The sequence below is a fragment of the Sturnira hondurensis genome, unplaced genomic scaffold (genome assembly GCF_014824575.4).
Source record: "Sturnira hondurensis isolate 20B ecotype Veracruz unplaced genomic scaffold, ASM1482457v3 Scaffold0016462, whole genome shotgun sequence".
In the NCBI taxonomy this organism is placed as follows: domain Eukaryota; kingdom Metazoa; phylum Chordata; class Mammalia; order Chiroptera; family Phyllostomidae; genus Sturnira; species Sturnira hondurensis.
Window position 1 is genome coordinate 1,244,861 of NW_028089093.1, and position 66,167 is coordinate 1,311,027.

At 41.2% G+C, this 66,167-nt stretch overlaps 1 long non-coding RNA gene across 1 annotated transcript; it reads left to right on the plus strand.

Moving 5' to 3' along the window:
- Nucleotides 1-15,014: 15,014 nt before the first annotated feature.
- Nucleotides 15,015-28,341, plus strand: LOC119000998 (uncharacterized). The gene is made up of 3 exons (XR_005069457.1): nucleotides 15,015-15,124; nucleotides 15,930-15,932; nucleotides 28,331-28,341. It is a non-coding gene; the product is annotated as an uncharacterized LOC119000998 (long non-coding RNA).
- Nucleotides 28,342-66,167: the final 37,826 nt, after the last annotated feature.

The window sequence follows — 66,167 nt, forward strand, 5'->3', positions numbered from 1 at the left end:
CTGTCTATGCCTGATCATGTTTTATATTTATTCTTAAATAAATAAATATAAATTTGTTTATAGGGGATTTGCCTTTTCCTGTTGATGTAAACTCTGTTTCACATGAGTAGTTTAGAGAATGTTTTTTCTACTTTATTTACTTAGTTTCTTTCTTACAGTCTTTTCAGATGTATAAAAATTGATAACTACTTTTTGAGAATAATTCTTAATTTAAATGTGTTCCTACAAAACAGGCCCAGCCTTGGAAAGATCATCTATATTGCAAGAATGAGACAGTCTTATCTATAACGAACTATTCCATTCTCAAAGCTTAGTGATCTCCCTTGCCTAACGATGTCTAGTTTAGGAAAAGGTCATGCAATCATGATATAAATTTAAGTCACTGCTTTACATTTCAAGAGGTACTTAGATTTTAAGCCTTTCCTCTAGTTAAGCACTGTGTTTTGTTAAAGAAATTTTAGGCTTTGAGAAATAGGGTAAAATCAGTCCTGCAACTATTTATTGAACATATAATATGAAAGTCACTAAATTAAGCAAGCATCAGTTGCCTATTTATAAGAACATCTATATGAACATACTGCACTGAAAATAATATTAAAAATATATTGATGAAATGCATGCCTTATTTTATTTATTTAATAATAAATAATAATTTAAAACAAAAATGTGACCCTATGTAGAGCTGAGACCTGGGGATGAAATGACTGACTCAGATTCTCTAGTGGTTGTTTAGTGTGATTGATATTAAAATATAGAATGACCCACTACAAATTCAATGCTTAGTGAAGGAACTGGTATTTTTAAAAAGCTTCTGAACATTCAGAAAAGACATAGAAGCCAAATACAGTTAAAAGGAATAAGCCAGAGAATTTTCCAAAATTTAACTGAAGCATGGGTGTGGTTGAGCATGAATGTAGCTGTAGATTTAATGGAATTCTTATTTTAAAAAAATTTTTCTATATTTCAGAGACTGTATATTTGTTTGTACTATTTTATTACTGCATAGGATTTTATTTCATGTGGCTAGGGTCTGTTTTTCTTTTTCCAATTTCTATGTTGAAAATTTTTCCATGTAATCAAAGTCACACATAAAAACACACACACATACATATGTATATATACTTTATTTTAGTTTGTCCCTTTAGTCAATATGGCTTGATTTATATGTGGATTCCATAACTAGTGTCTCCTGCATGCTAAACAAATTTGCTAAACACAGAAATACAGAGTTACAGATTTGCTTCCCTCCACTGAGGGCAGCATGGGATGTATGTATCATTTCACTGCTTGTCTCTTTCTCCAAATTCCTGGCTTTTATTTGAAGTCATTTGTGTTTGTCAGAGGACTCAACGACCTGATCAAGAAGTTGAAAACAAAAATATATAGAAACTTAAATGAGAATTTGGAGAGAAGGAAAAAATAAACAAGGCAAAATTGAATACTATAGAAAACCCACTTTGTCTTAGGAGAACAATAGAGGAGGAGGGGCCCTGGGGTGCTAAGGAATAATCAGAAGATGAAGGTGTCAAGCACAATATCCACCTATCCACCAGGTGTCCACTGAGTATGGCTACTGAAGAGTGTGACTTTGACATTTAAGCAGACACTGAGATGGCTTCTTGGAGGGGTCAATAGGCTTGGGTAGGAATCATGTCTGACATATGCTGTATTGGGCAAGACACTCTGTGTGATTGGAAGATATTCACTTATACAAATCCTACCTGAGAGTGGAACAAGGGAACGAATGGAAGGTGAGAGATGGAGAAACAAGGAGAAAGAGAGAAAGAGATATTCTTGTTTTGTTCTGCATCTGAGCTATTCCTTTAAGTTTGATGAAGTCCTAGTTCTTTGTTCTTTCAAGTGATCCAACCACACTTCATAAAATGCTGATTTGAGTCAGATGCAATGATATTCTACAATAGATAAAGGATCTTTACCCTAATAATTGGCATTGCAAACCAGAATGCTCAGAACCAATGTTTGGACACAGCACCACCAATGTATGATTTTGCATTCTCAGGCCTTAGTCACGAGAGTACAGGCTACAATAGGTACTAGATTGTTATATTCTGTTCATGGGAGTTGAATAGCGTCTCTAGAACATTTGAACCAATGCATATGCCTTTATTTTCACTAATATTATCAATTTTTGGTAATTTCACTAATGAAGACCCATTTACAAAGTTTTATACTAATTAGCTAGATTTGGTGTTCGTTAGAAATGATGACAGCTGAAGCACTTGTAGGAGTGACACCTGGAGAGTAGATTTTCTAATGTAATGTTGTCCAAACACCCTCCAAGGTTTAATTCTGAATCAGGACAACTAACTGTCCCTAGAGTGTGGCTTAAATTAGTGCGTGTGAGTGTAGGCATGACTTAGAGTGGCTGACACAGAACTCACAATTCCTTACTATGCTTCACCGGGGAACTTCTCATCTCATTAAATTGTCCCATCTGTTCATGTGCTTAAGCCAGAACTCTAGGTGTTAGCCTTGATTTTTTGATTTCTCACTTTTTATACCTTGTTCCATTAGCAAGTCATTTTGATCCTATTCTAATTTGTAGCCCAGAACCATCATCTTCTCCACTGTTACCACCTTAGTTTACACCAGTAGATTTACATCTATTACAAAGAACTGAAGTGATGTGGCAAGGAGTGCTGGTTTCTAGTGGTCACTGCTCTCCTCTTTTTGACTGTCTCAGCTAGCCTCCTAACAGGTGTTCTAAATTTTCCCCGCAGTCATCCCTTCTTCCCACTACACTTGACTCCATTCTTAGAAATACAGCAGAGGGATCTTTTAAAAATATGAATTAGATTACATCACTTCCCTTACTGAAACCATCCAAAAACTTCCAATTATACTTGGGATGAATTCCAGACTCCTTTCTCTGGAATGAAGTCTCCATGGTTGAGCTCCTGGTTAATTCTCATTTCAAACAACCTCCACTCTGCCCACTATGTGAAGTCATACTACCCAGCCTTTTGGTTCCTGAAAACGCCAAACTCCTGCTTCGGGGCTTCTGCACTGGCTGTCTGGCCTCGTGCTCTGTCCAGAAAGCTCTCTCCCTAATCTTAGCACTGCTGTTCTTATCACTCAGATCTCAACCTGTATGTTAACTTCTTACAGGAGCCTCCTGATCATACATTCAAATTTGGATCCACCCTGTCATGCTCTCCTACATCTGCCTGTTTGTCTGCACTACACATTTAGGTGCATGTGTGATCTTCTCCTGGACATGATGTGAGCCTCATTGACACCAAAAATCTTGTTTATGTTGCTCACCTTTGTATCTGTATTATGTGGTACCCAAATGTGTGTTAAATGAATGGAGATGTGGAAATTTCAGAACAGAGTCTGACATTTGAACAAAGGGGCCATCAAAATTATTCTGCTTGACTGGAATTTTTGGTATCAAACACTGTCTAAATAAATGAGTTATAATCGGGGGCTCAATGCTTCTTTAGAAATAGGAATTAATTGTATGCTATTTGTTGTTATAGGATATAATCAGGATCCATTTTAAAAACATTGTAGGTGTTATTTGTTAACACCTACATCTGCATCACTAAATGATTTACACCCTAATTGTACTGGGTAGTCCTAGAACTTGTCTATTTAACTTTCCTGCAGTGTCTGATCAATCAATTAACCACTCTCTGCACATAGAACTTTTGTCCAGGATTTTACAAGAATAGAAAGCTCTTGTGATGCTCATAGTAAAGAAACTCATCAGTGTTCCTGGTTATTTAAAAATGGAAAAAGTCACATTGTCTTAGACAAGAAGTCGCAGGTGCTAGACTCTTTCCCCATCTTCTTAGTTTCCTTGTCAGATACCAGTTGACTATGTATGTAAGGATTTATTTCTGTGTCCTTCTTTTATTTTAAATATTACTTATTTGAATCTTCTTAGACCAGCAAAGTTTTGTCAATTTTGTTTATCTTTTTAAAAGACCAATCTTAGTTAGTTTGTTTTTTTCCTATACTTTTTCTGGTCTCTATGTCATTTACTTCTGCTGTGATCTTTGTTATTTCCTTTCTTCTGCTAACTTTGGGCTTAGTTTGTTTTTCTTTTTCTAGTTCCTGGAGGAGTAAGCTTAAGTTGTTTATTTGAGATACTTTTTGTTTCTTAATGTAGACGTTTATTACTATAGACTTTCCATTTAGCAATGCTTTTGCTGTATCCCATAAATTTTTGATATGTTATGTTTCCATTTTTTGTTTGTTTCAAGATCTTTTTTGATTTCCCTTGTGATTTTTTTCTTTGACCAATTGGTTGTTTAGGATCATGCTGTTTAATTTCCATATATTTACAAAGTTTCTTGCTTTCCTACTGTTATTGACTTTTAATTTCATACTATTGTGGTTAGGAAAGACACTTGGTATCTTTTTTGAAACCAAAGGATTTAAATTTAATTTTCCTAAATTTGCTAAGGCTATAACAGCCTAACATACTATCTAACATGGAGAATGTCCCGTGTGCACTTGAGAAGGATGTGTACTCTGTGGTTCTTGGATGAAATGATCTATATTTTTCTATTAGGTACATTTGGTCTAAAGTACAGCTCAAGTTCAACGTTTTCTTATCTATAACCTGCCTGGATGATTGGATTACTTTCATTGTTGAAAGTAAGGTATTGAAGTCTCTAACTATAATTGAATTGCCTATTTTTCTCTTCAGATTTATTAGTATTTGCTTAATATAGTTAGGTGTTCCGATGTTGGGTGCATATATATTTATGATTGTTATATTCTCTTGATGAATTGGGCTCTTTCTCATTATATATGACTTTCTTTGCTTCTTGTTACAGTTTTTGATTTCAAGCATTTTGTCTTATGTAAATATAGCTACTACTTCTCTCTTTTGGTTTTTACATGAATATCTTATTTCCTTCAAAGTCCTTAACTTTTTTTAAAAAAAATATTTTATTTATTTATTTTTAGAGGGGAAGGGAGAGAGAAGGAGAGAGGAATATCAATGTATGGTTGCCTCTCGTGAGTCCCCTGCTGGGAACTGGCCTGCAACCCAGGCATGTGCCCTGACTGGGAATTGAACCGTGATCATGTGGTTTGCAGACCTGCGCTCAATCCACTGAGCTACACCAGCCAGGTAAAGCCCTTAACTTTTAACGTATGTGTATTGCTAAAGCTGAAGTGAATATCTTACAGGCATCATAGTTGGATTTTGTTTTTTATTAATCCATTCAGCCACTGTCTGCCTTTATATTAGAGAATTTACTGTATTCACATTTAAATAATGATTGATAGATAAGGACTTGCTAATGCCATCTTATTGTTTTCTGGCTGTTTTATAGTCCCCTGATCCTTTTCTTTTTCACTGTCTTCTTTTGTGGATTGGGATTTTCTTTCTTTTTTTAATGTTTATTGATTTTAGAGAGAGAGGAAGGGAGAGAGAGAGAAAAAGAAGGAACCATCAATTGGTTGTCTCCCATGCCACCACAACTGGGGGAATTGAACCCACAACCTAGGCATGTGCCCTGATTGGGAATTGAACCGCAGACTTTTAGTGTATGGGACGATGCTCCAACCAACTGAGCCACATCGGCCAGGGTGTGAATTGATGATTTTTCATAGTGGTACGTTTTGATTCAATTCTCTTTATCTTTTATGTGTCTACTGTGGGTTTTTGGTTTGTGATTACCATGAGGCTTACATAAAACATCTTACAAACATAACTGAGTTTTTAAAGCTGATATCAGCATTTTAAGCTGATAACTTTGCATACAAAAAGCTCTATCCAAATTTTTGCATACAAAAAACTCTACCCAGTTTTCCCCCAATCTGTCACAGAAGATATATTCTTTAACAGTATGAGTCTGGGAAAGTAGGGTAGGAAGATATATATGATGAAAGTTGGGGGTGCTGGAGTAGATAAACCTGTATTCCTTCCAGGAACAGGACACTGACCAAAGCAAAGTTTTCTCCAAGAGGAAGAGGTTTGGGTCCCATTCGTCCCACCCGGAACTCTGAGGGTGGGCAGCCTTGCCAATGTTCCTCTTGGCATATGGGCAGAAGAAATGATGACACTAGTAGCTGTGAAAGGGCATGAGAGCAGGCAGAAAAGCTGTTCGCAGCTGCAGCTCCTATCTTTCCTGAAGCCTCGTAGGGCACTACCCTTCCCTTTACTCTTGATCTCCCCTGAGCCCACAAGATGGAGACGGAAGATCTGTCTGGGGGTGAAAAATGATGATTCTGGGCATTAGAATAAGGCAGCTTCAGAGGGCACAACTGTATAGCCCTAGCAGCTTTCCCAGGATAGCAGCATCTCTCACACACACATAAAAAAAGAGGAGTGAAGGAGATAGAGCCAAAGGCACCTGAGAAACATGGGTGAGTCTCACCTAGAGTAGGAGGTCTGCAGAGGGTTGGGGCTACAGAGGCTAAAATGAGTCACTTCTGGCCCCAAAGACTCATCCTGGCAGTTGCCCACACTGCTAGGGATTTGAAATCAGCACCAGGAAGGGAGTGAAATAACTTGGACAGGGTGAAAATTCCTAAATGGACAGTGTTTTAAATTTGTTATTCAAATTTCCCTTTGGAGTGAGGAAATCTCAATTGGAAATGAGAGCTCTGAATTTAAAATCAAAATGGTTAGGCTGAGTTGGGGTAGGGTGACCTTGCCTTAGGATGTGAGATTTTGATAGCTAAAACCTAAAACATCTTGGGCAAACCTACATGATTGGTCACCCTAGTTGCAGACATAAGGAAAGTAGAATTTTTGCATCCTCAAGTTTGTGACTATGAAATTCACACCCAGTGACATTTAAAAAGGCCAATCCTGAATTCTCCAATCTGGAGGGTTCCCACATACACACTGGAGTGGACCCTGATGCCTCCACTGAATTTTTTTTTTAAAAGGTCTTATTGTCCCAGCAGCTGGGAGTGTGTTGGTGGACAGCCTCAGCTGTCCACTCCTACAGGGTTTGCCTCAGTAGTGCCCCAGCTCACCCATTCCTGTGGTGGTACTCATGCAGTGACTGACTGATCCACACAGGAGTATGCAATCTGGCCATCTCCTCCCAGCTCAGGACAACAGTGAAGGCCCTTCTAGCTCTGTAGCTTTCTGATGAATAGACTGAGGTTATCGTTGCATTGCAGCCCAAATTCTTGCTCAACCCAACCACGCTTTTTTCCTTTCCCTTCCCTTCCACAGGTGTTAATGCCAAGGACATTCACTAATAGACATCATGCATCTTAAGCTCTGTCTCAGACTGCTTCCTGAAGAATCCATCCTCAACCCAAACCAATGCCATTCTTCCAAATTGCTTTCAGTCTGTTCCTTGAGACCACCCCACAAGGACATGTAAGTCATAGGGAACCCACTGGCTGAGCCTGAGAAAACTGGTCTGCCTCAGGAGCTATCTTCTGCTAAGGAACTATCTTCTTTTATTTTGCAAGGCTTTTAAAAAATATTGAATTTATTGTGGTGACATTGGTTAATAAATATAGGTTTCAAGTGCACAATCTTATGATATATCATCTGTATACTCTGTTGGGTGTTCACCATCTAAAGTCAAATCTCCCGTCACCATTAATGTCCCCTAAACCCTATTCTACCTCCCTGGACCCCCTTTCCCTCTGGCAATCACCATACTGTGTCTGAGTTGTTGTCATTTTTATCTAATCCTACCACCTTTTTCTTTTTGTTAAGTTTTATTTTTAATTGTGATAAAGTACATGTAATATAAAATTTATTATCTTATCCATGTTGTAAGTGTATAATTCAGTAGTGTTATGTATGTTGACACTGTTATGTAACCAATGCCCAGAACTCTTTTCATCTGCAAGTTGAGAGTAGTATAAGCAGCCTCTGGGACAACTTCAAGAAGTCCAACTTTCACATCAGAGGGGTGCAGAAGGGAAAGAAAGAGCAAGAAATTGGAATCCATTTGAAAAAATAATGAAAGAAAGCTTCCCTAATTGACAAAGGAAATAGACAGGCAGGGCCAGGAAGCACAGAGAATCCCAACCAAGTTGGACCCAAAGAGGACCACACCAAGACACATCATAATTAAAATGCCAAGGGTTAAAGATAAAGAGAGAAACTTATAAGCAGCAAGAGAAAAGCAGAGAGTTACCTACAAAGGAGTTTCCCATAAGACTGTCAGCTGATTTCTCAAAAAGAACTTTGCAGGCAAGAAGGGGCTGGCAAGAAATACTCAAAGTGATGAAAAACAAGGACTTACAATCAAGATTACTCTATCCAGCAACGCTATAATTTAGAATGAAAGGGCAGATAAAGTGCTTCCCAGGCAAGGTAAAGCTAAAGGAGTTCATAATCACCAAGCCACTATTACATGAAATGTTAAAGGGACTTATTTAAGAAAGAAATCAAAATTATTAGCATTAAAATGATAACAAAACCCCCAACTATCAACAGCTGAAAACAAAAACTAAGCAAAGAGCCAGAGCAGGCACAAAATGATGAGTATGGGAATCATTTAGAGGGTTGTGAGCTGGGAGGGGGAAGGGGGAGAAAGGGGGAAATGGTTTAGGTACCGGGAAGCCTAATCTGTAGGAATAGTGCAGACAGGGGAGAAGCCAGGGAGCTTACATGCACCACCCATGGATGTGAACTAAGGGGGGTGATTGCTGGAGTGGGGGTGGGCTGAGCAGAGGGGGACAATGGGAAAAAATCGGGACAACTGTAAAGTCATAATTAATGGAATATACTTTAAAAAAGCCATTCCCTGTTCTCTGATCCTCCCACACCCTCACAACCACCATTCTACTTTCTGTCTCTATAATTTGACCACTCTAGGTACCTCTTAACGACTGGACTCATACAGTATTTGCAGTTTTGTGACTGGCTTATTTCATTTAGTATAATGTCTTGTAGCTTCATCCATGTTGTGGAATGTGCCAGAATTTTCTTTTTTAAGGTTGAATAATATTTCACTCTTTGTATATACCACATTTTGTTTATTCGTTCATCTGTTGATGGACACTTGGATTGTTTCCACCTTTTAGATATTGTGAATAATTTTGCTAGGAACACGAGTGTGCGATTATTTCTCTTTATTGAATTTATCGGGGATGATGTTGGTTAATAAAATCATATAGGTTTTAGAGGTACACTTCTATCATACATCATCTGTGTATTGTATTGTGTGTTCACTACCCCAAGCCAAGGCTCCTTCCATCACCACTTATGCCCCCTTTATTCTTTCCTACCTCCCCCTGCCCCTCTTTCCCTCTGTTAATAACCACACTGCTGTGTCTGAGTTTTGTCATTGTTGTTGTTAATTCCTTAAATTTTTTCACCCAGATCAGCAACCCCTGTACTCTCTGACAATTGTCAGACTGTTCTCTGTATCTATGAGTCTGTTTTCACTTTGTTAGGAAACCCAGTCCCGTTTTTGGCCATCCCTGCGTCAGCCTTGATCACACCTCTCTCTGGGTCCCTTTTAAAATAACAACATAACGAGAATAACTAGAGCACTAGACCCTCAAATAACTTTTGGTGGTTCTTTTAGAAAAACTCAGAGAAAAACAGGTGTGCACACTGTACAAGGAGGAGAGGGAGAGCCAGCTTTTCCTGGGCTTCCATATTTTACCTGAACTAGGGAGATTGGCAGCTTGCCAAGAGCCCCTGGACGATTCCTAATGTCTCTGCTGTTCAGTTGATGGTGAGCAGCCCTCCACCACCACCTGTGCTTTGCCCCATCTTTCTGGGTGTCGTCCATCTCTGAAGGATGGATGGGGGCCTTTCCTAGTGTAATGGTTGAGGGTGAGTCTGGAGATTAGAAGGAGAAAGTCTGCAGAATACATGGTGAATTAAGAAACCCAAAACCAGGTCCATGAAATAGAGACCTGGGGCCAGTGGAAGGAGGAGGCTAAACGGAGGGGGGCAATTTTGCCCCGTTTCCTTGCAGACTCTCTGCAGAGTGTCAGACTCTGCCCTGCTGTGAGCATCTGCCACAGCTGGCCCTTGCCCTTTACAAGTCCCCCCCCTCTCTCTCTTTATTTTTTCAAAATGGCCTTGCTCTGGATTAGTGAAGATATGCTGGACAGCTTTCTCTCTCTGCCTGGCACTATGCTTTCATAAGAATACTACCCTAGATTTTCATCAGGAGAGTGGAGAGGAAAAAGAAAAAGAAAACCATCATAATCAAAAGAGACAGAGTTAGGGGTGGAAGGAAGGACAGGGAGACACCTGGCTGAAAATGTTGGCATTTCAGTCAGACATTTGGCAGGAAGTGGGTGAGGCAATTCCAGAATGACAAAAGCCAACCTGAACCCTTTAATGGAGTCTTTGTCAAGGGTTGCAAATACTCCAGTGGGCTTTCACTGAGGTGAAAGTGGAATAATTGAAAGAGAAATGCAGGCTTTACTGACTTTTTTTTCCCAAAGGAGAAACAGGCTGCAGGTTTCATAGGAAATCCTCTTGGTGAGTGTTTGGCTCTTTTTTTTTCTTTTTTTACAATTTGAATTGTGATTTTTTTAAAAAAATTATTTTAATTATTGTTCAAGTACAGTTTTCTGTCTTTTACTCCCATCCCAGCCCACCAATCCATCCCTCCCCACCTCCCACCCATTTCCATCCCCCCCCTAGTTTTTGTCCATATGTCCTTTATAATTGTTCCTGTAAACCCTGCCCCTTTCCTCTGAAATTCCCTCCCCTTTCCCCTCTGGTTACTGTCAGTGCATTCTCTATTTCAGTGTCTTTGGTTATATTTTGCTTGCTTGTTTGTTTTGTTGTTTAGGTTACTGTTAAAGGTGAAATCATATGGTATTTGTCTTTCAGTGCCTGGCTTATTTCACTTAGCATAATGCTTTGCAGTTCCATACATGCAGTTGCAAAGGGTAGGAGCTCCTTCTTTCTTTCTGCTGCATAGAATTCCATTGTGTAAATGTACGATAGTTTTTGGATCCATTCATTTACTGATGGGCACCTAGGATGCTTCCAGCACTTGGCTATTGTAAATTGTGCTGCTAGGAACATTGGGATGCATAGGTTCTTTTGGATTGGTGTTTCAGGGTTCTTAGGATATAATCCTAGCAGTGGAATTGCTGGATCAAAAGGCAGATCCATTTTTAGTTTTCTGAGAAAATTCCATACTGCTTTCCTTGGTGGTTGTACCAGTTTGCAATCCCACCAACAGTGCACTAGGGTTCACTTTTCTCCACAACCTCTCCAACACTTGTTGTTTGTTTCTTTGTTTATGATAGCCATTCTGACCTGTGTAAAGTCGTATCACATTGTGGTTTTAATTTGCATCTCTCTGATAGCTAGTGATATTGAGCATCTTTTCATGTGTCTCTAGATCCTCTGTATGTCCTCCTGGGAGGAGTGTCTGTTCAAGTCCTTTGCCCATTTTTCAATTGGTTTGCTTGTCTTCTTAGAGTGTAGTCATGTAAGTTCTCTGTGTATTTTGGAGATTAAACCCTTGACTGGGGTATCATTGGCAAATATGTTTTTCCATGTAGTTGATTCTCTTTTTATTTTAATACTGTTTTCTTTAGCCATGCAGAAGCTTTTTATTTTGATGAGATCCCATTTGTTTATTCTTTCCTTTATCTCCCTTCCTCTAGGGGATATATCAGGAAAAATGTTGTTGTGTGAAATATCTGAGATTTTCCTGCCTATGTTCTCCTCTAGGACTTTAATGGTATTATGGCTAATATTTAAATATTTTATCCACCTTGAATTTATTTTTGTGTGTGGTGTAAATTGGTGCTTGAGTTTCATTTTTTTGCACGTAGCTGTCCAGTTCTCCCAACACCATTTGTTGAAGAGGCGATTTTTCTCCATTTTATGTTGAATATTATGTTGAATATTAATTGACCATAGAGACTTGGGTTTATTTCTGGGCTCTCTGTTCTGTTCCATTGGTCCATGTTCCTGTTTTTATGCCAGTACCAGGCTGTTTTGATTACAGTGGCCTTGTAATACAGTTTGGCATCAGGTATTGTGATTCTTCCTACTTTGCTCTTCTTTCTCAAAATTGCAGCAGCTATTCGGGTTTGTTTATGATTCCATATAAATTTTTGAAGTGTTTGTTCTGTGTCTGTGAAATATGCCATTGGTACTTTAATAGGTATTGCATTGAATTTGTAAATTGCTTTGGGTAGTATGGACATTTTGATGATGTTAATTCTTCCAATCCATGAACATGGTATGTGTTTCCATTTGTTTGTGTCTTCCTTGATTTCTTTCTTCAGTGCTGTGTAGTTTTCTGCATACAGGTCTTTTACATCTTTGGTTAGGTTTTTTCTTAGATATTTTATTTTTGTTTTTGCTATATTGAATGGGATTTTTTTCTTGATTTCTGCTTCTGCTGTTTCATTGTTCATATACTAAAATGCCTTTGATTTCTGGATATTGACTTTGTATCTGCTGTTTTGACAAACTCATTTATTAGGTCGAATAATTTTTTGATGGAGTCTATAGGATTTTCTATGCACACTATCATGTCATCTGCAAGCAGTTTTGTTTCCTCTTTTCTGATTTGGATGACTTTTATTTCTTCTCCCTGTCTTATTGCTGTGGCTAAAACTTCCAATACTATATTGAATAGAAGTGGGCAACCTTGTCTTGTTCCTGATCTTAGTGGAAAAGATTTTATTTTCTGCCCCTTGAGTATAATGTTGACTGTAGATCTCTCATAATTGGCCTTTATTATGGTGAGGAATGCTTCATCTATTTTGACTTTGCTGAGTGTTTTTATCATGAATGGGTGCTGTACCTTATCAAATGCTTTTTCCGAATCTATGGGTATGATCATGTGATTTTTGGCGTTGCTTTGTTTATGTAACGTATTACATTTACTGATTTGCGAATATTGAACTGTCCTTGCATTCCTGGGATGAATCCCACCTGGTCATGGTATATGATCTTTTTAATGTGCTGTTGGATGCGGTTTGCCAATATTTTGTTGAGGATTTTAGTGTCTATGTTCATCAGCAATATTGGCCTGAAGTTTTCTTTCTTTGTTGTGTCTTTATCTGGTTTGGGGATTAGGATGATGCTGGCTTCATTAAAAGGGTATGGGAGTCTTCCATCATTTTGGATTTTGTGGAATAGTCTGTAAAGGATAGAGGTTAGCTTTTCCTTAAATGCTTTGTAGAATTCTCCTGTGAAACCATCTGGTCCAGGCCTTTTGTGTAATGAGAGTTTCTGATTACTGCTTCAATTTCATCTGTTGTTATTGGTCTATTCAGGTTTTCTGTTTCTTCTTCATTGAGTTTTGGAAGATTATATTTTTCTAAAAATTTGTCCATTTCACCTAGATTTTCAAATTTCTTGGCATACAATTCTTCATGGTAATTTCTTACAATCCTTTGTATTTCTATGGTATCAGTTGTGATCTCTTCTCTTTCATTTCTGATTGTGTTTATTTGGGCCTTCTCTCTTTTTTTCTTGAAGAGCCTGCTTAAAGGCTTATCAATTTTGTTTATCTTTTCAAAGAACCATCTCCTGGATTCATTGATTCTCAGAATTGTGCTTTTATTTTCTATGTCATTTAATTCTGCTCTGATTTTGGTTATTTCCTTGCTTCTGCTAGCTCTGGGCTGTCTTTGTTGTTGATCCTTGAGTTCTTGTAGGCATAGGGTTAGGTTGTTTATTTGAAATGTTTCTATCTTTTTTAGGTAGGCTTGTATTGCTAAGAACTTCCCTCTCAGGACTGCCTTTGCTGTGTCCCATAAGTTTTGGGTGGTTGTGAGGTCATTTTCATTTGTTCCCAGAAACTTTCTGATTTCTTCCCTAATTTCGTTCTTGACCCATTCGTTGTTTAATAGCATGCTATTCAACCTCCATGATTTTGAGTGTTTTTCCCCCCTTGGGGCTGGTTTCTAGTTTCAGTCCCTTGTGATCTGAGAAAATGCTTGGTATGATTTCAATTTTCTTGAATTTGTTGAGGCTTGTTTTGTGTTCTATCATGTGATCTATCCTTGAAAATTTTCCATGTGCATTTGAGAAGAATGTTTAGTTGGCTTCTTTGGGATGAAGGGCTCTATATATATCAGTTAAGTCCATTTCATCTAGGGCATTGTTCAATGCCACAATATCTTTGTTGATATTTTGTTTGGAAGATCTGTCCATTTTTGAAAGTGGGGTGTTAAAATCTTCTACTATAACTGTGTTGCTGACATTATGTTTCCTGAAGTCCTCTAAGATTTTCTTTATGTATTTGGGTGTTCCTCCATTGGGTACATATATATTTACAATGTTTATGTCTTCTTGGTGGATTCTTCCCTTGAGTATCATGAAGTGACCTCTGGGCCTCTCTATATGGCCCTTTTTTGAAGTGTATTTTGTCTGATATGAGTATTGCTATCCCGGCTTTTTTTCCATGTTTATTCACTTGGAAAATTTGTTTCCAGCCCTTCACTTTCAGTCCGTGTAGGTCTTCTGTCCTGAGGTGGGTTTCTTGTAGGCAGTGTATGTTTGGATTATGCTTTCTTATCCATTCACTATTGCGTGTCTTTTGATTGGAGCATTTAATCCGTTTCTGTTTAAGGTTATTATTGATAGGTACTTATTCATTGTCATTTTTGTACCTGTGTTCCTTTCTGTTTCTCTCTTTTCCTTCCTTTCCTTAGAGCAGTCACTTTAGCATCTCTTGCAGAGCTGGTTTGGTGGAGGCATATTCTTTTAGACTTCTTTTGTCTTGGAAGCTCTTTATTTGACCTTCTATCTTGATTGAGAGCCTTGTTGGATAACGTAACCTTGGTTGCAGGCCTTTGGTTTTCATTACTTGGAATATTTCTTGCCTTTCTCTTCTGGCTTGGAGTGTTTCCATTGAGAAGTCAGCAGCTAACCTTGTTGGGGCTCCCTTGTATGTTACTACCTGTTTCTCCCTTGCTGGCTTTAAGAGTCTCTCTTTGTCTTGGAATTTTTCCATTTTAATTATGATGTGTCTTGAAGTGGGCCTCTTTGGGTTCCTCTTGATTTGAGACTCTCTGTGTTTCCTGGATTTGTGTGACTTTTTCTCTCATCAAATTAGGAAATTTTTCCCTCATTACTTTTTCAAATAGGTTTTCTGATCAGCACGGGAGTTTTGACCTGCTTTGTTTCCGACCTGGGCCGGTTCACCCCTCCTTAGGCAACCTGGTGGCCCCCCGCTCCTGGGAGGCCACCATATTGATGCCGAACTTAGTGCAGACACACGATCAGCATAGCGCAGTACAGCCCAGAACTCCTGGGCTCAAGTGATCCTCCAGCCTTAGCCTCCCAAGTAGCTGGGACTACAGGCGCGCGCCACCATGCCCGGCTCAAATAGGTTTTCTATCTCTTGCTCTTCTTCTTCTCCTTCTGGTATCCCTATTATTCAGATATTATTACATTTCATATTGTCTTGCATTTCTATTAACCCCTGTTCATTCTTTATGAGCCTCTTTTCCTTTTCTTGCTCTTTCTGGGTGTTTTTTTTTCTACTTTGTCCTCCAGTTCACTGATCCGATCTGCTTTATTGATCCTGCTTTTGATTCCCTGTACTGTGTTCTTCAGTTCGGAAACTGTATCTTCATTTCCTCTTGGCCCTTGTTGATAGTTTCTATTTCCTTTTTCATGTTGATTTAGTTTGCAGTGAGTTCATTGTAGTTTCCCTGTAGTTTCTGGTAATTCACTGTGAGCTCACTGAGCTTCCTAATAACCACTGCTTTGAACTCAATATCTGATAGTTGAGTTGCCTCTATTTCATTCTTTCTGAGGCTTCTTCCTTTCCCTTCATTTGAGAATTGCTTCTTTGTCTTCCCATTGTTTGTGAGACTCTTCTTGTTAGCTTCAGCTTCTCAAATTGATCTGTTCTGGCTCCCTGGGTTTATGGTGTGAACTTCTGTGGTAGAATACCGGTGAGATTCAGTGGTGCAGTCTCCTTGGGGTATCCTGGTGTTCACAGCTTCTACCTATTCTTTTTTGTGATCAGTTGGAGGGGTAAGGCAAAATGGTTTAAGACAGCAAGAGAGTATTCTATGATATTTACAGTAGCAGCCAGTAGAGAAGAGGTAGGAGGTCCTTTCATTATGTATAGTGTTAACTGTGATATTCCACCCAACCAGCTACTTTTTAGAAAGGATGGAAAGAAGATAAGACTCTTGTTGGGGAGGGAAGGATTGTGAGTTGCATCTAGAAAGCAGTGAGGTTGTGGGAGGTCAGATTCTGAGGTAAGGTGAGAATAAAGGATAGTAAATAGGTGTAGTGTGTGAGAGAATAGAGTTAACCACTCTATTAGTAAGAAATTTCTAATAGTAAGAAATTTCAGGAAACCATGAAGTGGTTTAAGATCTGGGAGGGCTGTTGTGCAGTATTTACAATTGTATGGAATAGGTATTATTTGCAATAATATTAGAGCAACAATCATATGACAGAATCTATGAGATCTAGATAATAAGAATAGGGAGTATAGGCCCTTGAGTAGTGTGCTAATGGAATGCAAGTGAAGTGAAGGACAGTAAATTAGCAATACACTATGTAAAAGAGAAGAGGGGAAACCTGTCAAATGATACAATATAACCAGCCAAGCAAAGAAGACTATACAGAAAGAAGAGGAATACAAGAATAGCATTAAAATAAAAGATGTGTCCTGCCTGGTGTGGCTCAGTGGATTGAGCGCGGGCCTGCAAACCACACGATCGCAGTTCGATTCCCAGTCAGGGCACATGCCTGGGTTGCAGACCAGTTCCCAGCAGGGGACTCACGAGAGGCAACCATACATTGATATTTCTCTCCTTCTCTCCTGCCCTTCCCCTCTAAAGATAAATAAATAAAATATTTAAAAAAAATAAAAGATGTAAGAATAATGAAAAAATGATATTACAAATGTGCAATAACTTGCAGGTTCTCTGCAATATCAAAGTGAAATTTGTCTCACTGTGTCAGCTGTTGGGATGCCCCCTCATTGGGTCCAACTCTGGTCTTTTCACAGTTCCAGATATTTTTGTTTCACTTGTGGATGTTTAAAAAGAATAAAGAAAAAGGAAAAAAAAGCAGAAGGAAGGAAGAAGAGATAAAATGGGAAAGAAAGGAAGAAGGAATAAAACTAGAAAGAAGGATAGAGAAGTAAAAGGAATTGAGAAATATAAAAATAATAAGAATTAAAAAACAAAAAATTACTTAAAATAATCAAACAAACAAAAAAACCTCTTGTTGGTTTCAAACTGGCCAAACCAGTTTTTCTGGTCTTGCTGGCTACAGCAGGCTGAGGGAGGTATTGGTATCAATTTTCTTCCTTCCTGTTCTTACTCAGTCAGCCTCAAGCATCCTCTTCCCAGGGCTACAATGGTGCATCGCCACAGGGCCTTCAGTATGTGATCCGGGTCTTCCTAAGTGCACACTCACCTCAGGTTTATGGTTGTGCGCTCTGGGTGTTCCATAAAGCACACTGTCCCCAGGTTGCTGACACTGGTGTGCAGCCAGGCTGCCTCTGGTCGCTCGGGTTAGGGTGCACACTCTTCCCAGGGCTATGCGTGGGTGCTCACAGCCCCCGTATGTTTGCCACTTAGTCCTTATTCCTCTCTCTGTGGCTTTAAGCAACCAGGTCTCACCCGGTGCTGCTCAAACCTTGTTTGGCTGGGGAGGGAGTGGTTGACCCAGCTCTCTCCCAAAAGCCTTGTGGCAGACCCAGGGGGTGCCAGGACTGAGGCTGCAGCCTCCCTGGTCCCCGAGCTGATTCCTGGGTCCTTATTGTCCTGAAGCAGTCTCCTTACCGTCTAGTTTTTCAATGTCCGCTACAATTTTTTATCTATTTTCATATATGCTGTGGTGCTGTTAGCTGTTTGCTCTGTTCCTCCATAGATCGGCCAGGTTTTTCTCCAGTGTGTAGGGGGAGGTGGAATTTTCTTCCTCCTAGCTTGTTGCCGTCTTCCATCTGTGTTCGGCTCTTGTGAATGGGACTAGCTTTGTAATTTGCAAAGGTCACTGCAAAATAAAAGTGTGATTCCCTTGTTCAAATTATCAAAAATTCCAAGGTGACAGGAGAGCATGACACCAAATGTGGGCCCTTTCTGAGCCTGGGGCCCTTGTGAGGACTGCACAGGGCACCTTCGAAGAACCTGTCCCTGTATAGGAGTCTCTGAATGTTTGCGTTGTTCTCATTTTCTGACTTAATGCTTCTTTGCATCAGGAATATGATTATTGTGTTTGTGTACATGCGTGTATTGCAATACTGTTTATAGGCACTGAAGTTGGTTTTCCAAAATGGCTTTTTAAAACCTCAAACATTTCCAAAATGCAATTGATGATGTCAGTACCACTCTTAGATCTAAGTCTGAGCAAAAGAGACTGCTGTCCCGGGCCTTACTCTTTAGAGAGATCGGCTCTGACTCTTTTCTAGCTCAACTCAAATCTGAAGGGCCAAGAAGACATGCCCTCCGAGACAAATGCCTGAGTAGCTAAGGCTCCAGAATTCCCTTCCCAGATGGCTCTGACCTGCTACCAGGGATGGGCAGGCATCTTCCCTGGGTACCTGCTCCCAAGGGTGGACCTCACTACCAGTTAAGATTTGGCCTAAGATTTACTCCATGGTCTAAGATTTGGTCAAAGGACAGCTGTTTGGGGAGTGGGGGAGGGATGCTATTGACAGAGCTTGGTCACTGGCTAGTTTGGTCAGGCTCCCCCCACCCCGGTGTTTGTATGAGGCCCCTTGCTGTGCCAGAGGGAGCTGGAGGAAGAGCTTGGGGGGGGGGGTGCTTTTCCCAAACTGTCAATACCAAGCAGGAATTCCAAGGAGTCTGGGGATTCTGAATGATACCCTGACTTTTCAGGCCATTATTGAAGTGAGTATATTTGTCATGGTTGAATCAACCATTTTATTAAAACATTTCTAGTTTGACTTCCAACTTATAAAACTTTAGACTTACAGTGTGTGGTTTCCATTTCCATTCTTGCCATGGAACATGGAACAGACCTGGGTTCTGCAACATTAGGAACAGACTTGGGTGGTGGGGAGCAGAGAAGGTGTGCATTTCCGTAGTCGAGTTGAACACTGGCTTCCACAGAAATCATTTTACAGTTCAATTACTGTAACTTTGTGTGTCTGTGTGTATACTATTTATACATTTTGACAAAGCTTCTATTTTGATTAATGGGATACAGGAGTTTTGGGGATACAATTATTAATTATATGTGTACATTTCTGCTCCAAAAGTTTCTCAATTTAATAAAAATATTATCTTTTACAGACTGTACTTTACTAAAATTTGTATTTACCTACCAAAAATCAAATAATTTTATCTCAAATGTTGAAATTTTTACCCGAGCTATGATAGTAACAATAATGTCAGATATTTCTCTTTGGCAGAATGATTATCTGAAAGAAGTATTATTTATTTATTTATTTATATATATATTTTAAAATATAGTTTATTGATTATACCATTACAGTTGTTCTATTCCCCCCTTCATTCCCCTCCACCCGCACACTCCCTCCCCCACCCTTCTCCCCCCTTAGTTTATAACCACGTGTCTCAACTTCTTGAAAGAAGTATTTTAATTCATGAGCTGAATAAAGAAAAATAAACTTTATTGGAAGTGATTTTCTCTTTGCCGTACCTAGGACGCAGGCACCAAATTGGCCTCCTTCAGCTGTTTGTGCAGTTATTCTGCCCAAAGAGCCAGCACGTGAGCAGTTATTTCTCCTCTCTCATATGTCCAAGAGGAAGCTTGGAATCCAAAGTGGGGGAACTTACTGAAGAAGAACAGTCATTTGACGTAAGTGAAAAGTCCTGCTTCACTGGGTGATGTGAAAAGGCACTTCCTGTGGACGCACGTGGTCAGCAGTCACTTTCAGATGAAGCCTCAAAGTAACTTCTCACTTTGGGAATAGGTGCTGATGCTTCACAAAGAGATTTGTGTCCTCTGGTTTTCACATGGTCAGTGGTGTCACTGAGTGCTCATGGTTAAGGATTTCTTTGCAAGTTCCATACTGATTGACAGCTTGGTTCTGAAGTGAAATTCAGAATTTAGTTTTTTTGCTAAATGTGTGCTTTTGGTTTTTTTGAGCTTTGTGCTGCAGAAGGAGTTTATGTCAAAATAAAAGAGCATCACCAAGTAGTAATTGCTATTGATATATGTATATAAACCATACAACAAATAATGAAACCATGTAGTGAGAGTATTCAGGCCACTCTCTGTAACTTCTATGACAAGATGGGCCAGGCTCTAGCTTCCATGCATGTTTTCCACCTCACATTTCTTCTGGCCTTGCCAGCTGATGGTTTGTGGAATAACCACCCTTTTGAAGGGTATAGGTGTGGTGAAGACAGCACAATTGCCTAGCCCAACAATGGCCAGGAGGAGCAGTTGTGTAGAGTCTTTCTCCCACATCACCCAAAATGTAAGAAATTAGCTCCCCGCAAGCTCTCTCTTTCCTGAGGGCACTGCAATTACCAGCAAGTGCAATGCCTGCTGTCTTTGTAAAGGAGGTGCTTGTTATGCTCAGTCTGGAAAAAATAGGGGACAGAGAAATGGACTTTTCTTGAGCATCTTTTAGATTTAATCACATGTTAAAATAAAGAGAAAAACCTGTTCATTTCACATAGAACTCTCACACTGCTACACAAGACCATGTCAGGAGCTGAAAATACAAAGCAGAGATTTACCAGTACAGCTATGGAAATAATTCTGCATTAAAAAATTAAAAACCTGAAGGAAATGTTAGACCAGTTGGGACACTGAGACAATGGGTGTAAATTGGGATTGTCCTACCTTGGGTCACCATAGTTATAGGTAAATAAAGAAGCTTGATTTTCTTTGCCTCTTTGGGAATGGTGCTTGTCATTTTGCTACCTGGTGTAGGGGTGTACCTGGTTTTTCTAAAAGTGTGGTTTCCCACATAAGCCCAGGATGCCTGCTTGGCATCTGCGGCTGTGTGAGCATTTGTCTATCTTTTCACCATTGAAAGTAATTTAAAAGCTGCCTGATGGACTGGGTTGTCTTTGTCATTAGTTAAAATGATAAAGCTAAGTAGGTCAGGGGACAAAAGACCTGTACGTGGTGTGTCCTTAATAAATATTTCAATAAGGGAACCCACTGTTGGAGATGTTACTGAAAGTCATCAACTTCCTCAGGGCTGTTTACGTTGTCACCGTGCTGATTTCAAAAGTAGCTTCCATGCCCCGGCTGGGTGGTTCAGTTAGTTGGAGCATCATCTGGTACACCCAAACGTTGGGAGTTTGATTACCAGTCAGGGCACATACCTAGGTTACAGGTTGGAGTGCATGCGGGAGGCAGCCAATTGATGTTTCTCTCTCACAGCAATGTTCCCGTTTCTCTCTCTTTCTCTTTCCCTCCCTTCCTCTCTCTGGAATCACTGAACATATCCTTGGGTGAGGATTAAAAAAAAGTAGCCTCCATGATTGTGTGTTTATGACTCGTATGAACATATGGATATTTAATGGATGTCTAAGTAAGAATTGAAAAGTAATAGCCATCTGATGTTTCTAGTACCCAGCTCTATGATTGTCTAACCACTATGCTGTATAGCTGAAACTAATACAAAATAATATTGAATGTAAAGTGTGATTGAAAAAAAATTTTAAATTTTTAAAAAATCAAGAAAAGCAATGTCAGTAGCTTCTTGAAAGTCATTATAAAATGACCTTGCATCATTCAGAATGTCAATGAACAGCTCATTAGGGCCTCAGAACCACAATATCTTGCAAGGAGGTTTACAGCAAAAAAAAAGTGAGATAGACTACTTCTCTCAGGATCACTGGGGAATTGCTGGGTGAAGACCTGCCTATCACATTCTACTGTTTCTGGAATGCTGACTGCAGTTTTTGTATCTGCTTCACATGTCTAGCTAAGTAGCTAAGTGCTGATATTCAGTATTATTTGATCTCCTAATCAGATGTTCATTCAATATCAGTCATTGCTGAATTTTGCAGACTTGCAGAAATTAAAATTTTACTTGCTTATGTTATTCTTAGTTTATTGCTTTGGTTTCAGGCTTTAAGTTGATTCCTGCCCACCCCCTGCCCCCAGCTTTTAAATTAAGCAGATTAAGAAGAATGTGATGGGACAGTGATTAACATTAGGATTAGTGTTACATCTCTCATCGCTTACCAACCACATCCTGCTTCAAATTTTTTTAAAAAATTTATTTCCTCAGCACTGAGGAGAGCTGATATTATCACATATATATTTAGCCTATCCCAAGAATGTTATAGGGAGACTGGATATATTTTCTGAAAGGGCATAGAGACACAAGGAGAAATTTCTAGTTAGTCTCTAAGAGTTAGTGATGGTGTTATGTGTTCTGGAATTGAGTTGCTTAAATTCTCTGACATAATAAAACAACTTGTGTTGCTATAAAAATGACATAGGTAGAAAAAGACCATGTTAGCATAGGCTTTACCAAAGCATCTTCTATGTAGTATGAGTTGGTCCATAAAAGGAGGGTTCTGTGGCCAAGACCCTCCCACCTCAGTTTCTTAGAGGATCCCAACACATGTTAAACATAATGAAGAATTTGATTGGTTATGTGATGTAGAAACCACTTACATTTGCTTAACCTGAAGTTTTCTAAAGCTTTCTAGATTGTATCATGAAGCCCTCATTCTATGTGACTTCCCACAGAAACACTGTAGTGGTGTAGCATCATTTCTTTCTTTCTTTCTTTTTTTTTAAAGATGTTATTTATTTATTTATCTTTAGAGGGGAAGGAGAGAGGGAGGGAAACATCAATGTTTGGTTGCCTTTCGTGCATCCCCTGCTGGGAGTTGGCCTGCAGGGAACTGGCCTGCAACCCAGGCATGTGCCCTGACTGGGAATCTGAACTACGACCCTCTGATTCACAGGCCTGTGCTCAATCCACTGGGCTATGCCAGCCAGGGCACATCATTTCTTTAAGTCTGTTTTTTTTCCCATTCATTGGGCTAATGACATACACTCATTACAGACTCCAGTCCCAAGGCATTATTGCCCATTTATTTTATCTACACTAAATCTAGACGTATTTTCTTTCACTTCTTTTCTGCCAACAAATTGTGATAACCCCTCCAAAGGCTCCCAGTATCATGTGATCTTATAAAATCAGTGACTGTCTCTCCAGAGCTCATGAATATCTGTTACCTAATCTCATTGCTTATGTTTCCTTGCTTCTTGATTTTCAAAGCTTTGTTATCTTCTATCCCATAGCAAAACCATTGCAATTTAACTGGCATTTGGTAATTTTTTTCACTCCCATTTCTCTTACTGCCAAATGTCACTTTGCTCTCAGATTTGATCAGTACAATAAACACTGGTCTATTTTATTTGTGTCAGTCATTCTGATGAAAACAAAAACATTCTTGAATATGGATATAATGTCTTGACAGACCAATACTGACCTTATTCATAGTCTCCGCCCACACCCCAAATAGTAGCTATACTACATGTTTTTCCCTTCAAGTGCAAGTTTCAGTGCTTACTGAAAGTGCAGAATCCAGGCCAGCATCCTGAGTGGACAACCTTTCTGCCCTGTTGCAGGAGTGAAAATCTGAATTCAGTTAATTTGCTCAAGAAAATGTGAGTGCCTTCCACATGCTAGGCATTGGGTTACATCTGGGCATTGGGGTACAGTGACAAGGAGAATGGTACAGGCAGTTTCCTGCTGTCATGAAACGTAGATGAGGGTGTTGTGAATGACTTCTATTATAGCATGTAACATAGTTGTTTTTAAAATGACGTCCTCATCTAAATCTTCAGCTCTGACTATATAGGTTGGTCAGTTCTCCTTTTGAGCAGCTGATGAAGTTCACATATCCAGGGACTTTCCTTATGGAACTCTCACATTATTGGTGTCTATGTGACAGGGAACTCAAGAGTTAAAGAGTTTAGCTTCTGTTGGTAGGCTTAAGTGACTAATCCATGTGGAAAGCTGTTATTCCAGGAATTGACTCCAGGAGGTGCACAAGCAATTCAACCTTTGTACCCCAGGGGGGTTGAAAGCTGGTGGAGATGGTATCTGAGCCATTGTGTTTCAGGGAGGGGTTGCCTGTGATGCAGATAAAGAATTGTTGATCAATAGCTAAAGAAGTACTAGGAAAATCATTGCTGGACTGCAACTCTTACCCAATTAACCTTAAAAACAAAAAACAAACAAACAAAAACCCCTTACCTACCCTTTCTTCTCCTTGTAAAAAGGTCAACTTGAAAAGAGGTGTTAAGATGGTTTTTGAGGGTGCATACTGGCCATCTTCTCAGATCACTGGCCATCTGAATAAAGCTCACATTAAGATTTGACCCTTGTCTCTGCTTACTGGTTCTGGTAGTGACAGGCAACAGGAACACCAACCCTTCCGGTTTCATATATACCAGTCCTAGTCACCCTAGGGCCAGGCACCAGAGAACTCCAAACAGTCCCTAAGTCCTGGAGCCTGTGAAATTAATCACCCAATGCACAGGGAACAAGCTAAACCTGGTTAACCTCTCCCTGCTTGTCATACATAAGCTGCCTCAGCCCTGAGTGTAGCCTTCTGTGTGGCCCTGCCTGGCAGCCCCCTCTGGTTGGGCAAGGAAGGACAAGTTCTGCTTTTCATCTAAGTGTCAGTGTCTTGTGTCCTGCCATCAAAGAACCTTTAAATCCAATGAAACATAGCTGCAAGCAAAACTTTGGTTTTTCTCATTGTTATGAAAAATTCAAAGGACTTAGAGGTACTAATTTGTGGTGAAAAAGAGGTGGGATGAGGATTTTAAGGAAAGAATTCTTTTTTTGTTTTTAAATTAATTCAGTGACCTAATTCCCCCATATTTGCTCCATGTAATCATTGATTTTCTACATGCTTATTAACTATTACTTGCTGTGGCCCTTGTATTATAATACTCTAGGAGATATGCAAGAACAGAAAATGTCTATCTTCCCTTGAGGAACCTACAGATTAATTAAGAAGACATGATATGTACCTAAAATGATTAGACAAATCAAATGTGTAGTAATATAACTAAACCATCTCCAAATCCAGAAAAATAGCAAGAGTATTAAAAAGCTGGAACAATAAATTTGCTTACAATTTTCAATGACTGCTAACTTTAAAATAATTTTTAACTTTCCTACTTATTTTGCTGGAGAAATGTTTGTGTTGTTGTTCATGTCCTCAGCTCATTCTTCCCAGCTCTGAAACCCTTTCTCTGAGGAAGATAGGGCCTGGCTTTTTCTAGCCCTGCTATGAAACACTTCAATGCTTTGGAGTCATGTGGATTTTGAGCTGAAACAGGTAATAAGTTATCTTAAGGGATGGATTTTGAAACAATATGTTTGCAGTTCAGATCAGATGAAGCTATTTATTTTGAAACTTGGATGTGTTTCAAAAAGCAAAATGGTTTCAGCTCAAATCCATTTGCAATGCCAACCTTCCTGGTTGGGGAATTGAATGTTTAGCTAATATATTTTTGATGAGCAAGCTTCCGTGTGTTTTACATGATGGTTGATAGACCTGGAAGTTGGGCTTCTCCAGAAGGCATTTGGTGTTGGTCCATGATCTTCAAGGAAACCCACAGTTTTCCAGGAGGAGAAGCAGGAAGCTGTAGTTGATCAAGCCTCTGCCCCTTCTCTAGCCCCACTATCCAGTGACTTTCACTTAGTCCTCCTATTAATATTTTCTTTGAACATCTACTATGTGCAAAGGACTGTAGTGGCTTCTTCAAGGCATGTCAAGGATGCTCATAAGCATGAACTCTATGAGGCATGAACTTTGTACAAGGCAGCATGTGGGCACCCCCATGAAAGGGGCACAAAACGTATACATGGAGTGAAGAAGAGTCTCGTCAAACTGGGTGGATCAAGGACAGCTGTATAGAGAGTAACACTTGAGCTGAGACTTGGAGAACAGGTTTGATTTGGCAACAAGAGAAGGGATCAGCAAACTACAGCCTGTAGGCCAAATCCTTTCTATCTACCTGTTTTAGAGATAAAGTTGTGTTGGAAGTCAGCCACCCCCACTCATTGATGTATTGTCTATGGCTGCTTTCATGCAGCAGTGATAGAGCTGAGTAATTATGACAGAGACTATATGGACCTCAAAGCTTAAAAAATTTACTATCTGACTCTTTGCAGAAAAAGTTTATGACCCTGGTTTAAAGTCAGTTGCTTGAGGGACTTAATATATGGCCTTGGTATGTAGATTTGATGTAAGCCAAAATATGAGACTTCATTTGGCAGACATTTGGGGAACAGAATGCTGCTGAGTCCCGAGAATATCGGAGTGTTCACACTGGTACTGAACTTCAGGACAGGGAGCATGCTAGATGGACCAGAGGAGGGAGGTGCTACTGGTAGAAAGAAAAATTCCAGAATTCCTTCTGTCACTGAGTGAAAAATAACGCCTCTGGATCTGGAGGACAGCTGTGATGGAAGGAAGAGGATGCAAAATACGCTGTGAATAAAGCTGTAGGAGGGTGGACCAAAGGAAAGAGACAATTGAGGACGGCTCTGGGTCTTGAGACTGGATAACCAAGTATGTCAGTGATCCCTCCTCTGAAAATGTATCCACCTGAACTGGATGAATTGAGCACCCTTCCCACCTACACCAGCTAGGTGGAGGAATGAAGCTGAAGTAGCCCCATCCCACCAGGGTAGCTGGTATTTGGAGGCGGGGTGGTCATAAGCTATTGTTATAGAGGAAGTGAGACCACAGCCTTGCTTAAGGAAAAATATCTGTCATTAGATAGAAAATCATCTTATGTTGTCTCTGGGAAAAAAATATTTTGTGAATTGGAGGGGTATCTTGTATTTCAGGGTAACTTGCAGGATTGTTGGATAAAATATAAAATGTCCAGTTAAATTTGAACCTCAGATCAATGAGGCATACAATATGTCCAAAATATTATATGAAACCTATTTTTACTAAAAATTATTTGTTCCTGATCTAAAATTCAAGTTTAACCGGATCATTTTAAATCAACAGTGAATAACTTTTAAGTATATGTCCTAATTATGGAATATATTTATACTAGAAAATTATCTGCTGGTTATTTAAAATTCAAATACACTTGGGCTTTTTTTTCTTCTAAATCTGACAACCCTACATGTAAAGTAAGCAGACAGATCCTTCACTTTGCGGGGGACTGAACAAGAATTGGGGCCCCTGAATTTGCTTCACGTCACAAGACTAGAGCTGACTTCGCCGGCCCTTCTGGGGCCCGCAGCTGAGCAGAGGAGATAGCTCAGTGGACCCCAGGCCTGCACCCCAGGCACTGTCTCAGAGTGAGGACAGAGGATGGACTGAAGGGTGTGGTGGGCTGACATTTCCAGTGGGGGTAGTTTGGGCATCTAACTGAGGGACTTGAATAAAAGGATGCATGGAATACCAAAGAGGGTTTGGATCAGAAAGGGGGTGTGAGCTCAGGACAGGGATAGATAGATCCCTCTGAGGAAACTTCTTTCAAAGACTTACTTTCGGAAGGCATTTTCTTGGGGCAGAACACTTCTTTAACACTGGCTTCTAAATCTTTGGTATGTTGGCGTAGTGAAGGGATTGAATTTATTTCCCCCAGTTATCTTACACAGCTGTGTGATGGTTCATTTTGTGTGTCAGCCAGGCTAGGCCATGGCACCCAGTTGTTTGGTCAGAAACCAGTCTAGATGTCACAGATTTTGGGCTTGCCAGCCCCTATAATAACATCAGCCAATTCCTCAAAATAAACGCCTCCCACCCTCTCCTTTCTTCTCCTGCCTCTCTCTGTCTGTCTGCAATGTTTATTCTCCCTGGTGTGATTTTCCACATTAGCCACTTTCCATTTGTTTGATCCCATTTTGGCTATAAGAGTCACAGCACTATTATGCATGAAGCAGTCCGGCTTCATAGCTCTCTTGAAGACTAATGTTTCACAGTGACAAGTATAGGTATAGTTAACAAAGAAAGTAAAATGCTTAGCAGGCAGGAGTGCGACCCGGTTAGATTTCTGCACCTGGCCAAAACAGAGAGGCCTGAGTACCTCTAAAGGAAGGTCTGTACCTGGGGTGGCTGGGGATGTTCATCCTTAATCTAGTCTCTGTGAACACCGAGAGCACATTCTCCAAGAAAAAACAATAGTTATTCTTAATTTATGAGGGTTTTGTCATTGCCCTAAGAAACTTGAAAATGTTAGCAGATTTCAAAATCTGCTTTTACTTTTGCTATTTTCCTTTGAGAAAAATTGAAAACAAAAATCAGACAATTTGAATTAATGAAGCCATCCAATTCTCTTTGTGCCTCAATGGCTGACATTTCTGCATTGTGTCAGAAAAAAACCCAATTAGAGTTTAAAAAAAAAGAGAAAGAAATGACTTTTCTAGAGTCCTTTCCCTCTCTACCACTAAGAGGAAGAAAAAAAACTAATCTCCCAGAAATCTTCCAACCCAATGCTGTTGGCACACATGTGTGCCTATCTGTTTTGCACACGCAGGCACACGTCTGTTTTGCACACACAAGTGTGCCTTCCCGTGGGTGCAGATGGCTACCCTAGGAGCAGCACCTGTGGGATGTGTGTGGCTGAAGGCTGGCTTGGTTGTGCGCATGGAAAGAAAACAAGAGAGCGAGGTAAAAGCCACACAGGCCGAAATCAAAAGCAACTGTTCTGACATGAGGAGAGCAGGCAGCCCTTGCTCTGTGCACACGCCACTCCTTCTTCGCCGCCCAGACTGATCTTTGAAATAAAATAAAGAAGCGTGGCAAACTAACTGAAACATAGGTAGAAATAATATATTTGGGTTTCAGAAAGAGAAAAAAAATAACTTGGCATCGCTTGAAAGGCACCCATTTCATAACAACACATGTGCAAAGAATTACAATAATTGCAGTGCACACATCGGCAACAGACAGAGTGAACAATGAATATTAAAAACACATTCCTAGAGCTGGCTCCGTGGCTTGGCAGCCATGCTCAGCGTGGAGACCTGCTCGGGAGTCAGAGGAAGGCTCTCGGCTTCCAGAGCTGTCAGGGCTTGGCGGGAAGAGAAACAGAGGAGAGAGGGAGGTGGCAGTGACTGTCCCCAGCACTGTGACTCCTGTCTCCCACTGGCAGAGCCCTAGGATGGCTTCAGGAGGGTTTCATAGAGGAAGTCTGCCTCAGCCCTGTGAGGCTCCGGTTCAGAGCTGAATTTGAGCCAGGCGAGGAAGGAGGAGGGATGGGGCTAGAAAAACAAGCAGTAAAGAACAAACAGGCGGAAGGTAATGTTGGGAACACCCAGACAGTGGCCCGGACAGCATTCCAGTCTTCTTCCTCTCAAGGCTTGCCCACAGCGTGACCTAGCACGGTGGACCCCACCGCTGCAGAGGCGGGAAGTGGGGAGGTGTTTATCCTCTGTGGACTGAATGTATTGATCTGCCTTTTCCCTTTGCTAAGCTGCGGTGGCATGAAAGTCTGTAGGGGAATGAATTCTGATGGTGTGTTCCAGAGCCTTCAAAGGCACATTAACCAAACATCCAAGGTACACAATGATCTTTTCACGGTGAATCCCTTCCATTGTCAGCAAAGACAAAGGTCCTTCTCTTAAGTACAACTTTGGCTTTGAATACTCAGATTTTGCCTCTTGCCATTGGCAAGGAATTGTTTCACACACTGGGAGTTGAGGCCTCAGGATTCTTAAACCATGGACTGCAAACATCCAAGGGGTCAGTGAGGCAGAATTCAGGGAGATTCATAAACTTGAGTGCGAAAAAAATGACATCTTTTATACTTGCTTGTTGCTGAAATACAGCATTCCTTTAATTACAAATGTAGGAAACAAACCACAATATTATCAGTAGTGTTAATAATAGTTATGACTTTATGACCTGTAAAAATTGTGCATATTTCCATGTCATTTCACTGTTGTTTCAGATACACCCAAATTTGTTACTTATGTTATATAACATTTACGCTCATCACCACTTGGAATTATGATTATTAGACCCAGCACAAGGTCTGGTTATTTTGTGCGTTAGTGAAGAAGCATGTAGCATAATAAAATAATGTGATAACTATATTTCAACATATTGGTTTCCCCTGACATAGTATGTATCATGTTTTATTCTTTTTAAAGAAGATTATTCTGAGACAGGTCCCACAGACCACTTGGCAGCACTGCTGGGAGGTTCGGTGGCCTGCACCACACTCCCAGGCTCTAGCGTCAGGAGGAGCTGGGCCCTCCCCATGGTGAATCCCTTACTGGGCTGGACTCTCGTGTCTCTCCACACGGGGAGAGAGGGAAAGGCAAACGTGTCTCCAGCCACAACACCGAGGATTTAACAAAGGAACTTCTTGCTTGTCCACTCTTCAGCTATGCTCAACAAATGTTAGCATTTGCAACACAAAAATTTGCATTTTTCTCTTCAACGATTTGTGGCAGAGCTCCAAAATGATTTCATTAAAAAGGAAAGAAAAGAAGCCCTTCGAACAACTTCTCCAGTTTCACCAGATGCTGGCCAAGAGTGTTTGCCATTGAACCACAATTGATAAGGTAGAGAAAGGCTGATGATGGACTAACTGTAGTTGCCAGTTTCTGCTCCAAGGATGGAAGGACAGAGAATGGCTGTCTCTAGCAGTGACAGCTCTTAAATCAAGGTGTCAGCTGAGAGAACTGACAACACCCATCAGTATCACAGAGGCAACTTGAAAGCCCTTTTACTTCTACTTGTCTTCATGCTAAGAGAGAGGAATAGTTCAGATTTGGAAGCAACGATTCATTTGATTTACAAAAACCTGAAATCCTATTGAACTCTCGTACCAATACAAAATCCAGAAGGGGTGCTGGGAGAAACCATTTTCAAAGATATGAGTCTTGCCCTGGCCAATGTGGCTCAGGTGGTTAGAGTGTTGTTCCATAACTGAAGGGTTGAGGGTTCAGTTCCCAGTCCGGGCACATGCCTTGATGTTTCTCTCCCTTACCTCTTTCTTTCTCTCTCTCTAAAAAGTGATGAAAAAAAAATGTCACTGGGTGAGGATAAAAAAAGTGCTTATGAACCTTAACTTCTGGCTTACAAGGGACAAAAGTACTGTCCTGAAAGAAGATGTGTGAAACATTAGAAATCTTTATAGACGCTTTTTTTTAAATTCTGAGAGAAATATTGAGATAAGATAAAGAAATAGGTAGATCTATAGAGACATAATATAGCGAGTTCTAGATCTATTATTATATTCCAGACAGTATACTAGTTTTTAAAATACACTTACCTATTTCACTTAAATCATTTCAACATTTCTATGAGTTATTATTAGCCCAAGTTTTTCAGATGGGGGCAAGCTTAGAGAATGAACCAACCTGACTAAGGTCACAGAGCCAGCAGCGGGATATAAACTCAGGTTTGTCTGACCACCAAAGCCGCCATTCCATTATTTCAAGTGGTTCCAATTATTTAAAAAAAAAAATTGCTGTGACTGAATCCTTAAAACCCAAGAAGTTGTTATAGAACTTGAAGGATCAAGTTTCAAGTTAGGAACATAAATGGCAATGTGATAACAGATTACAGATTGATAAAAGAAACTTTATGATATCAAACAAAATTGTTTCTCAGGCTTTTCCACCTATTTTAGTCATCAACTTAAATAAATATAAAAGCAGGCACCTGGAAATAGGAGCTCCTCAATGATTTCACTTGCCAACAGACCAGCTCCCTTGTGGCTGTTGTCAGAATTGTCAGAATGCAAGCCTGTCATCTCTATTCCCTGTTTATAGGAAGTAGGAGAACTGCCTGGTGTGTGAAACCGCATTTCATCATGTTAAAAATGTGCTTCTGTGCCAATTGCCCTCTCTTCCCTACTGGATCTGCATAGCACCCAGGGCTGGAATTCAGGCCATGATCACAGCTCTCAGAAATTAGGAATAAAATAACAGCATCTCAGGGTCATGCCAGCATATCCATTAGAGAAGTACTCCTCCTCATCATCCACTTGCCTCCTTCCATTTTAAGCAAAGCCACAATGAAAGAGGGCATGCATTTTCGTCCTCTTAAAATAATTTCTCTCCAAATCACCACAAGATATTGCAGCCTACGAGCTGCATACATTACATGGCAATTTGGGATAATCCCCAAGGCCTTGTCCAGCCCTAACTTTCTCTGATTTCAGGAAGTGAACAATTGCTAAGGTAGAAGAGCCTGCAAGTGGGTCTTCGTAAGGTCTTGTAACCCTCAGAATTTAAAGGGTTCTTGACTTGAGCTATTTCGTGCTGCAGGAGTTACTCAGTCCATATGACTAAGTGGGGCAGGTTAGGAGATTTCAAAGACTAAGTGAATAACCTACGATCAGAAAATTCAATTTGTTCATGAGGTGGAGAAAGGCATCCTGCCATTAAGTGGTCAGATGGAAAGCATGCAAACCACAGTTCATGGAAGAGAAAAGAACACTAACGGAGCCTGCCCAGAAGCACAGCCAAGTTCAGGAAACGTACTCAGCTAAGTCAACATGTCTCTTGTAAACGTGGGAAGCGGGAGTCACAGCACTGATTGAAATTCCAAACTGCGAATAACCGGAGACACGACTCACAGGCCAGTCCCTCTGATGGTGTCCACTAGGGAACCTCTGAGAGTCACTCATGGGATAGGTTTGGAAAGGAGACTCTGGTCAGATGTTCTGGGAACAGGCACAGCCAGGCGGTGAATTCCAGTGATGGGCAATGATGGCAGAAGGCACAGTTTGACAAGGCCACCTTTCCCTGTGTGGCAAAAAGTTAAATCTCTTTTAGGAATAGAAAAAAAGAACTGAAGAAGCACATGGTTACTGCTGCATAGGATCTCAGAGAATTGCTGTAAATGGGGTGGTAGCAGAACTTGTATTTGCATTAAGAATTACCTGCGTATCCAAAAATGGACACTACCTAGTGCTAAATTTAGCTGCTTTTTACTGCCCTATTTATATTCTAGCGCACCCCTTTTCCACACCAAGTAAACCATGGTGTGTAAAACTAGACCCTGTAAGGCCGATCTTGCTGTAGATTTGGCGTCTGTTGTAATATTAAGGTAGTGTTTGTTATTAGGGCTGCCCCTAGCCCATTGGGCACTTTGGGGCAATTCTGAAAAAGAACTTCCCTCTTCCAGGTAGATACAGCTCCATGCCAGAGCATACAGTTTGGTAACAGAATGGGGGATGGACTTCAGTCCCGCTCTCCCTGTCAGCTGGGTGCCCGTGTGCTGCCCAGGTGCAACATTCTCTCTGTCTCTAGAGGGTGGGTCCTGCTAGGAATTAGGTTTCATCACACATCAGTGGATGCAGCAGATGCTGTGGGTGCCTGGCTCTGCTCCCTGTTGCTTTAGGGGTCTGCTGCAGTGTCAGAGTTCAGCGTTCTGTGTAAACAAAGACTTCTTACCTTAAGCTCCTGTTTCTCCCTGCCCTGGGGCATTTTCTAGCTTCCGGAGCCTGTTGGATGAAACAGGAATTGATGCCCAAACCATCCTCAGTTAAAAAGGGTGGAATGGAGTCGGTGGGTACATTCCCAGCTTCTCTGTACCAGGTGGTCTGCACAGAGTCTCGTGGGGTCCTCAGCAAGATGGAGCCCTTGTTGACTGAAGTGGCTGCCTGCTAATCGGCTTACTCTTTGGTACCTTATTTTCTTATCTTCTTTGTTTCACTCCCTCACTCCCTTCCCATGTTTCTTGGGATCACCTTCTAAATCCCTGCATCCAAATCCTTGTCTCTGAGTCTGCTTTGGGGGAAACCCGAATGAAGACTGTGGGTGTCCTCACTATAATTTTAACTCTTGGCTCGATACAGCTGCCAATGTTTGGAGCTTTAAATCTCATTTGACCAGAATGTGAAATTCTTCATGAATGAGAGTACTCTTTCTTGAATCAGATAACATTAAGAAAGGAACAAACCACATCATAAAGAGAGAAGAAATAAAATGGTCACCTAGAGAACTTACGATGAGAATAGTTTTCTACAACTGTCTTGAAGAACATGTGCTTCAAGGAAAAGCAACCACATGTCCTTGAGGTCAGCAGAGGATGGGGAGGTGGGGAGAGAATGGAATGACTGTGCTTACTAGTATCAATGCAGGAGAGCATGAGCTTCAGGTTTAGTGCTATTGTCTTGGTTGAGAGCTTAGGAAGACTGAATGAGTCAAGGGGTAAGAGCCCAGTTCATCGACCCCTTATTGCAGAAGCTTGCAGAAGATGACCAGAAAAAGAAGCAAATGGGTGTAGGTGCTACACATCCATCTGTCAAGGTTTGACATGAATCCCAAAGTCTGGAGACTCAATTCCAGCATTTATGGAGCCATTACTATACCATTCAATTGGTACATGGTGGGCACGGCTTCATGAGGAACCAAGAAGGGACTGTTCACAAACTATGGCAATGAGGATCCTGTAGTCCTAGTAGAGGACATAAGACATCCCAAGCCATTTGACACAGGACAAAATAACCATTCACAAAAATAACTGCCTGCTACGCTCTAAGAATCTTAAGAGTAGGACTGTATTTTCTACACCTTTATATGGCCTGCAAGATAGTGCAATGATTACAGTAGGTGCTTATAGATGGATGGTGTTTGAATAACCCACGGAAGAGTCTAATTCTATAACACAGAGTTGCACGAAAAAGCATAGAAGGCAGAAGCCCATTTCGCCTGGGGAATATGGGGAGGCCTGGAGCTGGTTGCAAGTTCTGAAGTAAAATATGCCCAAGTACAATGGACTCTATTGAATTTTCCTTTGCTTGTCAGCAGAAATCTGGGCTTATGTGGGGAGATATATTCATTCTTCCATTATTTCTTGGCATCTAACAGATACCTTTTTAACTTTGGCCTTTAATATTTTTTAAGTGGTTAGCTGTCAAAACATCCAAAGTCGGAAGGTATTCTTCCCTTGATATCACTGGAAGGATATTATTTCTCTGCTGTTACTGCAGCTAAGGAGCCATTGTTAGTTTATTCTCCATTGTTGCTCAGAGATATACTTATAGACATGAGGATACATTTGAAGATGAGAAACAAAAAGATGAGAAAATGCACTGTATACAGGAAAGCCAAGCCTCCCGAAGAAAAACCGGGGGCTGCCAAGCAGACTTGTGCTTTAACTTGTGATCATTCCTGCTCCCAGCTTGTAGACACCTAACTCCTTCACACCCTCGCTCACTTTTCCTCTGCCAGGAATCACAGCAGTGCCCTCAGTAGGTGCTTCGTGGACGGCAGGGGAACAGCAAGGGCTTATGGGAAGGGTCTTTACTCAGGGAAACCCCCCTGACAGGCAGCGGTCCCTGCTCAGCCAGCAGGGTCAGCATCTGTCAGGCGGCTAAACTACCTTTTCATTAATTGGTAAACAACAGGACATTGTCATTTCTGTGGTTCAACAAATGGTTAAATAGCAATGTTTGTACATGGTTCTAGTTAATAGTCTTGTGGGACAACTATCCCACCTACTAAGAAATTAAAAATAAATAAATCTTAAGGGTTTTTTCTTAAGATTTTCTTCTCTGATTTCAGCTCTGGCATTGAAATCTGTCCATGTAGCAGAGATAGGCTGCATGAGGATTCTTTGTAAGTCTAACGAGGTCACCACAGGAAGCGCAGATGTGAATCTCAGTCCATGGACAGAGATGGGCAGGCAGCATCAGAGGATGTGCCTATTCTTAGATCAATCTAGTGGCCATGCCTCTCTGGATGCTTCCTGGTGGTGCTGCCAAAAACCTCATCCCAGTTCCAGTCCCTCTGGGACCAGCCAACATCTCTGTCTCCTGCTCTCTTACTTCTGGATGTGGAGAAGCTCTTTTATTTTGGTCTCTTCTTCTGCTTCTACCCACAACTCCCTTCTCTTCCCTTTACCTCTCACTTACGGCTTTCTGAACACTTAGGCTTTTGGAAAGCAAAAGCTAGAAAGCCTTGGAGACTTGCTACTTTAAAATGAACTTCCCCCAGGGCCAGGTAAAGCAGAGCCTACTTAAATGGGATAGGGTTCCTGGGAGAAAAAAGTGGAGGAAACAAGTAATAAATAAATCACAAAATATTTAGACACCAAGAGAAGTTATGGTAGAGAAGTTGGAAGTAGAAATGTATTAGGAACATCATCTCCTTAATGATTTTGCCCAGGTCAGACTTTAAGTCTCTCGAAGCCTTAGAGTGCTTTCAGACCCAAAGGAGAAGGTCCTGCAACCCTTTTCCCAGGCACTCAGCCTCAGCGGAAGCAACTTAGCTCAGGCCTAAGTTGGCACTTCCTGAAGGATGCACGGCTGCTGTGGGTTTGTGAGATGGATTTGGGTGGGCTCTTACCTTTTCTGAGCTGGTTCATGACAAATAATCCTAATAAAAGCACAAGAATCATCACCAGACACTCAGGAGCAGAGCAGGTCAGGCCAAAGGCACTTCCTCTCTGAGCCCTAAGGTACGCCTCCCTCTTTGCATTTCTTTCGACTCTCAGGACCACTGAACATTTCTGTCTCAAGGCTGCTTCAGGCTCTTCGAGGCCCCGCTGGTTTATATTTAGATATATTTATGTTTTTTACTTGACTTTCTATTTGCCCAGTTACCCAGGTGATGGATTCGGCTATTTTAAAAGCCACTTTCAGAAGCCTTAGCTTTTCCATGCACCGTTGACAGCGAATATTTCAAGCCTGAGTCAGAGAGCCACTGGCTTTGTGGAGGGTGCTGTGACGCAGACTTGTCATCATTGGTGTTCTCTCCCGAATGCAGTCTTGCCAGGGAAGTTCTAAAGGATTGAGCCGGAGAACAAGGAACGCATTAAAAGCTGGAGTTTCAGCCAGGCCTCCTGACCGTCCGTGGGAAGGTGCACTTGAGTGCTATGAAGAAGGCAGCGAACAACAGAAACGGAAGGTTTCTCTGACATACAACACTGCGTGGAGTCTTCTGTTAAACAATGTTGTTTTCTGACAACTTTGAAAAACAGACAGAAGGGCCACACAAGAGGGGTGTGTATCAGTGAGAAAACTTTTGTGCCAGATAAGAAATAAGATACAGTAAAAACACACTGTAGTATCCTGTGGAGTTAGGAAGCAATAAATGTTTATGGATAGATCGTCATTGGAGGCCGAGAGTCTGAATGCCAAGAAAACATAAACCAAACCTGCATCTCGCTGAGTTGGGACAAGTTGTCTCCTTGGTTTCTCAGTGTGTGAGAGGAGGTAAGGAGTTTCCTGGCTCTTTGTGATGAAGAAGCTTCAGAGGGAAAGAAAGGAGGCAGGCCTAGGCTTGCTGGGGCTGAGCTGTGAGCAGATGAGAAAATAAAACAACAGTTGCGATGATGAAATGCTTCTCAATGGCCCCAGAAGGACTTGGAATGCGGCCCCGTGTGCACTATCTGACCATTTAATCTCTCTGAGCGAAAGAAGAACCCAACATGAATTTTCATCTTCCCTTCTGTGCAAAAGGTGGTAGAGGTTGAAAGACAGCAGTGAATGGCACCTTCAGCTCCTGAGTATGGAACTGAAAGGTGTTGAAAAATGAGACAAAAAATCTTTTTTTTTGGTCATCTATTCAGTAGCACAATTATACAATTGTCAATCTTGAGGTCATAAGATTTACCTAGCTTTTCTACTTACCAAAAAAAAAGTTATGGTTGGGGGGAGGTGGAATTTAACCTTTTATTTTATTTTACCAAGAGCTCTTAGGCAAATCATTTTTCATGGTCCTCAGAGGTCTGGGGCATATTTGCATTCCTGTGCTCACTCACTGACCAAAGTCGGCATGGGCGTGCATCTCTGCTCTCCTCACAGGCCACCTCAGGAGGGTGTCATTCCCAGCACGGCCTCGCAGCAGAAGGGTTCGAGGGGCCCTTCTCTGGGCTTGGGAGAGGACGAGGAGTCCCGAAACCCAGAACCCAGAGAAGAACACAGATCTGCTTCGGGCCTGGCCCCTCTCCTTTCACCGTCAGAGTTTGGGCAGTTCTGGCAGACACTGAAATTTTCCTGGGGAAGATCAGCCTCAGATACTGATGAGACATCAAGGAAATGAAGTTGCTTAGTATGGAAAGAGCATGACCCTCTGAAGAAAGGAAATGAATAACTGTAAAGGGGATATTTTTATAAGTGATATAAACTAGATAATTGGGGGAGGAGTTATTTCCTCTTCTGCACACATGACAAGTAGGAAGATGAATCGAAGTTCTGGCTGGACTACAAATGTGTGCCTCAGAAATGGCCACTGATGGGTCAGTCTACCCCTGAAGTTCATGGCTAAATCCCTCCCCCACCCTTCACATGGAGCCTTGGTACCTTAGATGACCACATGGCAGAATGGGGCGACCTAGAATTTTATAACCAGGGCATGTAATCAAAATATGTGCTTCGCCACTGAGTAATTTCATTCCCTGAGACAAATTGCTTAACCTTGCCTGAACCTCCATCATCTTATCAATGAAATGAGGATACTCACGCTGGCCCTGTATCAGAGGTTGCTCCAAGTGTCAACTCTCTTTGGCAACAGAAGAGTGCTGTATGCAAGTGTGAGTTCGACAGAAATCGAGCTCTAAGGTTGTCATTCTGCAGAATGCTGCCTCCTGCAGAGAGAATCCGATCAGCCATAAAATGTAGAAAGCTAAGTGATGACACTTACAAGAGCTGTTGAAAGTGTCTGTGGACTTCCATTTCCTGAGAGGCCTTCTTGTGAGCACAGGTACTTTTAACTTTCTGGACAAGACGCTGTCTGGCCCGACACTCTGCCATTTTTCCTTATGAGGTTTCCCGACTCCCTTCTTTTGTTCAATGTACTGATTTTTTAAAATTGAGGCATAATTGACATGTATTAATTTCAGGTGTACAGCATAATGATTCAGTATATGTAATGTTGCAAAATGATCACCACAATAAATGTAGTTAACATCCATCACTACATATAGCTACAAATATTAATATTTTTCTGTGATGAAAACTTTTAAAATCTTCTCTGTTAGTAACTTTCAAATATATATATATATTATTATGAACTCCAGTCTCTCTTCTTTATGTATCATATGGTGCCCATTTCCCATGAAGATTTTTTTAATCTTCCCAACGATTGAGATTTTATCATTCTTTTCATCAGAGCTATATTTTTAGGACCATGCAGGAAAAAGTGGTTGTTTTCCATTGAGAACTGGCAAAATTGCATAAATCCTAAACCCTATGTTATTCAGATTTCAGACTCTGTAGCTCAATCTCACTGAAACAAAGAGGCAGAAGAAAAACTACATCACTTTTGAATCATTTCATTGTAGGCTGAAAGTGGCGAAGTGTGTTTCCCTTCCACTGTGTCCCTCCATTTCAGTTTTATGTGCCTTTACCCTGGGGCCAAATTCAGGGCAGGGCTGGGGAGAGGGAGTAGATGCTAGAGGAAACATACATTCTATTTTATATTCACACAAATCTCTTCTTCAACTTTTATTGCAGGCCTGTGAGCTCCCTAGGCAGGGGGAAATTTTGAATGAACTCAGCTTTCAGTGACCAGGAGTGGAGACATTAAAAGAGCTATTCAGCCTCTCTGGTTACAGAGATAAGTACAAAGGGTAACTGGCATTAAGTTGGTAGTAATAGCAGCTGTAAGTACTGACCATGATTTGAATCTCTCGATAACTGATTCTGGGGAGGCTGAAATATTTATCAAGCCATTAGGAGAAGCTGTTTCTTGCTGATAAGATGCGTACAACTGATGGGGTGCACCTGAAGATGGGGAGGAGGCTGGGCTTGATTTATATCCATTTGTAGCAAGAGCAAAAAAGCCTTCTCCTTAAGAACAGCATAAGACATTCATCAGCAAAATTATCAATCTGTTTCCTGGGGCCAACCTACGGAATCTTCACGAAACAGAGTTGGTGAACACCCTGACATATAAGGTGATTGGCTACCACAGTGAGACTTGGCCAGCAAGGCACAATTTCACTGATTAGGAGACCGAGGAAGTATCGGGTGGAATAAAGGAGGTGGAAGAGTTATTAATCTGTGGATCTCAGTTTTCAGAAAAATCTCACACTGAATTATAAGGTGCCAGACTTGTGATTATCCTCAGCTTTAAAAAAATGAAACCACCAATTTTGTACAACTCCGGGGACTTTTTTGGTTCATTACTGCAGCGGGAGAAGTTGTAGTATAGGCAATATCGAAGTTAAACACAAGCAGGAGTAAAAGCAGTCACCTGCATTCTATTTTCCACTACTGCGGCATTTTGAACCATGGGTCACCGCAGTGCTAACTTTTAAATTTTGAAAAAAATTGCATATCTCACACTTAAAATTTATGACTTTAGTGACTTTTGAAATTTAAACTTGTGTCTCCAGACTAATTATATACTTAAAAATAGCCCCAGCTGGTGTGGCTCCGTGGATTGAGTGCCGGCCTGTGAAGCAAGGGATGGCTGGTTCAATTCCCAGGCAGGGCACATGCCTGGGATGCTGGCCAGGTCCCTGGTGCAGAGCAAGCAAGAAGCAACCACACATTGATGTTTCTCTCCTCCTCTTCCTCCCTCACTTCCCCTCTCTCTAATAATAAATAAATAAAATCTTTTAAAAAAACTCCCAAAAATTTAAAAAATAAAAATAAAATCTAGGGTGAGAGGCGGGTATGCTGGCGGGTTGGAGTGGGTGGGTGCCTTTCCAGCAAACCATTGAGCCACGCCCCTTAGTGTCTTTAATGGAGCAGCTTTCTTTAGGTGATTTTTCAAAAGTATCTGGATTTGTTCTTAATTAACAACACAGAATTTTCTTATATCTAGACTCAAACTATATGCTGCCCTACATTTACCTAACATTTTCTTATGAGAGATGATATTTATGGAGAATTGCCTGGAGGATATGTAGTTACATTACTCTACTTCATATCCTAGATTTTTATCTCAGGATCAAACAGGATCATTAGAGAAATAGCTATTTGCATCTTCCTGGATTTCCCCTGCCCTTGAAGAACCATTTCGAGAATTTGGATTGGTATTATAGCATTGGCCTGCTTTGAAGAACTCTTTAAAAAAATAGCCCTGCTGTGGTAGAAGGCATTGGCTTTCTCTCACCCTCCCCTCCGTCCCACCCAAACCCCTACTCTAGGGAAGGGGAGCTCAGTCTTCCAAGATGGGCAAAGCGTGTGTGTGTGTGTGCGTGCTTGTGTGTATGTGTGTATGTCCTGAGCATCTAATACTTTCCCTTTCATGGGCACCTGTGGCCTTTCTGGCTTCCTTTTTGGCTTTGGCTGTGAAGACTGACAGCCACCCGTGTGATAACTGCTTATGACTGTCATACCTGTGACAGTCTCTTCTATTTCATCTTGCTCTTCTCATAGAGAGTATAGCATGGCTATGAGGAGCCTAAACTCTAAAGCCACACCTCCTGGGTTTGAATTCTGTTCCCTCAAATGTGGCTTAACATTAGGCTATTAGGAATAATCCAATACTCAGTTGCCACTCCTGGAGCAATTTCCTCTCCTCTCCTATTGTGAATTGACTTGAGTACCTTTCATGTCTTCAGATGTTGGAGGGGCTCATGACAAAAGTACTTTAAGCTCAAACCCCAGTTCTTTCTCTTCTGCTACTGACTTGGCAGCATGTGAACGAAGGACCAAGGGATGGGTTGGGGAACCCGCCTCTGACAAGCTGCTGCTGCATGGACAGCCTGGATCCCCTCTTTGGAGGCTCCACTCCCAGGCCCCACAGGGTGGCTGTGCTCAGACAGCGTGGGCTTTGCTTCAGAAGCAGCAGAAATGCAAGAGAAAAATGATTCTTCTTTCCCAGTGTGCCTTGCTCCGGGACCAGTTCAGTGTCTTCTAGAGCAGAAATTTCAGACACCAGATTCACAGTTTGAGGTTTGCTTGAGGTATAGCCCTTACGTTGGTGCTAAACAGATAAAATATTAAGCACCACTGTGCTCCCCAAATCATTAGCAGCGAGTCCACAGGTAATTAATTCAGCCCTAGGCTATTTTGGGGCCTGTTGTTTTTATTTCCCACCCATAGCACACAATTTTCAGTAATGAACTCTCTCTGTACAAGATGAGAGACACACACCGTGTCCCCAGAAGGCTTGGAATGTCTCATTTCTGCCAGAAACTCTGGCCCTGAGGGCTCCAAACTCTGTCAGGAACAGAGAGGAAGAAAAGACAATCCCATAGCTATCTAGCTTTACTGACTGGCTGGATGAGAAAGCTCTCTTTTTTAAATCAAATTACTGATTTGAAACACTTTGGAGGATTTACAAAATCTATAAAAATAAACTTAATGTACATTATACACCGTTTCCTTTTTTCATAGTTATTTTAAACTACTTCATTAGTTGACCAACATTATCTTCAGTCTTTACACTAACGCTGTGAGGCTGATGGCTTTGACCGCCCCCCGCCCCCCCCCCCCCCCCGCCCCATCTCTGAGCTCCTGGCGGAGACACCAAGTCTCAGGACAAGTTAAGTGATCTTAACTTAACTTTCCAGAGATCTCCTGATAAGTGAGTGCAGATAGAATTTGAAGGTGGTCTCAGTTGCTGGTTTGGTATTGAAACTTCCAGTGTCCTCTCAGTCTTACATTGACAGTCCCCTGAGAAAAGATTAAGTGGGGAATAGCAATTCACTTTACACAGGGTAACCCAAATAATTTTAGCAGAAGGGAGAAGCACATTTCCAATTTAGACAAGGCATTAGCTAGTTGGGTAAATTATGTAGCCCGAATTGCATTGCTGAGTTGCAAAACTTTGGAATGGAGTAAACTCCATGCATTAGACTGTCAAAGAAACTTTGTTTCATGTACATTTGTAATCACGGGTGTGTGTGTGGGAGGGTGTTGTAATATCATAATTTTGCTGATTGCCCTTTGGAATATAAATATCATGCAGTTTAAATACAAGGTATTATGGGAAACTTGTTTCTCTGTACTAGACTAATGAAGTCAGCTACTAGTTATTTCCTGCTTGGCCTTTACAAAGGCCGTATTGATTTTTTAGTTCAATGTTCTGAATCACAGTAAGGGGTGCAGTGATTGTGTTTAAGGAATTTTCTTCAAATATACAAAACAGTAAATTAATGTGTTAGTGTGGAGTGAACTTGGCTAGTTGATCTTTAAATCCAGAAGAAAACTGCAATAAAAAAAAAAAAAGAATGAGGGGCGAGGATTGGGAGAGAAAATCATTCTGTGCTCCTGTAACGCGTTGGTGAATCCGTTTGAGGATGAATACATTATGGCTAAGGCTGAGCAGTGGCTGATTGTAGTGTTCACATCCATTTATGTTTTTGAATGACTCTGTCTTCAGTAATTATGAGGTGTTGGGAATTTTTCTGTCATGACAGAAAACCCAACCCAACCTGATTTAAGTCAAGAGGAATTTATTCGCGGATATAACTAAGCATTCCAGGTAAATCTGGTTTCAGACAAGGCTTTTTCTTAGTAGGGATACCAGGACCCGATCTCTTTATTCCTGGGCTTCTCTCTGCTCTCTGTTCTGTGTTGTATCCATTTCTGGGTTTCATAGGGTTTTGAGGTGGTTATCGCAACTATTCACTCTCAAGATGCTCAAATTAAGTTCCTAGAAGTTTCACTGATAATTTCCTGACAGTTCACTGTCTCTGAAGCCTTTTCCTGAACCAATCACTGCGGCCGGCAGAACCCGGCACTCTGATTGGCTGGGATTAGGTCACATGACATCTATGGAATGGGGTGTGGAATCTGTCCTGCAGTTACTACTGTGGATGGAGAGGGGAGGAAAGTGGGTGCTCAAAACAGAATGAGACACTGATAAAGAAATGAGGGCAAATGAATGCCAGGGGGCCAAGATGCAGTCATTAATGCTAGCAATGAAGGAAAAATACACTGCTACAAACATTTTTCAATAGCATTAAGAATAAAATAGCGCCCCAATGAATATTACTCCTCTCTGTTAGAGACCCCCATGTATCTTTTTGTATCATATATATGTCTCAAAGACCATGATATTTAATTGTGGTGGAAGACCTAAAGTGTTTTTAGAAGTTGTTACCAACTTGCAGAAGGTTGTTACGCTAAACGTTTAGATATGTCTCTTTACACTTAACTTCCCTGTCTTGAGCCGGGATATTTGCAGCGAGAAAAATAACGACAGCGAGTTATTTTTCTCGCTGTTCAGGGAGTCTTCCAGCGGCACTTACACTGGGACCTGATCGTGGTCCTTACTTTCGCCTTCGAGGGCATTCCGGGAACCGCCTGAATGAGCCACCAATCCCGTGGCGCCTCGTTTTAGCTGGACTTGGGCCACGGCGGTGAACAGTAACAAAAGCAACTTGAATGTGGTGCGCAAACTCCAGACACGGAGGTGGGAGTTGAGCTCTTGCAAACTGAGGGAGAAACAGCTTTTGTATTTAGTTTGTCGGCATTGTGACTAGCAGTGGCCGGTCTATCGTGGAACACTGTGGGTTTTGAAGCCTTGGTGTATTTGCATTTGCTTTTTCTCTGCCTGGACTACGTTTCCCATGCCTTTTTCCGTGTTTGGTACGTGCTTTTTCTCCAGACCTCAACTTTTCAATGTTTGCTGATCCTCGCACTCTGCCCCTTTACTTAATATTCTGTGGATCTCTTTTACAGAACTTTTTTCAGTTTGAAATTATGGGATTTATTTACTTGTCCACTGCTTCTATCTCCCCATAAGCATTATGCTCCTCCAAGGCAAAGGCCTTTCCTATGGTGTTTAATTCGGAATCCCTAACGTCTAGAATAGTGCCTGGCACGCACAGATGATCTATAAATGTTTGTTGAATAAAGTTTAGGACACAAAAAGAACAAACTGTGCTGGAGATAAAACAGCCCACTTTGCCAAATAAAGTCAACGATATGAATGATTACCTCTTCTGACAGGGGTGATGAACTTTCTGTGTGCAGTGGACTCTTCTGGCAGCCTGTTTAAGACTGTTAACCCCTTTCTAAGAATATTTTTTAACACATCCCAGAAAAATAAATAGTGCTTTCAATTGAAATCAATTATACAAGAGCACAGTTATAAAAATATTTTAAAATTTATGAAATATTAATATATGTGCTTTTTATTAAGGTAGAAAATAAGACAGTGGTGGATCAAATAACTAACATGATTTCAAAGTAATGATGGGAGAAAACACTATTTTGAGATATTTATAGCACTTATAATGTGATATAAAATATATGCGATTTCACCCACATCGGTGACAAAGTCACAGATACGCTAATACATCTGTAGCTTGTTCACTGCTGTCATAATTGAAGGAAATGCTGAATTTCATTAAAAATTAATGAAAAATGATGTAATTTTTTCCCATCTAAGTTTATGGACCTCCTAAATTCCATCTACAGACTTCTTAAGAGGACTCTGGACAAAAAGGTACTAACTTCCAGGTATAAAATAAATAAGTTATGTGGATGTAATGTACAGCATGGTGATTATAATGAATAATTTTGTGTTGTATATTTAAAAGTTTTTAAGTCTGTAGATCTTAAAAGTTCTCATCACAAGAATAGAATTGTAACTGTGCATGGTGATGGATGTTAACTAGACTTATTGTGGTGGCCATTTCACTATACATGCAAATATTATATCATTATGCTGTACAGTGGAAACACATACAATGTTATATGTCAGTTAAAAAAAAAGAACCCCTGGGCTAAGGACTTAAGCATTCTATACATGTGGCAAGATTAAGAGTTAATATTAAAGCAATGGGTAGTTATGCCTATGTCTTATCTTTAACTGCTTGTTTGTGAGAATATTATACACACACACACACACACACACACACACTTTTTCTAATCGTTAGAAAACTATATATGGCTTATCCATAGAAGCTGTTTAGCTCCTATTTAAACAAAATTTTCTTGTCCTCATGGAGTACTGAGTTAAAGGACTCCTTAAGCACTGCTCAGGAAAATAACCTGCCCAGGTGACCCCACACTGTTGTTGCTGTTCCTCTGCTGGTTCCGTGATAGGAGGAGAGAGAACAAAAATTTACAGACCAGATGCCCCTACAGGGATAAGCAGTGTAGCTCAGGTGGGTCAAGACCTTTAATATGTGCAGAGAAGAGTTTAGGACATCAGACAGTTCTCTTCTATCACACACTCACACATCACATCTTCCTTTTGCATGAGAAAAGAATCCATTTAACACGAGTTTTCTCTTTTCCAGTAAATAAAATATAAACCCCAGTGGCTGCGATGAAAGGCACTTACCTTCCTGACATTATGTTTCATGATGATTTCTTTATTTCTGACTCTGTAGCTTGTACTAAATTTCATAGGGGAAGAGATTCACTCACTGCTAGTTTGGAAAGTTGTCAAGGGCTGAGCATCACGGATTTTATTCTTTCTTCTCGCTCTTGATCAGGAAAACATCATCCAACATAGGAAGGGCCCAAAAGAGAAACAAGAACTCAAAGGGCCCGCGGCAAAGCATCCGCGCCGCTCCTCACCGGCGGATGGGGCTGTGTGAGTGCGTGCGTCTGTTCCAATGGGGTCTCAAGGGGATATTTAAGAATTTACTTTTCACTCTGACTCTAGGACAAACAGAGATCCTCGTGCAAATTTCTTCTTTTTTAAAAAATATTTTATATATTTACTTTTAGAGAGGGGAAGGGAGGAAGAGAGAAAGAGAAACATCAATGTGTGGTTGCCTCTCACATGGCTCCCACTGGGGACCTGGCCCACAACCCAGGCATGTGCCCTGACTGGGAATTGAACCTGCGACCCTTTGGTTCTCAACCTGTGCTCAATCCACTGAGCTACACCAGCCAGGGTGCAGATTTTTTCTTGATTCTTCTAAGGTATCATTAAGAATTTAGCAACGTGGTTATAGCTTCAAATCTTTTCACCCATTGTGCACTATAGTAATTTTTAATGTGAGTTTCTCATTTTTCAGATTTTTTAAACAACACTTATTCCACTAAGGGACATGATTTTCTTATTCATTTTAAAAAGTGCATTAGTCATTATATAGTAGGTTTTGTCACAATAACACAGAATCCCAAAATCTCTGTATCTTCAACCAAGAAAAGTTTATCTCACACGTTTTTTTCTGTGGTCCAATACAGGGGCTTTTGCTCATCACTGTTACGTGGGGCCAAACCTGATGGAGGCTTCATCTTGGCTTGTTTCCATGATTTTCATGCACAGGGGAAGGGAATGGCAATAATGAACTGGCTCATAGAACCACTCATCTCTCCTGCTCATATTTTATTGCATAAGGAAAGTAGCATGGCCACACCAAACTTCAAAGAGTAGGGGAAGTACAAGTTTACCATGTGTCTGGGAGGAGGAGAGCTGGACATGCTTGTGAAAGGCCTTATGACTACTACAGCCCACCTCTGGTTGCCATATATTCTGTTTACTTCCTGTGCCCCAGGGAGACAACCTGGAAGTCCCAGTCACTGAGAACATCATGCTCAGAGCTTAGAATCCCTGAGGGCTACTCAGTAGTCTCTGTATCAGGTTCCAATGTGGCTCTTCTTAAGCCAGAGACCTGTGAATTGAAAGATATGTTATATTCTCTCTATGCACTTTCTATATAAACTTCCATACATATTAACACTTAGAAAGGAAAGTATGGGGTCCACATAGGAATTCTAAAACCTCTGCGGGCAAAAGTGGCAGGAGCCTCTTTCCCTGAGGGTGGGAGTGTTCTTTCATTAGACCTGATTCTGCTCTTGTTTCTCCCTCTGAGATGCTCTCTCTTGGTTACACCTGAAGTGAGCATCAGAGATTATGCTCTCCTTGGGCACTAGCAGCTTGTTCAGCCTTCCTGTCCTCTTCTCCTCTTCCTCCTTTATTAAGTTGTCTGTCATGTAGCTTTTCATTTTCCTACACACAAGTTCTTTTGTTATGACTCATCTTCCTCTGAAGTAGGTTCCTTTTTAAATTTGTTGGTTATTTTGGACTCAGATACAGTACCTCGAGTGCAGCAGCTCTGAAGGCAGAGAAAGATGGTGTGGTTTCTCCCTCCTGGGTCACTGTTGAAGAGGCAAGCAGGCTGCAGGTCTCCTCACCATCAACCGGAGGAGCCTCCCTGGTCCCCAGACGCACTCCCTTGGCAGGCTTAGGGAAGCCACAGCCTGCCTGTTCTGTCAGTTCTCCTCAGCCTCTTCCAGGAAGGAAGAACCATGCATTTACAGGAAACTGCACCCGATCTTCCTCTCTGGGGTCCAGAGATGTTTCTGAGCCAAGATCTTCCAGAACCCACTACTTTGTGGTAAGCGGGAGAGTGATTATCTTCAATCATCCCTGCTGCCTGCAGGTGAAAATCCTAAGAAGATTCCCACGAAGGCGGAAGCTCTCTTGCCCATGGACTACAGCTGGCTTTTCCCCAGGGAGAGGGGTGAAGGAATGAGGTGGGTATAGCTTTCCATCAGTTCCTAAGTAATCTCGATGGAGTCCAGTAACTACCCCCAAACGGCAAAATACAGTTTCCGTGGTGGTTGTGTTTGTGGTGATGAAAATCAGTGTTTCATGACCACCCAAGAATGTCACATTAAAAAATTTTAATATAAAACAGTATCTGTTTTGTATTATAGTGTTCTGAAACTTTTTATACGGATTTTTTGTGTGTCCTGGGGTAGACGACATCATCAGTTCTGGCATGATGACATTTCTTTAGTATATTATTAATTGTGAGAAGATAACTCAACAGGTTGTTGCTGAAAATACTGAAACCGGGTAGATGTCAAGTGTTATTTTAGCCATGATTGAATAGTCAGATTGGAGCTTTATACTTACCATATTGGAGGTGAGGGAACTGCTCTAGAGCCTTGCAATGAGTGGACTGTTCTCAGATGCATTTCTCAATAAAATATTTTTCAATTGAAAAAATGCATGGAAAACACGAGTAGCTGAAGACAACGGAGAACTTTTCAGTGTGATTCCATTTGCGTTGTGTGCAAGCAGATGACAGGTCATTATATACTAACAACTTCAAAAGAGCAATTGGATTTAGTAAACAATTTGATCTTTAAATCCTCTTAAACTAATTTTTAAGTGTAGATAATATCTTGGCTCCTGAAAAAATGGTTTCTAGTTAGAAACTACTGGGAAGAACCTATGTCTTGTTTTTGGAAAAAAAATTCTGAATTTTAATTCATAGATAGTAGAATCTATTTTAAAATAATTAATAGGTTTAAATCCTCCAAAGTTTTCTTGACAGTAATATAACATTCTATAAAAATTTTGGTTAGCTCATGAGTTAAATTTATAAACACATTTTAAAAAATCATGGGTTTTTGCTGTGTTGTCATCAAGCAAGTCTTTAATTGTTGCAAAACTTAACTTCATCTTACGCCCTCTGCAGAGTGTCTTTAGAGAACTGGAAAGGACCCAAAACAATGAAATGAAGGCACAGTTCTCCAGGCATATAAAATACTTGCTCGGCTGTCTACACCTTCAGTTAATGTGATATTTGATTGTGCAAGGGGCATCCTTTTGTGACATTTCAGTGTCAGATTCACAGGAACAGGGTCTGGGTCACCAATGCTATGGCCAGAAAAGAGAGTGTTTCTTTCCTTTGTGTCTCTTGTGAGTCGTGAGAAACATGAAATGAAAACCACCAGCACAGTGCAGGAGAGGTAGTTTGCAAATCAGTTTACTAATGCAGATGCAGTTGAATTGCCTAGAAAAAGTATCATATATTTTCTCATAGTAATTGTAATACAAACACCAATGCATAGGGACATAAAATAATTAAGGTGGTGCTAGCTTGTTAGGTTTTTCCAGAAGAGATGCTTCTATGTTTTTTCACTGTTCAGTCATCTGTGATTGATTGGTTGATTGATTAATCAATCAAGTGGTTTGGCAACACCACTTTTGATTCTCTGCATGCCTATGTTTTAGGGCACAGGGCCAGAGTGCCAGCTGCTGACTTGGTAGGCTGACTTGTTTCTTCTCTCTGGTTCTAATAGGAACAGAATGGAATAGAGTCACTGCATTCATATCAAACATTCCCTAAACACCTCTCATATGCTTGACCCCCTACTTGCGACTTTGGATGAGAGAAGGGTCAAGAACAGCCCCTGTGCTCAGGGTGCTCGTAGCCAAGGGGAACGACCCACACCTAAACCTTGGACCAGGAAGACAGGCCTGGCCATTTGTGCTTTTTATAAGCTCTAGAGTTGAATGTGGTTAGTGCCAAAATTTAATAATACTGACTTCAGGATGAGTTTATAAACTTCACAAAGCTTTACCTCACTGGTGACTCTTCTGGTGTGCACCATTGGTTTTGAGATCGTTTCTTTGTTTAGATGCCCAAAGTTTCCTTCACTCCCTTTCCATAGAAAAAATAAACACTTTCAGCTTTAAAGTGACTTGACATAATGTCTCCCTTTGATAGGCGTGTAATTCTTCATATAAAATTACAATTTGAGGGTTTTCACTAAGACAAAAGTGCTTAGAGCACTGATTTCTATTGGTCTCATTTGGTTAGTTCTTAAGAGACAATGGACACATTGCATTATGTCTAATGAGAAGCTCAACCAATGAGGAGTTTAGTCTTGCAAATTTGGTCCTCAAGATCTTCTCAGAAATCCTAAAGAATACAGCATGGTCTCAACAACTCGGGCAATGTGCTCTGAGAAAGATTACTGTGGCCACTTCCTCTTGACTGAATTATCCAAACACTGTAAAGGGAGCACAGATTCCATTTTTCACTCACAGCCACAGATGGGCACTGCAGTGGGTACAGAAATATCCTGCCCTAACATCTGGGCTTAGATCAGAGGTTCTCAGTCCAGGCACAAGTCAGCGTCTAGGGCAGGTGGAGGGGCAAGACCTCAGTGTTTGATTCTGACGTGCAGCCGGGTTGAAACCCAGAGTCTCAGGCCACCTGAATGGGACAGTATTTTGTGAGTGCCATTGCCTGTGATCAAAGTGCGAAGCCAGGCGATGCTGTGGAATTTCTTGGTTTTCTTTATGATAGCTTCAGAATGGCCTGTTCTCTTACAGCATTACTTGATTTAGTAGAAGACTTTGCCTTCTTGAATCTGTAGGCTGGGAAGGATAACTCTCTACATCTCGAGTTGTGGTAAGCATATAAAATGATCTGAAGGTGCTATGACGCAGAAGCTCCCTGGAACTGTTGGTTGTTGGGTCAACAGAGCATTCTGTTTGCATTTTGTGACTGGTTGTGGAGGTAAAGGGGCCTTTTGTTGAAATGATGATCAAAATTTCATTATTCATCAGCTTTTATTATGAGTTTAATTATGTCTTAAAAAGATATGTGGGAATCTTAATCCCCAGTGCCTTAGAATGACCTTATTTGGAGATAGTATCTTTTGAGAGGCGATCAAATTAAAATGAGATGTAGAACGTACCCCAGGAACAGAATAATAAAGTTCATTTGGAGTGTCCATGTAAATACAGGGGAAAGATGAGAGCACTTACTGTGAAATTAGTTCATCTCATTGACGAGGGCCTTAAATACCAGCCGGAGGATTTTGTATACAAACTGGCATTGAGCAGGCCACAGGGAGATGAGGGTTCTTAAGCAAGGACGTTTGAAGAGGCACCTCCACCAGCTTTTATGGATGGGATGGATTAGTTTTGGGAAAGACTGGAAGCAGAGACTTAGTTGAGAGGTGATTGCAGCACCCCAGGCAAGTGGTGGCGGGGGTGACGACAGAGGGGACGGAAAGGACGAGGCAGGTTTAACAGGCATTACCACAAAGGAAGAAAGATGTGCAGGAGCTTCAGGCATGTGGCAGAAAGATGTGGAAATGTTTTAGCCATGTGGGATTTTCTTGCCAGTTCCATCACACCTCTGGGTGCCTGGGCAGACAGCTGGCCTGCAGACACTCTGCAGTTAGAAAAAAATCAGGATTCTAACCTGCCAGGATCCAAGAGGGAAATCCTCCAAGTGTTCTTACAACCTGGAACATTCAGGATATATGACAAAGGACATGGCAGTGTGACACCAGTCAAGCAGCTCTGCTTGACATATCTGTATCATGGGGCATGTAGATGTATGAGCAAGAGCATCTAGATATTTCAGTTCTACCCAAAGGCATCTGCTACGCCGGCCAACTACATAATGTAGTAGAATCATCTGACGCATGCGTGCCTGAAGTATAACCTAAGTTATTTTCCTTCTGCACAGAGCATCCATTTGTTAGTTTTCACACTTCAATCATCTTTTTACCACTTTCTCCTGCATCCAAAAATAAACCCCCAGCAAAGCGGGGCAACTACCCTTGGAAGTACGGAACAGTCACAGGTCTCGTGGATGACTGGGGTTTCCTCGGCCCCAGTGCCGACGGCTGCCTCATCCACTTAGGCAGCTCAGCGCTTACAGGTAAGTTACCGATGACAGTGCCAACTGGACGGGTTATAGTGGTCAAGTTCGGGTCGCTCTTTCACTTGCAATTCTTTGTGAATATGGACAAGTCTGGAGCCACAGAAGCAGGGCAATCCTCCGCCTCAGGCTTTGCAGGCTGAGCCAGCTCTGTGGCTACCTGGCTCCCTCCTCTAGGCATTGGCCATCATTCTCCACAGCCTTAGTCCATTCCTAAGGACAGGGCAGTTTTTTGCCTGTCACTAGAACAGTCCAGGTGAGGGAGCCTGTAACAGGGAGACAGCTGGGGGCTGTGCTCATATATTTTATTGCTGACACTGTTACAGATGTCCCCCATTTCCCCCGCTTTGCCCCTCCACCCAGGCCCCTGTCCCCAGCCTTCATACTGTTGTCTGTGTCTGTGTTTACCATCACTGGGGGGAGGGCAGCAGCTCGCTCTAGGTACTCTGTAAGGCAACCCTCAATCCGAGTTGCTTACAGAGCTGGACTCTCTGCCTGATCAGTAACTTTGGAGCAGATGCCTAAGAACAGGATTTTAGTCTATTCCTGCTGCCACTTTCACAACCCAGAATATGCACAGCTGAAGCATTTGTAAATAGAAGCTCTTTGCATAAAGGATTAAGGATCTGGTCATCATGAAGAAGGTGGAATCTACTCTCTCCTGTTTCTCAGAGGCCCAATCAAAGGCAGTCCCAAAGCAGAGTTCAGTAAGTGACTGAAGATGTGAGTGCAGTGAGCCAAGGGTATACATTTCTCTGCTAACCTCCAGAGTCATGGAATTCACCATGTACTGTTGCTTTATGGACAGAGAGGATGGGAGGATGGAGAGGCGAGAGAACTATTGGGGAACGTGGATTGTCTGGGTGTGTGTGTGTGAGAGGGAGAGAAAGAGAGAGAGAAATCAAACCAACAGAGGAAAACAGAACTAACATAGAAGATTCCTTCTGGCTTTGCAGTCTTTGGTTCCAATGATTTGCGAATTTTTTTTAACTCTGCTATTGTATTCCAAAATATACTCTTATATCCTTATAGTAATTTCTCCCTTTTTTGTTTAGACTAGTTCAAGTAGGTTTCAGTGGTTTACTGTCCAAGGGTTTTAACAAGTTATGGTCCACCAAGTTTCTTATGGTGGTCCAAGGTAATTTTCATGAAAATACAATTATAGCAGTCTTCTTCCAATTCTCAGAAAAGAAGTAAGTTAATGAATGCTCTCCTTGATTTCATGTTTTGCTCTCATAAATTATTTCTCACATCAGTGGCACTTGTGATGTCTTGCCTGGTGGTAAGCACTAGCAGGTGACAAATGAACAAGCTGAGAAATGTTACCAGGAGAAGGGAGAACAAGCCTGTGTGCTGAGTGCACAGCCTGTTTCGCTAGATGGGCAGTAGTAATAATTTTGTATTGTGTATTTATATACACATATATTTATATTTATAAATAAAACATATACCTATAGTCACCTTTTCTGCTAGTAAAGCAGCTCCTAGTTCATGTGTTAGAATAAAACAGATCAATAAAGGTTTTGGTGCCTGCACAAGTGTGGGGACCACCAGTGTTGATCAACCTCACTCTCCCATTTTCTGCATTTTCACCCGCCTCCACAACCCCCAGGCACTAAGGAGCCACGTGGGACCTAATCTGTCTCTCCCACCACTGTTATCTCTGGCTGGCCCAATTTCTAGCCTTTTGCGATGGGAGCATCCTCATAATCCTCACTGGCACTGCATGAGCACAGGACTTTTATTGTGTACCGCACAGAGGGCCGGAGCCTCGGTGCATATTTCACTGGGAGAGAAGCTAGTCCTCATGGCGATGTTGTGGGTGGGAGGCCAGACCATGAGAGCTGTAGGATGGATTTCTTAGCAGTTTGCTCAGCCGTGGGTCAGCCCTGTGGAGAACACCTACTCATCAGATTGCGTCTGGTTTAATGGTTTCCAGTATTTTTTAAGTTAGACCTGTGAATGGGGTTTGGAGGCCCTTATTAAATATAATAAAACTTTTCACATTGACTATAAACATAGGGTTCACTTGTTAGATGCTTTTCCTAAAGTATTTATTGAACTCCCCATAAATGGTGTTGTGAAAATAAAAGATAGTTTTTATGTTTGTGAACTTCAGGACTAAGTTGTTTTTTTTTTTTTTTTTGATCAAGAGCTAAATGCTAATTATTGAATCTCCCTTTCATGAAGATATCTGTTACTCATGTAGACAACTGGCAAGTTCAATATTAATGAAGCTTAGTTTTCCATAAATAAGGAAATCTGGCACTTATAACTCTATTTGCTAAAATTTCAAAGGAGCCAGTTTTCCCTTGGGAAGGTTATTTATTTATTCATTCTAATTTGGCATTTAAAACACCAATGATTATTGGATCTTCCACATAGTTCTTGTGGTTTAGAAAAACATATTGCTCCAAATGAAGTCCTTCTTTTTTTGTTTGGTATTTTTAGATAGCATTTAGATAGATAAATCTTTGTCTTTATTTTTTTCAAAGATGTTATTTATTTAGTTTTAGAGACAAGGGAAGGGGGAGAAAGAGTCAGAGAGAAACATCAACATGTGAGAGAGGCATCTCTCAGTTGCCTCTCATATGTGCCCTTAGCAGGACCCAACCAGCAACCCAGTCGTGTGCCCTGACCAGGAATCGAACTGGTGACCTTTGGGTTTGCATGGACAATGCCCAAGCAACTGAGTCACACTGGTCAGGGGAATCTTTGTCTTTAAAACTACATTAATATATTGGGTTAGCCGAAGAGTCTGTATGTTTTTCTTTCCATAAGATAAAAGATAGTTTTTATTTTTACCAATAACTTTATTGATTTGGATATTTTGAATATGCCAGCTATTTCCTGTGTGGTATAATGTTGATTGTTCTCAATTAATGTCTCGTTTTGATCACTATCAATTTCAACTGGTCTTCTTGACTGTGGAGCATTGTCCAGTGAGAAATCTCTAGCTTGAAACTTCATAAATCCCTTTTGACACATCAGATCAGTCACAGCACCTTCTCCATACACTGCACAAATCTTCTTTTTGTGTGTGTGTGTGTGTGTGTGTTTCAGTTGTGTTTTTACCTTCCCTGAAATAATAGAACATAATATGCCAAAAATGTTGCTTAATTTCTTCCACCTTCAATATTGAAATGTCTACACAAAACTCACCAATTTTGACTTTTTTTTAATGCACACGGATATGACAGTTATAATAGTACAATCTAACAAAATTGTTTTGAAGGAAGCTAAAGACAACTAAGCACCACTGGAACCAACTTACGGCAAAAATCCAAATGAACTTTTTAGCCAACCCAGTAGTTCTCCACTACATTAGTACAGTTTAGAAGTTTACATTTTTAGAGACACACTGAAACATTTTAATAAGCGTTTTCTATTAAGTGTTAATTTTCAGACATGAATATGTTATTTTACAATGCTTGCTATTACATGGTTTTGTTTTTTCCCCCTTGACTTACCACACTCCCACCTCTAATTGGTCAGGGCCTTCCTCCTGGTGAATCTGCTCTTCTCTCTACTGGCTCTCTCACTGGTGGTCCAAAGGCTCTCAATGGTGGTGGGAGGGTGAGAGATAAAAATGGGGTTAATGGGCACCATTCAGGAGGCCATTTTTAAATAGCCACGTCTAGACCCAGCCTCAGATATACGATCTACTTGGTCTGGGTGATACCCAGGAAGTGTATTTTTAAAAAGGCTTTCCAGGAGATTCTTTTATACCCTTGGTTTGGAATCACTGCTTTTGTGTTTGCCTCTGTCCTTGGTATATCCATCTGGTATCTTTCTTTTGTCCAATTTCTACAATTATAATTTATAGAACTCCATATGGAGGCCTGATGTAATTTGTATTCAATATCTCTTAGTTGCAATTTGCTTTATCCCTCCATTCATGTTAATTTTCTTAAAATGTTTGTTTTGTTCTGATTGCAAAGTGGTGTCTGTCATAAAAATTTCAAAAACTAGAGGTATAAATATGATACTTTAAGTGGAAGATACTACTAATCATATCTTCAGATCTAAGCAGATCTAATCAGGAAAACAGAAATCTCTGTGGCTATTTAAAATACAAGGAAGTTAATGGCTACTTCCTTGTATTTTAATGGCTATTAAAATGAAGTACTTCCGGTACTTCATTATAGCAGCAATGAAAGAGGAAGAGAAGTTTCTCAGCGTTTTGGGGGCACCTCAGTGACTCGTGACATTAAGAAGCTGCTAGAGTCCCAGACTGTGAGAGAAAGTGAGAAGCAGTGTCAGCAGAACTCAGGGGCAAGAGTCACTGAGGAGAAGGTAAGAAAAGATGTGAAGGCAGGGATACAATTGTCGCTGGAGAAGTGTAAGGAAAATAAATAGGGTAGGAACACTGTGGCTTTCTTTTCCATCCACTCCTTAGCCTTATGTACCAGAGTCAGCTGGTGGGATTAGCTCCACTATGATGTAGAGCAGGGAAAAGGCAAAAAATAGATCTGAGGGCAAATAGGCATTTCTACTATTCACAATTTGATATAAGATCGATTACTTCAAAGTTGGCTCTGGTTACATGGTTACTACATTAACAATTGGTCTTGGGCTTTGAGTTAAGGTCCACGTACAAACCAAATTCCTTGACCCTCCAAAATACGATGTTTTTCAAACTTTGTAATTTTTTCTCATGTTCTTAAATACGCACCATCTTTTGCTCATGGCATCTTCTCTCTCACAAAGGCCTCCCTGTCCCTGCCTCATTTACTTTACATTTTCTTTTAGACTAATTTGAAATCTTGTCTTCCTTATGAAGTCTTTTGTAATCACTGGGCTTGTGCTGAATACTCCTTTTATTGAGCTCTATTTACTTCTGGTCTCAGTCATTTGGCATATTACAAAATCTATTTTGCCATATTATTTGGGTTTTTAGGTCCCCATCCTATTTCTCCTACTAGATTTGAATGCCCTTGAAAATGAGGAATGTCCATATAGCTTTTTGTGTTCCCAGGTACTTCAGCATCTATACTGTGTGGGACATTCAGTATGTTTACATTGCAGCCGATGCTTCTGTTCTGACTGAAAGCAGTGATCAAAAAAGTTTTTGGAACTGTTTGCTTTTCAAGGAGATAAAAATGGTTATTGTATATCTGTCAATAAAATTTGAACAAAGAAATAGCCATACAGAAATCATAAACTTAATCAATTTGGGGGGAGTTTTGTAAATCACAGATAACATCAATATAATTAAAAATTTGACTCTAGGACAAATCTATGCTATTAATACTTTATCTCTCTGTAGCTACCAATAAAAATACCATACAAAGAAAAATAAACCAAATAAAATAATGTTTTACTTGTTCTCAAAATCTTTTTACATGTTGTTCAGAATACAGCAAAAAACTTAACAAGACATGTGATGAAGGAAGGAAGGGTGACCAAAATTCAAGAGAAAACATAGCAAATTGAGGCAAACACAAAGATAATCCAGTTTTAAGAATTAGTCAACAAGGACTTAAAAATTTTATAAATATGTGAAAGAATTCACTTGGAATATAAACATCAAAGATGACAGGAATGTAGACATCAAAGATGAGTTTCGTTGAATATGCTGATAGCAGTTTGGACACTACATAGGAAAGAATTAGTAAACTTTAAGACAGATCAGAAGGAAATACTTAAACTGAAACAGATTTGTCACAAGATTTAACAAAAGAACAAAACGTCAGTAACTTATGAGAAAATATCAAGCAGTCTAACATATCCATAATTGGAATCCTGAAAGATGAGGAAAGAATGGGACAGAGATATATTTGAATAAATACCTGGTGAAAATTTTCCAGACAAGAAAATAGCATAATCTGGGTGGCTTAAACAACAGGAATTTGTTTCTCTCAGATCTGGAGGCTGGAAGTCCAAGATCAAGGCCCCGACCAATTCAGCTTCTGGTGAGAGCTCTCTCTCCCGGGCTTGCAGGCAGCTGCCTTCCCACTTTATCCTCTCCTGCCCTTTCTTCAGTTAGTGCACGGGGAGAAAGATCTCTTTCTTCCTTTTCTGCATCTGAATAAGGGCACCAGTTCTATCAGATTAAGACCCTACCTTATGACCTTGTTTAACCTTAATTACCTCCTAAAGGCTCTGTCTCCTTAAACAATCCCATTGGGTGTTAGGGATTCAACATATAATTTGGGGGGGGGACACAATTTCAGTCCATGGTAGGTATATTCATCCAGTGGAATGCTACTAGCAATGAAAATGAAAACCAGACATTCATAGACATTATGAATGAAAAAAGCCAGATAGTAAAGAGTAATAATTTTTATTGAAATAATTACAGAAATCAAAGAATGGTTGACTGAGGAGGGTGTGGTTAACTGGGAAGGAGACCTGGGGAATCTCCTGGGAGGATGGCTGTGCTGTGTCTTCACTGGGATGATATTTACATGGGGTTGCGTTTGTCAAAATACATTGAGTATACGTTTAGGATCTGTGTATTTTACTGCCTGTAAGCTCTATCAGGAAGAAAAGACAACTGAAGACAAACAACTGTGTTAAGTTGTATCTTAAGAAAGAAAGACAACTTTCCCTGGTGATTTTGATGTACTTCTACATCAGGGAGCACTATTCTGTAGAAAGTTTTCCATTTTACAAGTTCTGGCGAATGGTAAAGGAGTAAGAGGATTTCAGATTGACACATTTATTCTCTGCCTTCGTATAATAGACTCTCCAATTCACAGATGCCAAGGAGAAGAAGGAACTTGTTCCAGATCACATTACTAACCAATTAATTATGGAATGGGAACCATATTCCTAGCTTTTAAGTTTAGACTCTTTGGTATTAAAGGAAAAAAGAGTACAGCGCGCCAAGTAGGTATAAAGAGGTTCAGGATGTTGGAGCTTGTGGTCTCCCAGGATGTAATCCTCAACCTACATTTGTGTTGTGAGGAGCAATTTGGGAGCAGGCAGATCTTCCGTGGTGCTGAAAAAGGCTTGTGCTGACCGCACAGAGGCAGGGAATGTGATCCCAGCAGGAAGTGTCTTGGGTCTCCAGCACACCTCTCAGTCCTGTAACTCTACCCGACTGTTTCCCCGAGACTTTCAAGTCTTTCCTTCCAGGGATGGGGTTTTCAAGCTTAACCTCCGCAGCACTGGGTCCACCATTAGTACTTTCCTTTCTAAGGCATTTTCAGTGGATGTTTTACCACACATCTTTGAATTCTCCGGGGGCAGGAATTGTGGCTCACACATCTAACACGATGGTGGGGGCTGAATGTTTGTGGAATCGCTGTAAGTATTTAACAACAAAGAGGAAACCATTCACATTTCCATCAGCAACAGCTTGCAGTGTTACTTACGCAAGCACTTTGACGCAGCTCTGCGGACTGCAGAATTAAATCTGCAACCACAAAAGAAAGAAGCTGATTTCTTATGGCCCTTTTGTAACTTCAGAAAGGTTTGGGAAGTCTCTAAATTGAATTTAACTGTTGAACACAGGCTGAACTTAAAACCCTCATCTGTTTTAAGTCATCCCCTACCTCCCATACCCTGTAGGCTCATACAGAATCTGAATCCTGAGTGCTTTGGCTAAGGACATGTGCCCTGTGTGAAAGGCCGAAGAACCCAAGGGGCTGAGATTACTTTACTGCCTGCATCACCGCATTCCTTTGTTTGAATTCACTGTGATGAAAAACACTGAGTGGCTGTAGAATGTCCTGCCTGGAGCGCTGGGGTCCCATCAGGCCACAGAGGTGGGCAGGAAAAGCACAGCCCCTCAAAGGACAGTGGCGTTATTCAGGAAGCAAAATAGGAAGATGGCAAGAAACAGATATTTTGCAACAAAAAGATGCCAAAAATTTCCTGCTTCAAAACAAGTGTGTAATTGGCTTCTACCTTGAAGCCAAACGCCATGTAATTAGTTTCACGTTGTCCTGGCATCGGCCGTGCCAATTATCTCATTGATGCTTCGAGAATCTTTCTGAATACAAGGGAAGTACGTGTATTAATCAGGACAACTGTTGTAACATGTCACTGATATTTGGGGCAAGGAGAGTCCAATGAGGATAAGGAGGGGAATGGGTGGTGGACACAGGAGGCTTAAGGGCCAGGCTCAGCACATCGCTTCTGCCCGCATTCCATTGGCCATAATTTAGTCATCTGGCTTCAACCAACTTCACTGGAAGCTGGAAAATGTGGGCTAGGTTTAGGCCTAGAAGAAAAAAGTAAAGAGGTTTCATGAACACATAGCATTGTCTCTGCCACAGTGTATGACTGTAAGTGGCAACAATATAAATTCTATCCTTACTAAGGTACTTAAATATCTACTCAAAAGCACGGGGTGGGGGCGGGGGGGTGGAGTAGGTTCCATCCTAATCTTCCCAGTTAGTGTTGGTGCTCTTTCTGAGGATGTTAATTGTAGACAGAGGCCTGATCACTCTTGAACCATCTTGCTGACCAATGACTATTCCTGAACTTACAATTTGACGATCAGCATTGATTATATAATGGTCACACAGAACAGATTTTTGCTGCAGTACTAAAATCATGCATATTTTCAGGGGTATTCAAAGCCTTTAACTGATTGGGAGACAGGACATAAGACTGTGATTTAGGACTTGTAAATTGTTTTATTCCTTTGCTTTCTAATATTATACCACTAAGTAGAGTTATTAGCCAATATCCTATTGTAATTAAAATAGAAGATGGGAAAGATCATTTGGAAAAGAATGCCTTCAAATTTCAGTTTTACTACTTGGATGGTAACAGATCCAAAACCAAGTCAGAAGCGTGTGTTAGCAGAGCGGCCCTCACACAGGTGCGAGGAGTCAGAGAGGAAGGAGGGCAGGTCCCGATCTGGAGCTCTGGGAGGGGAGACATGGCTGGGAGCCCTTAGCAGCATGGAGGGAAGCTTGAGTGTGTAGGGGTCTCTGCAGAAGTTGGAAGTAGGGAGAAAATTCAAGAAGCAGAGCTGACAGGTGCTGTTTCTGTTTTTTCTGGGCCTGTGCCATATGCACTTCCAACTGGACTCACTTCCCTTGGTCTCAGCTCAGTGTCTGGATTAAGGACTGGTGAATTCCTTTCATCTCTCCCTCAACTGGGTTCTCATGGATCATCAGGCATCTGAAATCTATAGGCACTGTCTTACACCATGCCTCAGTCAAACCATATTCAAGTTTTTTTGTTTTGTTTTGTTTTCAGGTTTCTTATTGAAGATGTGACATTGAGCTGGTCCATTAGAATAGTTATGCTGGTGGTAACTAAAAATCCAGACCCAAGTCTTTTCCTGCCACAGATGTCACTCCCAGGCAAGTCACAGTGTTATTTCTTAATGAAAGACAGCATTCTCTTCCTAGGGCATTTTAAGTGCTTACGGCTCTCAACATGCTCTGTGTGTTGTCGGATGGCAATGATTGAATAACTGTGCTGGGTGCTGGCCTGCACATTCCCCTGTGGTTAATTGCAACAACATGTGGCAGAAGTCCTAACTGAATATGTAATCTGATGCCACTAACCTGTGATGGTGTCAGGTGCATTAAACTCCCCACTTCATTGGGAGTTTGGCAACTTGCCCAATGGTTTTTGAGGGCAGGGAAAAGTTTACCATTTATGGTGGTAGTAGGAAGAGAAGGCTAGATGGAAAGGTGTCTGGAAACCCCACATATGGGAGTGATAAGGATAGAAGTGTGACTAATGGGAGGGAGCAAGGAGATCAAAGCCGCTGGGAGCAGAGAGTAAAGAACAACATAGAGAGACACTCTGTGTGAAAAGGGCTAAGTGTGTTTCATTCATTCAAAATAAATGCAATAAATGAAAAAATCATTCCAATTAATATAAGGTCCCAAATCAGAAAAGTGCTTTCTTTTTTTTTTATTTTGTTTACTTATTTTTATTTTTATTTTTTTAAATATATTTTATTGATTATACCATTACAGTTGTTCTATTCCCCCCTTCATTCCCCTCCATCCGCACACTCCCTCCCCCACCATTCTCCCCCACCTTAGTTTATAACCACGTGTCTCAAGTTCTTTAGATTCTATATTTCCCCCACTATTCTCGCCCTCCCCCTATCTATTTTCTACCTACCATCTATGCTATTTTCTGTGCCTTCTCTCCCCTTCTCCTCCTCCCACCCCCCCTGTTTCTAACCCTCCATGTGTTCTTCATTTCTATGGTTCCACTCCTGATCTAGCTGTCCTCTTGGTTTGCTTTTGTTTTAGGTGTGGTTTTAGGTGTTTAACTGTGAGTTTTCTGGCCTTTCACTGTTCATATTTTTCATCTTCTTTTTCTTATATAAGTCCCTTTAGCATTTCATATAATAAGGGCTTGGTGATGATGAACTCCTTGAACTTGACCTTATCTGAGAAGCACTTTATCTGTCCTTCCATTCTAAATGAAAGTTTTGCTGGATAAAGCAATCTTGGCTGTAGGTCTTTGGATTTCATGACTTGGAATACTTCTTTCCAGCCCCTTCTTGCCTGTAAGGTCTCTTTTGAGAAATCCGCTGACAGTCTGATGGGTACTCCTTTGTAGGTGACTGTCCCCTTATCTCTTGCTGCTTCTAGGATTCTCTCCTTCATTTTAATCTTGGCTAATGTAATTATGATGTGCCTTGGTGTGTTCCTTCTTGGGTCCAACTTCTTTGGGACTCTCTGAGCTTCCTGGATTTCCTGGAAGTCTATTTCCTTTGCCAGACTGGGGAAGTTCTCCTTTATTATTTGTTCAAATAAGTTTTCCACTTGTGGCTGTTTCTTTCCCCCTTCTGGTACCCCTATAATTCGGATGTTGGAATGTTTAAAGATGTCCTGGAGGTTCCTAAGCCTCTCCTCATTGTTTTGAATTCTCATTTCTTCATTCCTTTCTGGTCGGATGTTTCGTTCTTCCTTCTGGTTCATTCCATTGATTTGAGTCCCAGTTTCCTTTCCATCGCTATTGGTTTCCTGGACATCTCCCTTCATTTCAATTAGTTTAGCCTTCATATGTTCCTCTAATTTGTGACTGTAATCTACCAATTCTGTGAGCATCCTGATAAATAGTATCTTAAATTGGGCTTCTGAGAGGCTGGCAATCTGTTGGTCACTTAGAGTTATTGGCTCTGGGACTTTGAGTTCCTCTTGCGCCATCTTTTGGGCTGTTCGTGCCTGTTAAGTAGCAGGATCGGAGCCCTAGGTTTTCACCAGAGCAGGGCAACTCAGTCGCTGGGTTGTGACGTTGTATGTGGGGGCGGGGTCAAAGAGGTACAATGGCTTCCCTCTGCCGCCCGCTGCTGCAACCCCCACTGTCACCGCAGCCACCACTGTCACCAGGCCCACGTGTTTCGTTCCACTGCACTCGAGTGTGCCACCGCTGTCAGCCCGCCACCACTGGGTTCGTCCCCTGGGGCCTGCGTGGTCCGTCTCACTGTGCACGAATGTGCGACCTTGGTCAGTCTGCCCCGCACCCCGACTGGCTTTGGGCTGCCCGCACGCCTAGCGCCTAGGTCGGGGGATCTGTCCTGCCGACCCAGCTCCACTGCTGGTTCCGCCTCTCTTACCATCCCGGTTGAACGGTTCGTAGCTGTCGGACTTCCGTATAATTCCGTTTTCTGGTCTTTGGGTGTGTCCTAGTTCTCCAAAACTTTTGTTGTAGTCAAACTTGGTTGTGGGAGAAGGCACAGTGTTTCCACCTATGCCTCCATCTTGGCGAAGTCCAGAAAAGTGGTTTCTTATCAGATACTTTAGGTTAGACCAAAAAAAATGGATATCATCATTACCAGTGGACAACTCATATAAGCTCTCCCAGTCTCAGTTTTCTCATATGCAAATTTTCTCATATTAGTAGCTACCTAATACATGTGTGAAATTTCTAAGAGATGATTCATGTAAAGCACCTGGCATGGAACCTGGCATACAGTGAGAGCTCAGTGTAGTTTAGTGAGGAAGATGATGGTGATGAAGATGATGGAAGACATCCAGAGGATGCCAAAAGAATCAAGCCAATGAATTTTATTTCAAACCATTGATATGCATTTAAATAAACATTTCATCAAATTTAAAAATTACTGGGACACTTCCTGCTCTGCAGGATGGCTAAATGGTAGCTCCAAGTTCATTTGCAGATTTTCCACATCCTTTTCATTTCCACAATCCCCAAACACATGGACAAAGGAGGAAGTAAAAGCTCGAAGAAATGCCAGTGCCTGGGCATTTGGGATATACAGTTACAGTGTTGGAGGAAACATCAAGAAATCACCTTTTATGGGAAATTGTATTTAAATAGCCAAGACAGGTGAGTATCTACTGTGTCTTTAAAGACCTTTAAAGGTGTGGCTTTTCTTAATAGTTGGGTTTAGGCTCTAATTATGTAGATGTTTAACTTCAACAGCATTGCAATCTGGTTCTGATCTCCCTGGCAATGTACAACAGCTGGAGTTCTATAAAATAACCCATTACCCACCGGGTCGGAAGATAGGAATAACATCCATAGTATAACCTCGCTGTGCTAAACCAGGCTTAATACAGATTCCTAAAGGTGAGCTTAAGGTCAGGTGTCATCTGCCTTCAATCAGAGATGTTTGTGGGGAAAATGAGAAGCATATCATGCCACAATGTAGTCCAGATGTCTGAAGAACCTCCAGGGAAGAGAATCAAGGGGCAATAATGCAAAGCAGGTGGAGTTTAAGGTGACTCATGTGAGCAACTCTGGATCGGCCCATTCTGACATCAAGATAGCCAAAACAAAAGAAAACCAAGCCAATTGTAAGTCCCATGGTGGAAGTTCAGTTTGGACAGTCTCTTTGGGGACTCTTTTGGGGAACATGCTTTGCTTCATGGTAGAGCTGAATGTGAATCCAGCTATGATGGGGACCTGCTGTTCCTTCCACCAGCTCCTTCAGAGCCCTGTTTCCCAGGCGTCATCAGCTCTGTGGATCACCACCAGTCTCTCCCTAGGCTCCCTCCCACTTCTTAAGTGGAGGAGAGGAGGAGAGCAGATCTGAACTCTGGGCTATAATTAGAATCTGACTCATCATGCATGCAGCCCAAGGATGTCTTTTCAGGTGTTATATGGCACAGGTCATGTAACATGTGATTCCTGCTAATTCATCCGAGGGCAATCCTCCCCCCCCCAACAAATAAAACAAGAGTATGCTTTTTCTGACTCATATGCACCAAGTGTCCCAACATGTGGATCTTTCCCATCTAATTAGTTGAATCTCTCATTCTTCATGTTTTAGTTGTATAGTTTGTTTGGGGTCCTTAAGCATATAACTTGTGCCTGGCTGGGGAAACAGGTACATATCTTTTATTTTTATTTCCCCATGGTTTTAAACAGTGCTAACACTATAGGTGAATGGCAAATGCCTTCTGAGCGCACGAATGAATGAGGCATGAACGAAAAGCATCCATCATTTTGCTCACACTGATTTTTGTTTCAGATCCTGGACCAGGGGCTTTCATTCACCAATAGGCTTACACACAGCTGGATGCTATACCTTTAGTTTTCCTGGTACCATCTGCCAGCTAAGTCATTCCCTGAAGGCCAAAAAGCACAGAACAAAAGGAGCATTGGAAAAAGGAGGAAGGAGGTGTGGAAAGTGGACAGGAAGAGGTGTTTAAGGGAAATGGAGTACATTAGCAAATGTCACAGAGATTTATTTCTTTTTCTGTGGGGATTTACTCTAGTGACTGAATTCTGCTTTCAGAAGTTTTTCCAAAATGCACTTGAAGCATTTATCATTTGCTATGGGGACTGCTGTGTCGGCCAAACTTTCCTTCTTCTCAGATTTTGGATTCAGGTTTTCGACTCGAAATATTAAGAGGAGCAACACCTTGACATTGCTGACAGAAAGAAAGGAGAAAGCTCAGGGTGGGGGAGGGAGGGGTCAGGGTAATTTCTCGGGGTACCTTTCTCAAAAACATCACTTCTCCCACTCCTCATTCTTGGAGCAACCACATCAAAGAAATGTAAGGAGTAGAAGCCTCAGCCCCTCTGTGTGGCAGGGAGATGTGAGCGATTTGAGTGTTTGGCATGTGTTTTAGGCCACGTATGGAGACCAGTGTCCAGATAACAGGTCCTGTGTGTTCTGGAAGGAGCATCCTCAGTGCTGAGGCTTGAGGGCCACCAACCAGCAGGGAGGTCCAGGGATGAGCCACACCTAGAAAAGGTAATAAATC